The sequence below is a fragment of the Hemiscyllium ocellatum genome, chromosome 47, assembly GCF_020745735.1.
Source record: "Hemiscyllium ocellatum isolate sHemOce1 chromosome 47, sHemOce1.pat.X.cur, whole genome shotgun sequence".
Lineage (NCBI taxonomy): Eukaryota > Metazoa > Chordata > Chondrichthyes > Orectolobiformes > Hemiscylliidae > Hemiscyllium > Hemiscyllium ocellatum.
Window position 1 is genome coordinate 11079569 of NC_083447.1, and position 71480 is coordinate 11151048.

The following is a 71480-nucleotide window of genomic DNA, read 5'->3' on the forward strand; positions in this document are numbered from 1 at the left end:
CTAAATTGTTTTCACTTTTGAGATGTCACCTGGAATAATGGGGCTTGATTTCCAGCACACACCCTCCCTGTGGGTTGAGACTCCAACTGACTGTAGATGTTACTGAGTTTGGCATGGCTTCAAGTCTGAAGACAGTGCGATGGAAAACTGAATTCGATGAATAAAGCTAGAATTAAAAACACAATGTTTGTTTCCCCCTGCAGGGTACCACATTTAAAGATAGCTACTGTAATCCATCCCACTGTTACATCACACTGTCAGTGCAATATAGCTCTTGATCCTACACTGTTCTCTGATTGGTTGGGGAATGAGGTTCTTTGAATGCAGAGGAGGTAGTGTCTAATTGTTTCAGGTCTAAACAACCCTAGAGGGGGAGTAACAAATCTGCACAATATCCAGGCTTGAGCTGACAAGTGGCAAGCAACATTTGTGCCACACAAACGCCAGGCCACGACCATCTCCAATAAGAGACATTCTAACCACTGCTCCTTGACTTTCAATGTGTTGCCATCACTGAATCCCCCACTATCAACAGCCTGGGGGGTCGCCACTGACCAGAGACTCAACTGGACTCACCACATAAACAGAGGGCAGGTGAAAGGTGAGGAATACTGCAGTGAGTAACTCCCCTCCTGACTCCCCAAAGCCTGCCCACCATTTCCAAGGCACAAGTCAGGAGTGTGAGGGAATACTCCCCACTTGCCCTGGATGGGGGCAGCTCCAACAACACTCAAGAAGCTCGACAGCATCCAGGATAAAGCAGCCCCCGCTTGATTGGCACCACACCCACAAACATCCCCTCCCTCCACCATCCAGTAGCAGCAGTGTGTACCATCTACAAGATGCACTGCAGAAATTCACCAAAGATCCTGAGACAGCACTTTCTGAATCACAATCTCCTCTCCCTGTAAGCACAAGGGCAGCAGATACATGGGAACACCACCACTCCAAGTCTTCCAAACCCACGACCACTTCCATCTAGAAGGGCGAGGGCAGCAGATACTTGGGAACACCACCCCCTACAAACACTCATCCAAACCCCTAGGTAAACACCGTGCAATTGCCTCCTTAAGGGCATTGTGGTCAAACTACAGCAGGTGGACTGCAGCGGTTCAAGAAGGTGGCTCACCCCCAACTTCTCAAGGGGCAACTAGGGACGGGTATAAACACTGGGCTCAGCAAGTGACAATCACATCCCATGAGTTAATTTTAAAAAATGCATTAAGAGTTGCCTATCTAGTTGGAATAGTTAAATGGTAATGACTAGGCTGCTTGCACCACACCCTGCAACAGTTACTGTTTCCTGTTTAGTGTTCCATTGTGTTGATATTCTTGCAAAGTGTGCTGATGAGTACCAGACGGAACATTTCTACAAAATATGCCTTTAGTCGGCAAAACCACAGAAACCGGCAAAACCAAAATTTCTACTGTATGAGTGGAGAGTGCTAATTGGGTTGGCACATCTGTCAAGTCATTGGAGCTTGGAGTGTGCACAAGACCGAGATGACTGACAGTTAACTGCCGAGCTTTGTTTATGTTTTAGAGCAGGCAGGTTGCCTGTGGTTGGTCGTAGCACTACCCCAAGAAATGAACCAGAGGAAGGGGCTGCCCCCCCTCCCCCCCTCCCACCATGCAGGTCTCCAAGGTCTGCGTGTGGCAGTGACTTCTGGAATTGGACATTAATGCCATGATATCCGGGCAGGGAATTTTGGAGGAGCTGTAGACACACAGCCTGGAGAGAAGGTGGGCTATCATCCTTACCATTGAGTTGGAAAAACACAGAGCAGCTGAAGATTAGATTAGATTCCCTACTGCATGGAAACAGGCCCTTTGGTCCAACCAGTCCATACTGACCCTCCGAAGAGTAACCCACCCAGACCCATTTCCCTCTGACCAATGCACCTAACACTATGGGCAATTTAGCATGACCTGAAAATGTGTTGCTGGAAAAGCGCAGCAGGTCAGGCAGCATCCAAGGAACAGGAAATTCGACATTTCGGGCATAAGCCCTTCATCAGGAATGAGGCCCGAAATTCATCATTCCCGAAACGTCGAATTTCCTGCTCCTTGGATGCTGCCTGACCTGCTGCGCTTTTCCAGCAACACATTTTCAGCTCCTGATACTCCAGCATCTGCAGACCTCCCGTTCTCCTCGGCAATTGAGCATGGCCAATTCACCTGACCTGCACGCATTTGGACTGTGGGAGGAAACCGGAGCACCCGGAGCCAACCCACGCAGACACGGGGAGTACGTGCAAACTCCACACAGACAGTCCCCCAAGGCTGGGATCGCACCCGGGACCCTGGTGCTGTGAGGTAGCAGTGCTAACAACTGAGTCACCGTGCCGCCCATAATGAGTGAGTGTGCCAAAGAAATCATGTCAGTTTCCCATCCAGCTTAATGGCAGAATTAATTGCTGATAAGTCACTGTAAGGAATACAAGCAGCAGTAGACCATTCAATAAGATCATGGTTGGTCTGACGTTCCTCACAGGGCAAAAGCGAGGACTGCAGATGCTGAAAATCGGAGTCTAGATCAGAGTGGTGCTGGAAAAGCACAGCAGGTCAGGCAGCATCTGAGGAGCAGGAAAACCGACGTTTCAGGCAAAAGCCCTTCATCAGGACATTCCTCACGTCCACTTTCCTGCCCATTCCCTGTATCCCGAGATCCCTCGACTGATCACAAGAATCTATCTCAGCCTAAAGTATGCACAAGGACTCTACAATGGCCAGCAGTTTAAAATGCAACATTTTCAGGGCCACGAGTGTAGAGATTTCAACGAGGTCAGCCAGGCGGATGTAATAGAATCTGAGTTCCTCGATTGGGGCTGTTAACCTGGTTCAATTGGGGAGTCCTGGCTGACAGATATAAACAGGAGTGTCAGGGGTTCTGTTCACTCTGAGAGTTGGCTCTGAGGGAGCTGGGTCAGTGTCAAGGACTCTCCATGTCCAGCTTTGAATATGCCTCGGAGCCCAAGTTTTATGTCTCTGTGTTTTAAGGAATTCCACAAATTCACTCCCCAGTGAGAGAGATAAATGGTGACCTCTCACACCCAGATTATGCACTCTGATCCTCTCCCATAAGGGAAAACCTCATCTCTCAAGCCCTATCAGAATAGTGTAAGGTTTCTAGCCATCTAAACTCCAAAGAGAACAGGGCTAAACTGTTCAACCTCTCCTCGTAAAACAGTCCCTCCATCGCTGACATCAGCCAAGTGAACCGAATCTGGACTGCCTCTAATGCCAAGATACATTTCCTTCAATAAATGATCCAAAGCTGCAAGCAATATTTCCTGCTATAGCCTTGTATAATTTTAGCAAAATCTCCCTATTTTCACAATCCACTGAAAAAATATAGAAACAGGAGGGTCACACTGAGAGCTGGCTGGGTCAGTGTCACGTGCTGTGTAAAATAAAGGATACCAGCCTCTGAGGAGTTGTTTCAGTATTCAAGAGGGCATTGCATGCTTCCTTTTGAGTAGTTAAAAATCACACAACACCAGGTTATAGTCCAGCAGGTTTAATTGGAAGCACACTAGCTTTTGGAGCGATGCTCCTTCATCAGGTGATTGTGGAAGGCTCGATTGTAACACAGAATTTATAGCAAAAATTTGCAGTGTGATGTAACTGAAATTATACATTGAAAAATTGATTGTCTGTTAAGCCTTTCATCTGTGATGGTTTTGAGTACTAGTCCTTTTGAGTAGTAATGGAGGAAAGGTGAGAGATTGGCACCAGATCACAGAGACAGCACAGTCATAACCGGCTGAATGTCTGTGATTAGATTCTAACTTCACAGAAAAGGGTGTGATATGAGACAGCAAAACTGGATTCTATTTATTCCGGGATGAGAAGTGTCGGAGGTGACTGAGGGTGTTGGTAGTGTAAGTGGCTGGGAGACCAGCCTTGGACACACACATACACACACACACACACACACACGCACACACGCACACACACACGCACACACACACACACACTCACATATACACACACACACACACACACGCACACACACGCGCACACACGCACACACACACATATACACACACACGCACACACACACATATACACACACACACACACACACACACACACACACACACACACACACACACACACACACACACACACACACACACAGTGCTTGTTTCAATTTTTCCTCTGGCTGCAGCCTGGCTCCCAAGGACAGGGAGCTGATTTTTCTGAAGAGTTTTGGCAGACCAGGTCCCAGTTGGAATGCAGTCTCCAGGCGGCGGACCGATCTTGTGCTGACAGTGGTAGAGATTACAGCCTTCCCCCACCACCAGCCCCCGATTCAGCAGAGAGCTGGGTCAGTTACATCCGAATGTGTGCTCACAGCCAACCCAGTGATCTCACCGAGAGGAGCACAGGCCGGGCAACTGTGGGAAACCCCACACAAACATCAAATAGGAACAAAACCAAATGCACAGTACAGCACAGTGTACAGGGAGCTTTACTCTGTATCTGACCCCGTGCTGTCCCTGCCCTGGGAATGTTTGATGGGGGGACAGAGTACAGGGAGCCATAACCTCATCACCTCAGGGGATCTCCCATCCACCGCCTCCAACCTCATAGTCCCACAACCCCGCACCGCCCGTTTCTACCTCCTGCCCAAAATCCACAAACCTGACTGCCCCGGCCGACCCATTGTCTCAGCCTGCTCCTGCCCCACCGAACTCATCTCCGCATACCTCGACACGGTTCTGTCCCCTTTAGTCCAAGAAGTCCCCACCTACGTTCGGGACACCACCCACGCCCTCCACCTCCTCCAGGATTTTCGCTTCCCTGGTCCCCAACGCCTTATCTTCACCATGGACATCCAGTCCCTGTACACCTCCATCCCCCATCACGAAGGATTCAAAGCCCTCCGCTTCTTCCTTTCCCGCCGCACCAACCAGTACCCTTCCACTGACACCCTCCTTCGACTGACTGAACTGGTCCTCACCCTGAATAACTTCTCTTTTCAATCCTCCCACTTCCTCCAAACTAAAGGAGTTGCCATGGGCGCCTGCATGGGCCCCAGCTATGCCTGTCTCTTCGTAGGATATGTGGAACAGTCCATCTTCCGCAACTACACTGGCACTACCCCCCACCTTTTCCTCCGCTACATCGATGACTGTATCGGCGCTGCCTCGTGCTCCCACGAGGAGGTTGAACAGTTCATCAACTTTACTAACACCTTCCATCCTGACCTCAAATTCACCTGGACTGTCTCAGACTCCTCCCTCCCCTTCCTAGACCTTTCCATTTCTATCTCGGGCGACCGACTCAACACAGACATCTACTATAAACCGACTGACTCCCACAGCTACCTAGACTACACCTCCTCCCACCCTACCCCCTGTAAAAACTCCATCCCATATTCCCAATTCCTTCGTCTCCGCCGCATCTGCTCCCAGGAGGACCAGTTCCAACACCGCACAGCCCAGATGGCCTCCTTCTTCAAGGACCGCAGATTCCCCTCAGATGTGATCAACGATGCCCTCCACCGCATCTCCTCCACTTCCCGCTCCTCCGCCCTTGAGCCCTGCTCCTCCAACCGCCACCAGGACAGAACCCCACTGGTTCTCACCTACCACCCCACCAACCTCCATATACAGCGTATCATCCGCCGTCATTTCCGCCACCTCCAAACGGACCCTACCACCAGGGATATATTTCCCTCCCCTCCCCTATCAGCGTTCCGCAAAGACCACTCCCTCCGTGACTCCCTCGTCAGGTCCACACCCCCCACCAACCCAACCTCCACTCCCGGCACCTTCCCTTGCAACCGCAAGAAATGTAAAACTTGCGCCCACACCTCCTCCCTCACTTCCCTCAAAGGCCCCAAGGAATCATTCCATATCCGCCACAAGTTCACCTGTACCTCCACACACATCATCTATTGCATCCGCTGCACCCGATGTGGCCTCCTCTACATTGGGGATACGGGCCGCTTACTTGCGGAACGCTTCAGAGAACACCTCTGGGACGCCTGGACCAACCAACCCAACCATCCCATGGCTCAACACTTTAACTCTCCCTCCCACTCCACCGAGGACATGCAGGTCCTTGGACTCCTCCACCGCCAGACCATAACAACACGACGGCTGGAGGAGGAGCGCCTCATCTTCTGCCTGGGAACCCTCCAACCACAAGGAATGAACTCAGATTTCTCCAGTTTCCTCATTTCCCCTCCCCCCACCTTGTCTCAGTCGGTTCCCTCAACTCAGCACCGCCCTCCTAACCTGCAATATTCTTCCTGACCTCTCCGCCCCCACCTTGACCTCCTTCCACCTATCACATCTCCATCGCCCTTCCCCCAAGTCCCTCCTCCCTACCTTTTATCTTAGCCTGCTTGGCACACTCTCCTCATTCCTGATGACGGGCTTATGCCCGAAACGTCGAATTTCCTATTCCTTGGATGCTGCCTAACCGGCTGTGCTTTAACCAGCAACACATTTTCAGTGTTTGATGGGGGAACAGTGTACAGGGAGCTTTACTCTGTATCTAACCGTGTGCTGTCCTGTACTGGGAGTGTTTGATGGGGACAGTGTAGAGGGAGCTTTACTCTGTATCTAATCCCATGCTATCCCTGTCCTCGGAGTGTTTGATGGGGGGACAATGTATAGGGAACTTTACTCTGTATCTAACCCCGTGCTGTCCCTGTCCTGGGAGTGTTTGAGGGAGTGTTTACTCTGTGTGGGTGGCACAGTGGCACAGTGGTTAGCACTGCTACCTCACAGCACCAGGGTCGCGGGTTCAATTCCCACCTCAGGCGACTGACTGTGTGGAGTTTGTGCGTTCTCCCCGTGTCTGCGTGGGTTTGCTCCGGTTTCCTCCCACAGTCCAAAGATGTGCGGGTCAGGTGAATTGGCCATGCTAAATTGCCTGTAGTGTTGGGTTAGGGGTATGGGTGGGTTGCGGGTCGGTGTGGACTTGTTGGGCCGAAGCCCTTTTTTTCAAGATTCATTGACCTTTGGTTGTCCTGGGAACCACGTGATGGACAGAGAACATGAATTGGACAGAAGGATCTTATATGGACCCAGCAAGAGTCGGGGCTGGAACATGTACCGCCATCCAGACGGGTGAATTAGGAAACGAGATGCCCACCCTCTTCTTGACGGTAGGTGCATCTACAGGACGTAGCCTGACATGTCACGAAAGCAGAACTTGCTGGGAAAGCTCAGCAGGTCTGGCAGCATCTGTGGAGAGAAATCAGAGTTAACGTCTCTGGCCCCGGTGATCCTTCCTCAGAAACGGGTCAACGGACCCGAAGCATTAAACTCTGATTTCTCTCCACAGACGCTGCCAGACCTGTGGAGTTTTACCAGCAATTTCTGTTCCTGTTTCTGATTTACAACATCCGCAATTCTTCCAGTTTTTGAAACATGTCCATCTCCTACTAGCCAACACTCAGGTTCCTGGCGGTCTCTCTTTACATGTGCTCAAGCTGCTTAATTGACCAATGTCTTTTGCGTGGGTGGCTGTAACCTTGATGGGAGAACGAAGGCCCTATTATCAAGGATTTTCCATTCAAATGCGTCATGAAACATTTTATTAGCTGTAGCAATAGCCTTGAATATTTTATCGATTGGAGGAAGGGGAGAGTGTCAGAGGAGGAAGTGGGTACGGCAGATGTTGGAGATCAGAGTCAAGATTAGTGTGGTGCTGGAAAAGCACAGCAGATCAGGCATCATCCGAGGAGCAGGAACATCCACGTGTCGGGCAAAAGCTGCATGCTGTGCGTTTCCAGCACCACTCTCATCTTGAGGGTGTCAGAGGAGTTCACTGATGTGATTGTTAAAAGACAAATGTTCCTAAAGGGACCACCTTTCTACAGGAACGTAATTCTGAGATGGGGACAGAGGATTAGATTAGATTCCCTACAATGCGGAAACAGGCCCTTCGGCCCAACAAGTCCACCCCGACCCTTTGAAGGGTAACCCACCCAGACCCATTTCCCTCTGACTAATGCATCCAACACTACAGGCAATTTAGCATGGCCAATCCAACCTAACCTGCTCATCTTTGGACTGTGGGAGGAAACCGGAGCACCCGGAGGAAACCCACACAGATCATGGGGAGAATGTGAAAACTCCACACAGACCTGAGGCTGGAATCGAACCTAGGTCCCTGGCGCTGTGAGGCAGCGGTGCTAACCACTGAGCCACCGTGTCACCCATAATTCGCAAGAAACCCTGGAGGGTTGTGAAGGGGGATCCCAGTTCCATAATGGAGTGGACCATTCGAGGAGAACCTAGATAGGGGCATAAGTGGTGGAGGGAGTCGAGGATTACAATGGTGGAATTTGATGGGGGAAGGCAGGAGGAGCGGAAACACCAGCATGGTCTTGCTGGGCCGAATGGCCTGTTCCTTAGCTGCGTGGTCCCATGTACAGTTCGCTCCTGATAGCGTAGCCTTTCACACGGGGCTCCAGGGCTATTATTAAGCTGCCAAAGCCACGAGATCTTTCTGTTTAAACAGCGGGTGGGAGCACACTGCCGAAAAATGTTTCCATTTTGGTACAGGGCTGTCATTCCGAGCTCAGGGAAGCCAGCCAGCGGCTGCGGTAAGTCACTGGGGAATAGGACTTGTCTCAGGGCCATTCTGCGACATATCAACTCCGGCGACAAAAAGAACTCCCCCCCCACCCCACCAAACTACCTGCATTCCTATAGCGCCTATCACATTAGGAATGAAGCTGCTTCCCAGAACGTTCCTGAAAAGAATTTGACGCCGAGCCAAAGACGGAAAGATTAGATCCACCCACATCCTGAGAACAAATGCATTAAAAAAAACCTTGGTTTCCGGTCTCGCTCTCCTCTTTCATCCGCTGTTTCAAAACATAACAAACCTCGGACTCCCTGAGTCGCCTCTCCAGGCTGGAGGGTTTGAGCTGCCTCCGGCTCAGCCTCCGTCGCCCACTTTAGACCGACCTGCATTTATGTAGCACCTCAGGATGTGCGAAAGCATTTCCCAGCCACTTTATTGAAGTGTAGACTCTGTTGTGATGGAGGGAACACTGCACAGCTCACAGCAAAGCAAGAGAGAATGGTTGGATCATCTTGTTATGGATGTGATGATGCTATCGCGTTAAAAGGTACATTTAGTCCTGGTTTCCTTTAGAGAGAGGCTGGGGGATGGGTGATGAACAGTCTATGAGAAGATAAATCACTTGTGAGGCCTTGGGTCCCTTTTTTTAAGGTTGGAACAATAGAAGCAACCTGACTGGGCGTTGCCAAGCTCAGGATTTTTAATTTTAACTTTCAACCATTATTACTGGGCTGTCAGCAGGGCTGAAAGGCAGTGAATCCTTCCCAGCTGCTACACTCTCTCTCTCAGAATTGTCTTTTGATGATCTTTCCTCTTGGATTGAAGAACTGCATGTGAGACAATCATATTTCCTGAATTGGCCTTTCAGCAAGGATGTGTATATGGGATGCCACTATAATGGAGCAGTTACTGTTTAGTGGTAAAATGATTCATTATTCTGTTAAGTTTTCCCGTGGAGTTAAGGTATTCCAAGCTTCTCTTTCCGTTGCTGTATTTTAACTGCAGTGTTTGAATAAATTATGTTTTGCTTAACATCAAGTAGTATGACCAATTGAATTATATCTGGAACACGGTCCCTGAGAATTGCCTTCAAAAACACGAAGAGTTAGGGTCTAGGCTTCTTTCTTAATATATGTTGACAGTCTCTGGTCTGGACAATAAGGTGGGCAAGAGGCGTACATTGTAATTATTTGTGTACTATGTCTCGATGGCACATGAGAACAGAACACACCTTTGGCTTCGAAGAGGACTGACCAAGAAGATAGTAATGAATGTACATGTGCAGTTACCTGGCTGAGAGGTGATGCAGAGGTGTTGGTGTTTGGCTGGGCTGGATAAAGTCACTTCCCCTGACAAAGGGGCAGCACTCTGAAAGCTTGTGATTTCAAATAAACCTGGTGGACTACAACCTGCAGAGAGTCAGCGAAAACCCAGATGGAAAGATGGGTGGCACGGTGGCTCAGTGGTTAGCACTGCTGCCTCCCAGTACCAGGAACCCAGATTCGATTCCTGCTTCAGGCGACTGTGGAGTTTGCACATTCTCTCGGTGTCTGTGTGGGTTTCTTCTGGGTGCTCCAGATTCCCACCACAATCCAAAGGTGTGCAGGTTAGGGTGGATTGGCCATGCTAAATTACCCCATAGTGTCCAGGGATGTGTTGGTTAGGGTGGATTGGCCATGCTAAATTACCCCATAGTGTCCAGGGATGTGTTGGTTAGGGTGGATTGGCCAGGCTAAGTTACCACATAGTGTCCAGGGATGTGTTGGTTAGGGTGGATTGGCCATGCTAAATTACCCCATAGTGTCCAGGGATGTGTTGGTTAGGGTGGATTGGCCAGGCTAAGTTACCACATAGTGTTCAGGGATGTGTAGGTTAGGGTGGATTGGCCATGGGAAATGTAAGGTTACAGGGATAGGGTGGGGGAGTAGAATGTTTTCAGAGAATGGGTGTGGACTTGTTGGGCCAAATGGCCTGTTTACACATTGTGGGGATTCTGTGATGACAAAAACAGAAGATAAAAGCTGACCAACTCCCTGTCAGCAGGGAGCTATCTCCTGTAGTCCTGGTTTTGTGCTTTCCCCTTCCACTAATCTACAAAAAAGTTACAAACTGCACCCTGTGTTGGTGGCCTGATACATGAGCATGTGGATTATTGAACTGTTAAAGCCTGAGAATAGCCATTAAACTCCCGTGCGCTGCAGGTAAAGGAGGTGCGTCACAACTCATCACCCTGAGTGATGACACCAGATGAACCAAATACATTTCAATCAACTTCCAAAGCCAGAGATCAGCTGTTCAATTACCAACAACAATACTGCTGGTACCATTCAGTGTAACTCCCCCAAAGTGGAATAGCCTTCATGAATAATTCAAAGTTTCAGACGTATAACTTTTTAAACTACTTCATTTTGTTTTGGGAGGCTCTTTTCTCATTTCAAATCTCATGTTTAGTCATTGAGAAACTCTGTGTTTTGTTGACTCAAGAAAGTCTATATTTTTCTGTTATTCTGTAAAATAATGCTTAACTTTTTAATTCTCACTTCTCTTACTACTTTATACTTCAGTCTTATTTGTACCTAGATTTTTTACTCTTATTTGTATGTTTGTACTTCAGATGGCTCCCTGTGTGGTGACATTATACACTTTTCACTGTACTCCTGTACTTGAGTACATGTATTAATATAATTTTAAACCTATAAAACATAGATTTGTAGAGTCGTAGAGTTTTACAGTATGGAAACAGACCCTTCGGTCCAACCCGTCCATGCCGACCAGATATCCCAACTTACTCTAGTCCCATTTGCCAGCACCCAGCCCTTATCCCTCCAAACCCTTCCTACTCATATACCCATCCAGATTCCTTTTAAATGCTGTAATTGTACCAGCCTCCACCACTTCCTCTGGCAGCTCATTCCTTACCCGTACCACCCTCTGCGTGAAAAAGCTGCCCCTCAGGTCCCTTTAATATCTTTCCCCTCTCACCCTAAACCTGTGGCCTCTAGTTCAGTACTCCCCCACCCCAGGGAAAAGGCCTTGTCAATTTACCCTCTCCATGCCCCTCGTGATTTTGTAAACCTCTATAAGGTCACCCCTCAGCCTCCAACGCTTCAGGGAAAACAGCCTCAGCCTGTTCAGCCTCTCCCTGTAGCTCAAACCTGGCAAGATCGTTGTAAATCTTGTAATACAGAAATAAAAGAATGATTAGATTACTTACAGTGTGGAAACAGGCCCTTTGGCCCAACAAGTCCACATCGACCCGCCAAAGCACAACCCACCCATACCCATTCCCCTACCCCTAACCCTACAGGCAATTTAGCATGACCAATTCACCATGTTTTTGGACTGTGGGAGGAAACCGGAGCACCCGGAGGAAACCCACACAGACACGGGGAGAATGTGCAAACTCCACACAGTCAGTCGCCTGAGTCGGGAATTGAACCTGTGTCTCTGGCACTGTGAGGCAGCAGTGCTAACCACTGTGCCACCCACAGATGAGAGGGCATAGGATTTAAAGAGCTGTGGAAACGAAGCAAAAGTGAAGTGAGGAAAACACATTTTTACACAGCGAATAGTTTCGGGTACAAGGTGCGCTGTCTGGAAATGCAATGGAGGCAGGTTCAGTCAGGACAATGAAATATAGTTTTTAACAGTTTGCTGAAAAGAAAAACGGAGGTGATGGTGCAGTGATTCGGTCACTGGCCGAGTAATCTAAAACCCCCGGGGCTACCAGTTTTGAGTCAGCGCTTAACATTTTGGGTCTACTGACCCTTCCTTTCCACAGCGGCTGCCAGACCTGATGAGCTTTTCCAGCAATTTCTCTTCTTGTTCCTGATTGACACCCCCTCTTGGTTCAAACCCCTTCATGATCAAATTTAAATTTAATAACAAATCTGAGGATTAAAAATAAAACCTCACCCCCCCCACCGTGGCAACCCGGTTGCTACTGAAATTTGCTGTGAAACCCCTTCAGATTCGCCGATGAGCTTCAGAGAGGGAAATCGCCACTCTTTTCTGGTATGGCCTACATGTGACTCCAGACCCACAGCAAAGCGGTTGATTCTTAGACTGCCCTGTGGGCAATTAGGGGTGGGTATTAAATGCTGGCCTGGCCATGGCATTATCCTCATCCCGGGCATAAATAAAAAAAACTGGCCCCAGGGCAATCAATGCGAAACTAGCTAGCGAGGCCCATGAACAAATTTATAACGATTAACTCTCGCTCAGCTCATGAACCTGTTCCCTGCATCAGTTCAACCCTGACCGACCTTGTACCTCAATACGACCTTTCCTTTATTCCATAATCTAAAGTCTATCCGGTTCATTTTGTGAAGTTTTACTGGACTCTGAGGTGCAAGAGATTCCTTGGGGGAAGGTGGAGGGATATTTGTGATGTTTTGTGTGAAAGAGAGTACTCTTGGGCCTCAATCCTAAAAGGCCTCACTCCTAAAGAAAGGTTATGCCCCTTCCTCATCACACGTTGAGCACAAGCCAGCCGACATGGGGTATTTTGAGGGTGTTTTGTGTCAATATTTCCTCACAGATGAAGCAACGCTATAACCTTTAGGACAGTGAGGACTGAAGTTTTTGGGTCACAATGGGCCCGAGCTGAATGGGATTGACTGACCACGCTGCCCTCTCCTAGGAAAATATTTTCCCTGTGTTTGGATTTGTGTGTGTGTGTGTGTGTGTGTGAGAGAGAGAGAGAGAGACATAAACACCATGTGAATTCGAACCAGCTGTGAGACATTACACACAGCTGTCTGAATGAAAGGAAACAGCAGTTCAGTCCAGAAGGGCTGGGGGATGGGGTGTAGGCCGAAGACAGACGAGGTCTTGTCTAGACGAGGTTTGGCAGGGGTGGATGGGGAGGAGGGGGGGCAGTGGGAGGCCATCAAAGGACAGAGGCCGGAGCCAGACCTCAAGCCGGTCTGGGGAACCCCGCGACATACTGAGAAATGTCGGAGGTAATATGAGGCAAGTAGGATAGTGGGGGAAGTGAGGGAGGAGAGTTGGGGGGGAGTGTTAGAATTGGGAGGGCATGGCTGGAGTTTTTTTTAAAGAGCCTTGAGACAGGAAGCTTGCCTAATCTCCTTTCCTGCTCCTGATGGAATGGGTTCTGTCTGCAAACCCCATCGCCACATTCCGGAACATTCTATTTGGACTGTATACACACACACACACACACACACACACACGTACACACACACACACACACACACACACACACATACCAAGACATACACAGACACACACGCACACACACACGCACACACACAGACACACACGCACACTCACAGACACACACACACAGACACCCACCCACACACATACATACACACACAAACACCCACACAAACGCACAGACACCCACCCGCGCGCGCGCACGCACACACAGACACACACAGACACACACACACACACACACACACACTCTCACAAATAATAAACACTGCCCAACAAGACAAAACGTTGGAAATATGATCAAACTGTGTTGGAGACTGAGCCAAAGGACGGGTGACTAGAGAAAGAGTCCAGATGTGAGAAGCATCTTAAAAGGAGGGGAGAGAACTCCAGTGATTGGGAGCCTCACTGGTAAAAAATAGCCACCATGGCCGGCACATTGGCTCAATGGTTAGCATTGCTTCCTCACAGCGCCAGGGATCCGGGTCCAATTCCAGCCTCGGGCAACTGTCTGTGTGGAGTTTGCACATTCTCCCCGTATCTGTGTGGGTTTCCTCCGGGTGCTCCGGTTTCCTCCCACAGTCTAAAGATGTGCAGGTTAGGGTGGATTGGCCGTGCTAAATTGAGCATAGTGTTGGGTGCATTAGCCGGGGCTAAGTATAGGAGAATGGGTTCTTTTTGGAGGGTCGGTGTGGACTTGCTGGGCTGAAGGGCTTGTTTCCATGCTGCAGGGAATCTAATCTAATCTAAAAAAAATGGGATAGGTACATGGATAGGGAACGTTTAAAGGGATATGGATCAAACGCAGGCAAATGGGACGAGTTCAGTCTGGGAAATCTGGGCAACATGGATGTGCTGGGCCTAAGGACCCGTTTCCGTGACTCTCTGCTATTGGTGAAGCAGAGCAAACTGGGATCTTCTCAGGAGGTCCAATCAGAGGATATGGAGGTTGAAAGGGTGCAGGGAAGCCATTGCCTTGCCTGCAGTAAGGCCGTTCTCTCGCCTAGGAATGGGTGTACGTGCTATAGAGGGGAGGGCAGTGAAGGTTACCCAGACTGAGTCCTGGGATGGCAGGACTAACGGATGAGGAGAGACTAGGATTACAGTCTCTGGAGTTCAGAAGAATGAGGGAGGATCTCACCGAAATCCATAAAGTTCTAACAGGGGTAAACACAAGAAGGATGTTCCTCAGGAGTCCAGAACCAGGGAGGGGGGTCACAGTCTAAGGATAATGTTGGGACTGAGATGAGGAGAAATGTCTTTACCCAGAGAGTGGGGAATCTGGGGAATTCTCTGCCACAGAAAGTAGTTCAGACCGAAACATTCAAGATTTTCAAGGAGGAGTTAGAATCGCTAAGGTGTGGAAGCAGGCCATTCGGCCCACTGAGACAACACTGACCCTCTAAAGAGCATCCCATCTAGACCCAACCCATCCTCCTGCATTTAGTACGGCCAATCCACCCCTAACCTGCACATCTTTGGACTGTGGGAGGAAACCGGAGCACCCGGAGGGAACCCACAGAGACACGGGGAGAATGTGGAAATTCCACACTCATATACACACTCAGACACACACACACAGATTCACAGATTCGCACATTCACACACACACTCACTCACACACCCACACACACACTCTCACACACATACACTCACAGACTTACACACACACACGTTCACATACACTCACACATCACTCTCACACTCACACACACATTCACACACACACTCACACACTCTCACAAACACACATACAGATACACGCTCACACACAGACACACACACCCACATACAAATACACACAGACACACACACACAGACACACCCATACACCCACACATACTCTTCCTATCACATAGACTCACACTCACACAAACACACATATTCTCTCTCACTCAAACATACACACTCACACACAGACGCAGACCTACTCACCACTCACTCAGACACACACACACACACACACACACACAGCCATCTCCTCACTCCTCTCAGCTCGCAAACACTTCAGGCTGCAGCTGGCTAATTGCTCAGTAATCTGCATTTTGCCTTTCAGGCCGTGTCTGCCCTGGTACTCCAGACCCAGATCGTCAGGGTGAATGAGCACCATTCATCCAGTCACCATGGCAACTGGACTTTTACAGGCCCACTGTGAATGCAGGCCCCAAATTCATAACTAGGCCGAACGTCACTCTAACCCTGCACATTAACTGTTTGAAGGCTGAATGACAGACACACTGAGGGCTCTCAGGTTCCTGGGACCAATGGGATGGACCTATTGACAAAATTATCGTCTTGTCTCACAGAATCCTACTCCCCCTCTCTTGCCCCCTAACATCCCAATCTTCAGCTTTGTGCCTTCTCTATGGCTGGAGTCATGCTCCTCGATATCTCAAGTGTCTGTTCTACATTGCTGACTATTGGGCTACAGGAGTCATCACAGTCCGATTCCCGCTTCATGGGATTGTGTGCGGTGGGAGTGAATGAGAAGGAGTTTCGGTCCGTTGGGATTGTCCACGCCTGGTCTTCCTGATTCCAGATGGATCTCCAGGGGGCGGGTGGGGTAACGGCCATGCTGTGGTTAAGTTCAGGACCTGAATCAAGACTTTCACACAAGAGCAGAGCACACACCACATCATGGGTGCACCGTAGTTAGTATATGGAACAAACAGACATGGATAAAGAGGGGAATGTGGTCAAGGTATCCTATCGTCACAACCGGACGTGAATTCACAGGAATGGTCTCAGTCAATTGGGAAGCAAGGAGACAATGGGAAGCAATTTGCATCTATTGGGATTGTGTACAATGGGAGTGAATGGGAAGGGGTTTGAAACCATTGGGATTGTATATAATGGGAGTGAATGGGATGGGGTTCAGGTCCATTGGGATGGGGTGCAGAGGGAGTGAAAGGGAAGGGGTTTGGATCCGTTGGGATTGTGTAAAATGGGAGTGAATGGGAAGGGGTTTGGATCCATTGGGATTGTGTACAATGGGAGAGAATGGGAAGGAGTTTGGATCCATTGGGATTGTGTACAGTGGGAGTGAATGGGAAGGGGTTTAGGTCCGTTGGGATTGTTATAATGGGAGTGAATGGGAAGGGGTTTGGATCCGTTGGGATTGTGTACAGTGGGAGTGAATGGGAAGGGGTTTGGATCCATTGGGATTGTGTACAGTGGGAGTGAATGGGAAGGGGTTTGGATCCATTGGGACTGTGTACAGTGAGAGTGAATGGGAAGGGGTTTGGGTCCATTGGGATTGTGTACAGTGAGAGTGAATGGGAAGGGGTTTGGGTCCATTGGGATTGTGTACAATGGGAGTGAATGGGAAGGGGTTTTGATCCATTGGGATTGTGTACAATGGGAGTGAATGGGAGGGGGTTTGGATCCGTTGGGATTGTGTACAATGGGAGTGAATGGGAAGGGGTTTGGGTCCATTGGGATTGTGTACAATGGGAGCGAATGGGAAGGGGTTTAGGTCCATTGGGATTGTGTACAATGGGAGTGAATGGGAAGGGGTTTGGGTCCTTTGGGGTTGTGCACGCCTGGTCTTCCTGATTCCAGATGGATCTCCAGGGGGCGGGTGGGGTAACGGCCGTGCTGTGGTTAAGTTCAGGGAACTGAATCAAGACTTTCACACAAGAGCAGAGCACACACCACATCATGGGTGCACCGTAGTTAGTATATGGAACAAACAGACATAGATAAAGAGGGGAATGTGGTCAAGGTATCCTATCGTCACAACCGGACGTGAATTCACAGGAATGGTTTCAGTCAATTGGGAAGCAAGGAGACAATGGGAAGCAATTTGCATCTATTGGGATTGTGTACAATGGGAGTGAATGGGAAGGGGTTTGAAACCATTGGGATTGTATATAATGGGAGTGAATGGGATGGGGATCAGGTCCATTGGGATGGTGTGCAGAGGGAGTGAAAGGGAAGGGGTTTGGATCCATTGGGATTATGTACAATGGGAGTGAATGGGAAGGGGTTTGGATCCATTGGGATTGTGTACAATGGGAGAGAATGGGAAGGAGTTTGGATCCATTGGGATTGTGCACAGTGGGAGTGAATGGGAAGGCATTTAGGTCCGTTGGGATTGTTATAATGGGAGTGAATGGAAGGGGTTTGGATCCATTGGGATTGTGTACAGTGGGAGTGAATGGGAAGGGGTTTGGATCCATTGGGATTGTGTACAATGGGAGTGAATGGGAAGGGGTTTGGATCCGTTGGGATTGTGTACAATGGGAGTGAAAGGGAAGGAGTTTGGATCCTGTTGGGATTGTGTACAGTGGGAGGGAATGGGAAGGGGTTTGGATCCGTTGGGATTGTGTACAGTGGGAGTGAAAGGGAAGGGGTTTGGATCCGTTGGGATTATTGACAGTGGGAGTGAATGGGAAGGGGTTTGGATCCGTTGGGATTGTGTACAGTGAGAGTGAATGGGAAGGGGTTTGGATTCGTTGGGATTGTATACAGTGGGAGTGAATGGGAGGGGGTTTAGGTCCATTGGGATTGAGTACAATGGGAGTGAATGGGAAGGGGTTTGGATCCGTTGGGATTGTGTACAATGGCAGAGAATGGGAAGAGGTTTGGATCCATTGGGATTGTGTACAATGGGAGTGAATGGGAAGGGGTTTGGATCCGTTGGGATTGTTTACAGTGGGAGTGAATGGGAAGGGGTTTAGGTCCATTGGGATTGTGTACAGTGGGATAGAATGGGAAGGGGCTTTGATCCATTGGGATTGTGTACAATGGGAGTGAATGGGAAGGGGTTTGGATCCATTGGGATTGTGTACAATGGGAGAGAATCGGAAGGGGTTTGGATCCATTGGGATTGTGTACAGTGGGAGTGAATGGGAAGGTGTTTCGGTTTGTTGGGATTGTGTACAGTGGGAGTGAATGGGATGGGGTTTAGGTCCATTGGGATTGTGTACAATGGGAGTGAATACAATTTTGGATCTAATGAAATCCTTGGCTTCATTTCCCATCTGGATAATTCCTTTTTTTTAACCAAATTCTTGGAAAAGCGGTGTGGGCGTGCGCTGAGTCAGTGATTGGCCTCAGTCCCCTTGGAGAAGCCCACAGGGCGAGGAGAGAAACAGCTGAGGCTGGCGGCTCTCTGGGGAATGTGGGGATCCATGCCGGCTGTTTGGAGTGGGGAGTTGGGTGTGTGAAAATCTCTGAATCAGTGAGACAACTGCATTCATCAGGAGAAAGAGGGTCTTTGGAAGGAGGTGTGTGAGAGAGAGAGAGGTCGGGTTGAATCTGGAGATGGGGGGTGGGGTGTGGAGGGGGAGGGAGTGAGTGGGCCTTGAGCCTTACAAGGGCAATGGGACCTGGGCATCACAGAGTGGGTTAATTTCTGTCATTTACTCAGGGGGTATGGGGGTCATTGGCTGGGCCCAGCGTTTATTGCCTGATGGGGAAGGTGGGTGTGAACTGCCATCTTGAACTGCTGACGTCCATATGAGCAGCAATTGGTTCCCCACATCCCTCCTTCCCCATCCCACCTCCTCTCCTTCACCTCCCTCCCTCCATCACCCATCCCTCCTCCTCTCCTTTATTTCCCCCACCATCCCTCACATCCCTCCTTCCCCACCCCGCCTCCTCTCCTTCACCTCCCTCCCTCCCTCCTACTCCCATTCGACCCCTCCATTCCCCACCCACCATGTGTCAGAGCTCTCCCTCTCATCTTGCTGACACCGATTACAAATCAATGCCTCCCAACACACATGAGCTGCCCAAGCTGCATTCGATAAGCACCTCACTCGACCTCCAGCAGCCTGCCAATGGGCACTAAGTGTGTTCATTAACCCGGACCTCTTCATATTCATTGGCTGTCAGGCATGTCTATCTGCACGATGCACCAATCAGAGAGCACACAGTATCCTTTCCATGATCTAATTGGAGGATGCTTCACTGTATCCATCACACAGCCTTTTCCTCTGCATCTACAGTGTTCTTTTATGTGTGTGTGTGTGTGTGTGTGTGTGTGTGTGTGTGTGTGTGCGTGTGTGTGTGTGTGTGCATGTGCTCCTGTCTTTGTGTTTGATTGTCAGTGTCTGTGTGGATGTATGTCTGTTTGTGAGCATGTACATCCATCTTTGTGTGTGTGTGTGTGTGTGTGTGTGTGTGGGAATGCAAAAGTGTGTGTTTATGGTCTGAGTGTGTGTGTGTGTGTGGTTGTGTGACAGTGTGTGTGGTTGTGTGAGTGTGAGAGTGTGTGTAGGTGTTTGAGAGTGTGTGTGGGTGTGTGACAGTGTGTGTGTGGGTGTATAAGAGTGTGCGCGTGGATGTGAGAGTGTGTGCGTGGGTGTGAGAGTATGTGTGTGAGTGTGAGGGTGTGTGTGAGTTTTTGTGTGAGAGAGTGTGTGTGGGTGTGTGAGAATGGGTGTGTGAGAGTGTATGTGTGAGTGTGCGTGTGTGGGTGTGTGAGAGAGTGTCTGTGGGTGTGCGAGAGTGTATGTGTGTGAGAGTGAGAATATGTGGGGGTGTGTGAGAGTGTGTCTGTATGAATGTGAGAGTGCCTGTGTGAGTATGCGTGTGCGGGTGTGTGAGAGTGTGTATGTGTGGTTGTGTGGGAGTGTGTGTGAGTGTGCAAGAGGCTGTGGGTGTGGGTGTATGAGAGTTTGTGTATGCATTTGAGTGTGCATGTATGTGACTGTGTGAGAGAGAAGGTAGTGTGTGTGTGTGATTGGGTGTGTGTTCAGGTGGGGGTGGGAGTGTGTGTGAGCGTGTCCATATGTGTGTGTGACAGTGTCCGTGTGAGTGTGTGTGAGAGTGTCCGCGTGTGGTGTGTGTGTGAGTGTGAGTGTGTGTCCGCGTGTGTGTTTGTGTGAGTGTGTATGTGTGTGTGTGAGGGTCCGTGTGTGTGCGCGCGCGTGGGTGTGAGTGTGTGTGAGAGAGAGGGCCCATGTGTGTGTGTATGGGTGTTTGTGTGTGTGTGGATGTGTGAGTGTCTGTGTGTGTGGGTGTGAGTGTATGTGTGTCCGCGTGTGAGTGTGTGTGTCCGTCCGTCCACGTGTATCCATCCATGTCTGAGAGTCCGTGTGTGTGCGTGTGTGTGTGTGTGTGTGTGAGTGGCCATGTGGGTGTATGCGTGTGGGTGTGGGTGTGGGTGTGGAGATGGGTGTGTGTGTGGGGATGGGTGTGTGTGTGGGGGGAGGTGTGGTGTGGATGCTGGGTGTGTGCGTGGGTGTGTGTGTGTGTCAATGTGTGTGTGGGTGTGTGAGTGGTTGTGTGTGTGTGAGAGAGAGTGTGTGAATGTGTGTGTTGGTGTGTGTGAGTGTGCGTGTGAGAGTGTGTGTATGTGTGTGAGTGTGTTCGTGTGGGTGGGTATGTGTGTGCATGTGTGTGTGGGTATGTGTGTGGGTGTGTGTGGGTGTGTGGGTGTGTGTGGGTATGTGTGTGTGTCTGTGTGTATGGGTGTGTGAATGTGTGAGTGGTGTGTGCGTGTGTGAGAGAGAGAGTGTGTGTGCATGTGTGAGTGGGTGTGTGTGAGTATGTCTGTGTGGGTGTGTGAGTGGGTTTGTGGGTGTGTATGTGTGTGGGTGTGTGGGTGTGTGTGTTGGTGTGAGTGTGTGTCGGGGTGGGGGTGGGTTTATGTGTGGGTGTGTGGGAGGGTGAGTGTGTGGGTGTGAGTGTGTGTGTGAGTGAGTGTATGCGGGGGAGTTAGTGTGTGTGTGAGTGGGTGTGCGAGAGTGTGTGTGTGTCGGGGTGTCAGTGTGCGTGAGTGTGTGCTTGTGTGAGTGGGTGTGCATGTGTGAGTGGGTGTGTGTGTGTGTGTATGTGTGTGTCAATGTGTGTGGGTGTGTGAGAGTGTGTGTGAGTGTGTGTGTGTGTGTGAGGTGTGGGTGTGTGGGTTTGTGTGGGTGTATGTGTGTGAGTGTGTGTGTGTGTGTGAGTCTGTGTGTGTGTGGGTGTGTGAGTGTGTGTGTGTGAGTGAGTGTATGCGGGGGAGTTAGTGTGTGTGTGAGTGGGTGTGCGAGAGTGTGTGTGTGTCGGGGGTGTCAGTGTGCGTGAGTGTGTGCGTGTGTGAGTGGGTGTGCATGTGTGAGTGGGTGTGTGTGTGTGAGAGTGTGTGCGGGGCGTGAGTGTGTTTGAGTGTGTGAGTGTGAGTGTGTGTGTGTGTGAGTGTGTGTGGGTGTTAGTGTATGTGTGTGGTTCCCTTGTTCAAGAAGGGGAGTAGGGATAACCCTAGTAACTATAGGCCAGTGAGTCTTACCTCTGTTGTGGGCAAAGTCTTAGAGAGAATTGTAAGGGATAGGATTTATGAACATCTGGATAGGAGTAATGTGATCAAGGATAGTCAGCGTGGTTTTGTGAAGGGCTGGTCGTGCCTCACAAACCTTATTGAATTCTTTGAGAAGGTGACTAAGGAGGTGGACGAGGGTAAAGCAGTAGATGTGGTGTATATGGATTTTAGTAAGGCGTTTGATAAGGTTCCCCATGGTAGGCTACTGCAAAAAATACAGAGGTATGGCATTGAGGGTGAGTTGGAGGTTGGATTAGGAATTGGCTGGCTGGAAGAAGACAGAGGGTAGTAGTTGATGGTAAAGGTTCATCTTGGAGTGCAGTTACCAGCGGTGTTCCGCAAGGATCTGTTTTGGGACCATTGCTGTTTGTCATTTTTATTAATGACCTGGAGGAGGGGCTAGAAGGTTGGGTGAGCAAGTTTGCGGATGATACGAAAGTCGGAGGAGTTGTTGACAGTGAGGAAGGATGTGGCAGGTTACAGCGGGATATAGATAAGCTGCAGAGCTGGGCAGAAAGGTGGCAAATGGAGTTCAATGTAGCTAAGTGTGAAGTGATTCACTTTGGTAAGAGTAACAAGAAGATGGAGTACTGGGCTAATGGTCGGATACTTGGTAGTGTGGATGAGCAGAGGGATCTTGGTGTCCATGTACACAGATCTCTGAAAGTTGCCATCCAGGTAAATAGTGCTGTGAAGAAGGCAAATGATGTACTGGTTTTTATTGGTAGAGGAATTGAGTTCCGGAGTCCTGAGGTCATGTTGCAGTTGTATAAGACTCTGGTGCGGCCGCATCTGGAGTATTGTGTGTAGTTTTGGTCGCCATACTATAGGAAGGATGTGGAGGCACTGGAACGGGTGCAGAGGAGGTTTACCAGGATGTTGCCTGGTATGGTGGGAAGATCATATGAGGAAAGGCTGAGGCACTTGGGGCTGTTTTCATTGAAGAAAAGAAGGTTTAGGGGTTTAGATAGGGTAGACCATGAGAACCTTTTTCCACGTATGGAGTCAGCTATTACGAGGAGGCATAGCTTTAAATTAAGGGGTGGTAGGTATAGGACAGATGTTAGGGGTAGATTCTTTACTCAGCGAGTCGTGAGTTCATGGAATGCCCTGCCAGTAGCAGTGGTGGACTCTCCCTCTTTATGGGCATTTAAACAGGCACTGGATAGGCATATGGAGGAAAGTGGGCTAGTGTAGGTTAGGTGGGCTTGGATCGGCGCAACATTGAGGGCCGAAGAGCCTGTACTGCGCTGTATTTTTCTATGTTCTATGTTCTATGTTCTATGTTTAAGTGGGTGTGTGAGAGTGTGAGTGTGTATGAGTGCGAGAGTGTTTGTGAGTGTGTGAGTGGGTGTGTGGGTGTGTGCGTGTGAGTGAGGGTGTTTGGGTGTGTGTGGATGTGTGTGAATGTGTGTGTGTGAGTGTGAGTGTGTGTGTCGGGGTATGTGTGTGTGTGTCTGTGTGTATGGGTGTGTGAATGTATATGTGTGAGTGGGTGCGTATGTGGGTGTGAGTGTGTGTGTGTAGGTGTGTGGGTGTGTGTGTGTGAGTGAGGGTGTTTGGGTGTGTGTGTGTGTGTGTGTGAATGTGTGTGTGTGGGTGTGAGTGTGAGTGTGTGTGTCGAGGTGTGTGTGGGTGTGGTTGTGGGTGTGTGGGAGGGTGTGTGTGTGTGAGTGTGTGTGCGGGGGAGTTAGTGTGTGTGAGTGTGTGAGTGGGTGTGTGTGTGTGCGGGTGGGGGTGTGAGTGTGTGTGTGTGAGTGTTCGTGTGTGTGTGTGAGTGTTCGTGTGTGTGTGTGGGGTAGTTAGTGTATGTGAGTGGGTGTGTGTGTGTGCGGGTGGGGGTGTGAGTGTGTGTGTGTGTGAGTGTTCGTGTGTGTGTGTGTGTGTGTGAGCGTGTCCGTATGTGTGTGTGAGAGGGACCGTGTGAGTGAGTGAGAGAGTGTCCATGTGTGTGTGTGTGGGTGTGTGTGTATGTGTGTGTGTCTGTTGGTATGGGTGTGTGAATGTGTGTGTGTGAGTGGGTGCGTGTGTGGGTGTGTGGGTGTGCGTGTGTGAGTGAGGGTGTTTGGGTGTGTGTGGGTGTGTGTGAATGTGTGTGGGTGTGAGTGTGAGTGTGTGTGTCGGGGTGTGTGTGGGTGTGGTTGTGGGTGTGTGTGTAGGTGTGTGGGTGTGTGTGTGTGAGTGAGGGTGTTTGGATGTATGTGAGTGTGTGTGAATGTGTGTGTGTGTATGTGTGTGTGTGTGTGTGTGTGCGGGGGAGTTAGTGTGTGTGTCCGTGTGTCCGTGTGTGTGTGTGTGGGGGGGGGAGGTGTGTTGTGTGTGTGTGTGTGTGTGTGCGCGCGCGCGCGGGGGAGTTAGTGTGTGTGTGTGGCTGTGTGTGTGTGCGGGTGGGGGTGTGAGTGTGTGTGTGTGAGTGTTCGTGTGTGTGTGTGTGTCTGTGTGTGTGTGAACGTGTCTGTATGTGTGTGTGAGAGGGACCATGTGAGTGAGTGAGAAAGTGTCCATGTGTGGGTGTGTGTGTGTGAGTGTCCGTGTGTGCGGGTGTGAGTGTGTGTGTGTGTGTGTGTGTGTGTGCGCGCGCGCGCGCGCGTGGTGGGGGGGGGAGGTGTGGTGTGTGTGTGTGTGTCAATGTGTGCGTGGGTGTGTGAGAGTGTGTGTGTGAGTGTGTGTGTTTGTGTCTGTGTGTGTTAGGTGTGTGTGGGTGTGTGTGTGTTAGGTGTGTGTGTGTGTATATGTGTGAGAGAGTGTGTGTGAGTGTGTGTGTGTGTTAGGTGTGTGTGTGAGAGTGTGTGTGTGAGTGTGTGTGAGAGAGTGTGGGTGTGTGAGAGTGTGTGCGCGGTTGTGTTAGGTGTGGGTGTGTGTGTGTGAGAGAGTGTGTGTGAGTGTGTGTGTGTTAGGTGTGTGTGGGTGTGTGTGTGTGTGAGTGTGTATGTGTGTGAGTGTGTGTGAGAGAGTGTGGGTGTGTGAGAGTGTGTGCGCGGTTGTGTGAGAGTGTGTGTGTGTGTGGGTGTTAGGTGTGTGTGTGTGTGGGTGTGTGAGTGTGGGTGTGTGTGAGTGTGTGTGTGTGTATCTGGGTGTGTGAGTATGTGGGAGTGGGAGTGTGAGTGTGTGTGGGTGTGTGTCAGGGGTGAGGGGGCAGATCTGAATTTTGATTAAACTGGATATTCTCTTGAGGCCTCTTTCTCCCATATGAACCATTTCCCTCCCCCACGGTGAGTCCCGGAGGGTGGGGGTCATTCTCTGCTCAACGCTGCCGGGACCTCATCTTGGATTTATTTTTTGTTTCCTTTCCTGGGGCATGGGTATCGCTGGCAAGATCAGCAACTGTTCCCTCATCTGTGATTACCCCTGGAACTGAGTGACTTGTCTGGGGCCATTGCAAAGAGCAATTAAGAGTGAACCACCTTGCTGTGGGTCTGGAGTAATCCCAGACCGAGTAACCGAGAGAGAAAGCTCAGTGGCGTGTTCTACTCCAACTGCTGTTCGAGGGGAGGGGTCTTCAGTATACCCATTCCCAATTAATCCAGCTCATCTCCCTCTGGGGAGATATTCCACCCTGAAAGAGCAGCAATGAACGCGTTCCGGGAACAATTAGTGATGGTTTCACAATCACAATTTTGTAATCAGATTCGTGGACTGAAACAATGCCAGTTGCCTGTAGCAGGATTTGAACCCGGTTCCCCGGAAGATCAGCTGTGGCCCCAGTGATGTTACCCTGACAGCTCCAAGGCTGTCCTATTCTCAACCAGGATTTGACCAAACTCTGGTCTGAGCACCAGTCACCCTCATCAAATCTACCTCAGCTCAGACACCGTCAAATTGCCAACGAGAACATTCTACTTCCCAGAGAAAGGAAAACATTTAAAAACAGGTGCAGGAGGAGACCACTCGGCCCTTTGAGTCTGTTCCACCATTCAGTATGATCGTGGCTGACCATCCCACACAGTGTCTAGTCCGCACATTCACCCCATATTCTTGGATCCCTTTAACTCTAAGAGTGAAGAAGGCGTTTGGTATGCTTTCCTTTTTTGGTTAGTGCATTGAGTACGGGAGTTGGGCGGCCATGTTGCGGCTGGACAGGACATTGGTTAGGCCACTGTTGGAATACTGTGTTCAATTCTGGTCTCCCTCAGATAGGAAGGATGCTGTGAAACTTGAAACAGTTCAGAGAAGTTTTACAAGGATGTTGCCAGGGTTGGAGGGTCTGAGCTACAGGGAGAGGCTGAGTACACTGGAGCTGTTTTCCCTGGAGCGTTGGAGGCTGAGGGGTGACCTTATAGAGGTTTATAAAATCATGAGGGACATGGATAGGGTAAATAGACAAGGTCTTTTCCCTGGGGTGGGGGAGTCCAGACTAGAGGGCATGGGTTTAGGGTGAGAGGGGAAAGATATTAAAGGGAGCTAAGGGACATGTTTTCACACAGAGGGTGGTGCGTGTATGGAATGAGCTGCCAGAGGAAGTGGTGGAGGCTGGTACAATTACAGCATTTAAAAGGCATCTGGATGGGTATATGAATAGGAAGGGTTTGGAGGGGTATGGGCCGGGTGCTGGCAAATGGGGCTAGATTAATTTTGAGTCAAAAAGTGTGGCTCTGGAAAAGCACAGAAGGTCAGGCAGAATCCGAGGAGCGGGAGATTCGATGTTTCAGGAATTGGTCTGTGCGTTGAGCACATGAGTTGGGGGGTTATGTTGCGGCTGATGTAGGGCCTGTGCCCGAAATCTCGACTCTCCTGCTCCTTGGATGCTGCCTGAACTTGGTTTTTCAGCACCTCACTTTTTGACTCTGATCTCCAGCACCTGCGGTCCCCGCTTTCTCCTAGATTAATTTTGGATATCTGGTCAGCATGAACAAGTTGGACCGAAGGGTCTGTTTCCATGCTGTACATCTCAAGGACTTTATGGCTCTATCTCTGTGACTCTATAAATATATCTAACTCCTCAGAGCCATAGAGTTATCTGACATAGTCCCACCTGCCAGCACCCGGCCCATATCCCTCCAAACCCTTCCTATTCATATACCCAGGAGAAAGTGAGGACTGCACATGCTGGAGATCAGAGCTGAAAACGTGTTGCTGGAAAAGCGCAGCAGGTCAGGCAGCATCCAAGGAGCAGGAGATTTGACGTTTCGGGCATAAGCCCTTCTTCAGGAATTCCTGAAGAAGGGCTTATGCCCGAAACGTCGAATCTCCTGTTCCTTGGATGCTGCCTGACCTGCTGCACTTTTCCAGCAACACATTTTCAGCTCTATTCCTATACCCATCCAGGTGCCTTTTAAATGCTGTAATTGTACCAGCCTCCACCACTTCCTCTGGCAGCTCATTCCACACACGTACCTCCCTCTGTGTGAAAACGTTACCCCTTAGATCCCATTTAAATCTTTCCCCTCTCACCCTAAACCTTTGCCCTCCAGTTCTGAAGTTGTCCTGCAAGCTCAACAAAGCCCCTACTCCCCAACTCATGGGAAAAGGCTTCGTCTACTCACCCTGTCAATGCCCATGATTTTGTAAACCTCTAACAGGTCGCCCCTCAGCCTCTGACTCTCCGGGGAAAACAGCCCCAGCCTGTTCAGTGACGCCCTGCAGCTCAAACCCTCCAACCCCAGCAATCCTTGTTGAAAACATTCAATGTTGTGGCCTCTTTACCATCTTCTGTGACAGAGAATTCCACAGACTCCCCACTCCCCCTGTCTGGGTGAGGACATTTCCCCTCATCTCACTCCTATCCTGTATCCTTAGGCTGTAACCTCCTGGTACTGGACCCCCTGGTCATTGCAAACAACCTTGCTGCATTTAACCCTGTCTAATTCTCCGCAACATTCCCAGATTTCACTTCCATCAGGGGGTTAATGAGTGAATTAAGCATGGCTTGTTGACTAATGCCATTTTGAATAGGATTGCCAACTTCCTGCTAATATTTCCCAGCATGCTCCAGGGTTGAGCATTTAACCTGATGAACACCTTCTGGGACCACGTTCTAAGCGGGGAACAGGCCAGCGTCAATTCGAGGTACGCGCTCTCGGCTTTCCTGGGGCGTTTTGACTTTTGGAAGGAAAATAACCATTGGCTAATGAAGGGCAGGGTGTTTGATTGGGGCCGGGCAGTTGGATGTCTGTGATAAATAAGCTCCAGGCAGTTGTCTGACCTGAGCTGGTACCCCTCACTTCACGTGGCCCTCTATGAGTTTATGGGACAATTTCAGACAAGGCTATATCGCTGACGTCCAGATTCGATTCGAGCCCAGCCCGGGAGCTTGGGGTTTAGTTATCATTCCTTTACACCATGATTCCATGCAATCACCACTCTCATTTGTTCTGCTATTGGCAACGACATCGCTCAATAACTTCTGAGAAGCTAACTCGGATAAAGCCTTACTGTTCACAACAGTGTAGAGAGAGCTTTACTCTGTATCTAACCCTGTGCTGTCCCTGTCCTGAGAGTGTTTGATGGGGGACAGTGTAGAGAGAGCTTTACTCTATATCTAACCCCGTGCTGTACCTGTCCTGGGAGTGTTTGATGGGGACAGTGTAGAGAGAGCTTTACTCTGTATCTAACCCCATGCTGTCCCTCTCCTGGGAGTGTTTGATGGGGACAGTGTAGAGAGAGCTTTACCCTGTATCTAACCCCATGCTTTCCCTGTCCTGGGAGTGTTTGACTGGACAGTGTAGAGGGGGCTTTACTCTGTATCTAACCCTGTGCTGTCCCTGTCCTGGGAGTGTTTGATGGGGACAGTGTAGAGGGAGCTTTACTCTGTATCTAACCCTGTGCTGTCCCTGTCCTGGGAGTGTTTGATGGGGGGACAGTGTAGAGGGAGCTTTACTCTGTATCTAACCCTGTGCTGTCCCTGTCCTGGGAGTGTTTGATGGGGGGACAGTGTAGAGGGAACTTTACTCTGTATCTAACCCTGTGCTGCCCCTGTCCTGGGAGAGTTGGATGGAGGACAGTGTAGAGGGAGCTTTAGTCTGTATCTAACCCCGTGCTGTCCCTGTCCTGGGAGTGTTTGATGGAGGACAGTGTAGAGAGAGCTTTACTCTGTATCTAACCCCATGCTGTCCCTGTCCTGGGAATGTTTGATGGGGGAATAGTGTAGGGGAAGTTTTACTCTGTATCTAACTCTGTGCTGTCCCTGTCCTGGGAGTGTTTGATGGGGACAGTGTAGAGAGAGCTTTACTCTGTATCTAAGCCCGTGCTGTCCCTGTCCTGGGAGTGTTTGATGGAGGACAGTGTAGAGAGAGCTTTACTCTGTATCTAACCCCGTGCTGTCCCTGTCCTGGGAATGTTTGATGAGGGACAGTGTAGAGGGAGCTTTACTCTGTATCTAACCCCGTGCTGTCCCTGTCCTGGGAGTGTTTGATGGGGACAGTGTGGAGAGAGCTTTACTCTGTATCTAACCCCGTGATGTCCCTGTCCTGGGAGTGTTTGATGAGGAACAGTGTAGAGGGAGCTTTACTCTGTATCTAATCCCATGGTGTCCCTGTCCTGGGAGTGTTTGATGAGGAACAGTGTAGAGGGAGCTTTACTCTGTATCTAACCCTGTGCTGTCCCTGTCCCTGGGAGTGTTTGATGAGGGACAATTTAGAGAGAACTTTACTCTGTATGTAACCCTGTGCTGTCTCTGTCCTGGGAGTGTTTGATGGGGGGACAGTGTAGAGAAAGCTTTACTCTGTATCTAACCCCATGATGTCCCTGTCCTGGGAGTGTTTGATGAGGGACAGTGTAGAGGGAGCTTTACTCTGTATCTAACCCTGTGCTGTCCCCGTCCCTGGGAGTGTTTGATGGGGACAGTGTAGCGGGAGCTTTACTCTGTATCTAACCCCGTGCTGTCCCTGTCCTGGGAGTGTTTGATGGGGACAGTGTAGAGGGAGCTTTACTCTGTATCTAACCCTGTGCTGTCCCTGTCCCTGGGAGTGTTTGATGGGGAGACAGTGTAGAGAAAGCTTTACTCTGTATCTAACCCCGTGCTGTCCCTGTCCTGGGAGTGTTTGATGGGGGACAGCGTAGAGGGAGCTCTGCTCTCCATTTATTTAGAGGAGCAGGTCAGGAGCAGAGTCAGGCCATTCGGCCCATTGCGTCTGCTCTGCCATTCAAAGAGCTGAGCTGAGAATCCTCAACTTGACTTTGCCCCATGCTCCTCGATTTGCCCTCCTGATTAACAATCCAGGGCAGCCGGAAATATCCTTAAAGCCCCAGCCTCAACAGCCCTCTGCGGTCAGGAATTCCACAGATTTCACCCTCCCCAAGAAAAGAAATCCTCTCTCTTACTCTGAGATGATTCCAACTGGTCTTGGACTGAGATGATGCCCGCTGAAGGGGTCAAAGTTCGGCCTCGCAGTACCTTAGACCTGGGGGTGAGGCGGGGTAGGGAGAGGGGTTCATTGCCTCCCTCCTGCGTGTGTTTGACAACATCCAGAACGTACCTTTGTATCGAGGTGCGTCAAGACTTCAGAGAATTGTCCTGGTGCAGCAGGAGGCCATTCGGCCTATCCTCAGCACGCCAGCTCTCCAGAGTAAGGACCTGCTCGGTCACAGACCAAACAGTACAATGCTCAGAACGTCGTTACATCGCTGGGCAGCACGGTGGCTCAGTGGTTAGCACTGCTGCCTCACGGTACCAGGGTCCCAGGTTCAATTCCAGCCTCGGGCAACTGTCTGTGTGGAGTTAGCACATTCTCCCCGTGTCTGTGTGGGTGCTCTCCCGCAGTCACAAAGGTGTGCAGGTTAGGATGGATTGGCCGTGCTAAATTGCCCCAAGGTGTAGATTAGGTGCATTAGTCAGGGGTAAATATAGAGTTGGGGTAATGGCTCTGGGTGGGTTACTCTCCGGAAGGCTGGTGTGGTCTGTTGGGCCGAAGGGCCTGTCCCCACACTATGGAGTTTGTTTAAAAAGAGGAGAGGGAAATCTACCTGCATTGGCTGAGAATTGTAAAGAAAGAGCACTGTGACTCACCATCAGTCTCCCCCCCCCCCATAGACCCTACACCTCGTTTCTCACCAAACGTTGGTCCAATGCATTGGCCGTTCCTGGTGCCATCATGTAGTTTTGGGTTTGATTGGGCGGCTGGTTTGTAACGCAGAGTTACGCCAACAGTGAGGGTTCAATACCACGTCCACAAACACGCCGCGCCCCATCTCTTGGAGTCTCATAACCCTCGGGTTAAACTTGCCACATGAGCTCTCTCTCTCTCTCCAATGAGAAAGTGGAACTATAGTCATTTCTTCAGTCGTGGGATCTGAGTGTCTCTGGCTAGACCACCATTTATAGCCCAGAGGGGAAGGTACAAGTCAACCCCATTGCTCTGAGTCTGGAGTCACCTGTAGGTCCAGGCCAAGTAAGATTAGATTACTTACAGTGTGGAAACAGGCCCTTCGGCCCAACAAGTCCACACCGACCCGCTGAAGCACAACCCACCCATACCCCTACATATACCCCTTACCTAACACTACGGGCAATTTAGCATGGCCAATTCACCTGACCCGCACATCTTTGGACTGTGGGAGGAAACCGGAGCACCCGGAGGAAACCCACGCAGACACGGGGAGAACGTGCAAACTCCACACAGTCAGTCGCCTGAGTCGGGAATTGAACCCAGGTCCCTGGCGCTGGGAGGCAGCAGTGCTAACCACTGAGCCACCGTGCCGCCCACACAGATTCCTTCCCAAAAGGACATGAATGAACCAGAGGGGAGTTTTCTGACAATGAGTCTATGGTCATCATTAGACTTTTAATCTCAGGTTTATATTAAATTCACATTCCACCATCTGCCCTGTCAGGATTCGAACCCAGGTCCCTGGAACATTACCTGGGAAGACAAACCAGGGCAGCAATTACACCGTCAATGATAGATGTGTTTTCAAACAGAGGAACCTCAGGGTCCTTGTTGGAATCACAGGTAGACAGGGGAGAGAAGGTGGACTTCAAGACTAGAGCGTGGTGCTGGAAAAGCACAGCAGGTCAGGCAGCATCCGAGGAGCAGGAGAATCGACGTTTCGGGAGACAGCCCTTCATCAGAAATGGTGAGGGTAGTGAAGGTGGCGCACTTGGTCAGAGCATTGGGTACAGGAGTTGGCACGTCATGTTACGGCTGGACAAGACATTGTTAAGGCCACATTTGGAGTACTGTGTCACCCCGCTGTAGGAAGGATGTTATGGTGCTAAAAGGATTTACCAGGATGTTACTGGGACTGGAGGAGTTTGAGCTACAGGGAGAGGTTGAATACGCCAAGACATTTTCCCCGGAGCGTCGGAGGCTGAGGGGTGACCTTATAGAGGTTTGTAAAATCATGAGGGGCATGGATAGGATAAATAGACAAAGTATTTTCCCTGGGGTGGGGGAGTCCAGAACTAGAGGGCATTGGTTTAGGGTGAGAGGGGAAAGATATAAAAGAGACCTAAGGGGCAACTTTTTCACACAGAGGGTGGTACGTGTATGGAATGAGCTGCCAGAGGAAGTGGTGGAGGCTGGTACAATTGGATGGGTATATGAATAGGAAGGGTTTGGAGGGATATGGGCCAAATGCTGACAATTGGGACGAGATTAGTTTGGGATTGTGGGTTGGCATGGAGGGGTTGGCACGGAGGGTGTGTTTCCGAGCTGTTTGACTCTCGGACTCCAATGACACTACCACTAGGCCGTCACCTCCTTTAGTTTGGCCTTTGTGTAACGATATACAATCTTTGGAAAATATTACGTTCAACAGCCATGTTATAAAATCAATGTAATACGTGCAGGAGAATTAAATCAAACAAGTTAATGGCAGTGAGCTGGTGGTGGAGATTCTCGGGCAGCTGACCAGAAATACAGCCAAAAACACTCAGCTTTAAGGAAAGGAGAGAGAGAGAAAGGGGGAGAGAGAGAGGAGAGATGGAGAGGGGGGGGGTGGGGTGGGGGGAGTATGGGAGAGAGGGAGAAGAGAGGGAAGGGGGAGAAAGGGGGAGAGAGAAAGAGAAGCAGAGAGTGGTGGGTTGGGAGAGAGGGAGGGAGAGAGAGCAGAGAGAGGGGAAGGCAAGGAGAGAGAGGGGGGAGAGGGCTAGAGAGGGGGGAGGGGGAGGGAGAGGGAGAGTGGGAGGGGAGAGAGAGGGAGAGCGGGGAGAGAGAGCAGAGAGAGGGGAAGGCAAGGAGAGAGGGGGGAGAGGGCTAGAGAGGGTGGGGGGAGAGAGAGGAAGGGAGAAAGAGAGGGAGAGAGGGACAAGGGGAGAGAGAGGGAGAGAGTGAGGGGGCAGAGAGAGCGCGAGGGAGGGGGTGGGAGAGAGGGGGAGAGAGAGAACAGAGAGAAGGGAAGGCAAGGAGAGAGGGGGAAGAGGGCTAGAGAAGGTAGGGGGAGGGAGAGAGAGAGAGGGAGGGGGGAGAGAGAGGGAGGGAGGGGGTGGGAGAGAGGGGGAGGGGGGAGAGAGGGAGGGGGTGGGAGAGAGGGAGGGGGTGGGAGAGAGGGGGTGAAAGAAGGGGGGAGAGAGAGAGGGAGGGGAGAGAGGGAGAGGAGGAAGGGGAGAGAGAGGGGGAAGGGGGGGACGTGGAGAGAGACACAGAGAAAGAGAAGAGAGAGGGAGAGGGGGGAAGAAAGTAAGGAAGATAGAGGGAGTGAGAGAGAGAGAGAGAGAGACAGTGGTGGGGTGGGGGTGGTAGGGAGGGAGAGAAGGGGAGAGAGAAAGTGAGAGAGAGGTTTGGGGAGGGGGTTTCCAGAGCTCAGGGTCCAGGATTAAAATCAGAGATGCTCAAAAGACTTTATTTAAGGGAGTGGAGGAAATCTTGGAGGGTCATGAGGACAGAGGAGGTCACAGAGATGGGGAGGAGTGAGGCCATGGAGGCATTTGCAAACGAAGATGTGAATTTAGAAAATCGCGGTATTGTTTGACTGACAGATAGTCATTGGGCACAGGGGGTGAGCAACACTTCCCCCTGTCTGACCCCAAACCCTGGTGTCAGTGCCATCCCACTATTCATGGGTGATTCCCTGGACAACACTGCCCTCATGTGGCAAATGATGTAAATGGCACCCAGACCAGTGAATCCCAGCAAACCCAAAACCCAGGTCCATTCAAATGGAAACGGAGTAATTTCACAGCAGTATCCCCGCAACTCTCGATTCTCCACTGGGTCTCGTGCTGTTGTGCTGCAGGGAATTTAAAGAGTAGTGAGGCATAGAGTAAAGAGTGAAATGTCACAGAGCACAGAAACAGACCCTTCGGCCTAACTCGTCCATTCCCACCAAAGTTTCCCAAACTGACCTCATCCCATTTGCCTGCGTTTGACCCATTCCCTTCAAAGTCCTTCCTATCCATGTCTCTGTCCAAGTGTCTTTTAAATGCTGTCATTGTACCAGCCTCTGCCACTTCCTCTGGCAGCTCATTCCACACACTCACCACCCTCTGTGTGAAAAAGTTGCCTCTCAGGTCCCTTTTAATTCTTTCCCCTCTCACCTTAAACGCACGCCCTCTAGTTTTGGACTCCCTAGGTCTTTAAAAAAAGATCTCGACTGTTGAGTCTTGATTAACCTCCTTGAGTATGGGACCCTACAGCGCAGGAAGAAAGGCTATTCGGCCCATCGAGTTTGCACTGACCCTCAGAAGACCACCCCACCCAGAACGAACCCTGCCAAATCCCCACAGCTAAACCAACCGGCCTGTACCTCCCTGGCCAATCCATCCTAACCTGCACATCGGCTGGAAACCCACACAGACAACGTGCAATCTCCACACAGACGGTTACCCGAGGGTGGAATCGAACCCGGGTCCCTGGCGCTGTGAGGCAGCAGTGCTAACCACTGAGCCGCCTCACATAGCAGATGCGCTGCCTCCTTTCACAATGACGGAGACTAGAAACAAGAATCCAAGGCCGGTTGGTTAGACATCCGTTGTCGTTTCGAAGTGACGTTTTAACTGAAAATAAACCCGGTCTCGGCGCCATCTCTGGGATCTTGCTGTGCGTAAGTGCGCCCCCCCTCCCCCCAGTCTCCCGCACGAGAGATGACGGGCTCTGAGATGCTTCCCCCAGCCCACAAAGGTCTCCGGGATGGCCCCAAAGTGATGGAGGGGAGGCACTACACAAATGCACATCGCTGGAGGCCCAGCCCAGCCGCACGGAGGGTGGGCCCCAGATCGTGTGTTTGGGGGCTGGGGTGGGGAGGGAAAGAGTTTGAGCCAAACCCATGCCTTCTCTCCCCCCCCCCCCCCCCCCCAACAGAGCCCTTTGAAATCAGGGAGGGGGTCAAAGCCTTTGACTCACAGAGAGCAGGGGTCCCTCCTTCAAGTCAGGCTCCAGTACCACTTTTAGGCCCGAGTGTGATTTTAACACAGGCCTGAACTGTGCCCCTAAACCCAACCTGCAGAACATTATCGTTGGTCTGGAGCAGGACAAGGGGCCTATGAGTGGATTTATTTATCCTTTCCCAGAATGTGGGAGTCACTAGTGAGGCCTGTATGTATTGCGGATCCTTAATTCATCACAATGGACCCAAAATGTTAACCCTGTTCCTCTCTCCATGGACGCTGTCAGACCTGTTGAGATTCTCCAGGCAAAATGTCCAATTTCCAGCCTTCTGCTCTGATACTTTACCATCCTTGATCGAGGTTTAGTTATGGCCTGTCTGATCATCAAGGGTAGAGAGTTCGGATTAGCCAGGACTATAGTCACTGGAGTTTACAACAATGACGGGAGGTCTTGTGGAAATCTATAAAATTCCAGCAGGATTAGACGGGGTAAACACAGGAAGAATGTTCCCCTATAACTGGGAGAGTCCAGAATAGGGGGGTCACAGTCTAAGGAGACAGGACAGGCCATTTTGGATGGAGCTGAGGAGAAATGTCTTCACCCAGAGAGTGGGGGAGCCGGGGGGGGTTCTCTATCACAATTCTTGCAATTGGATTCAATTCTTGCAGGGAAAGGATGAGGAAAAGGCAGGAACAGGGGACTGAGGTTGGGAAGCAGGTGCAAAGGGCTGAATGACCCACTTTAAAAGAATCCCTAGAGTGTGGAAACAGGCCATTCAGCCCATCATGTGGGTGCGTGTGTGTGTGTGTGTGTATGTGGGAGCGTGTGTATGATGTGTGTGTGTATATGGGCATGTGTGTATGTCTGCGTGTGTATATCTGTGTGCATGTGGGATTGTGTGTGTGTATGCGGGAATGTGTGTGTGTGGGGAGCATGTGTGCATGGATGTGTGTGTATGTGGGAGTGTGTGTGTCTGTGCGTGTATATCTGTGTGCATGTGGGAGTGTGTGTGTGTCTGTGTGTGTATATCTGTGTGCATGTGGGAGTGTGTGTGTGTCTGTGCGTGTATATCTGTGTGCATGTGGGAGTGTGTGTGTGTCTGTGTGTATGGATGTGTGTGTATGTGGGAGTGTGTGTGTGTCTGTGTGTGTGTGTATATCTGTGTGCATGTGGGAGTGTTTGGGGGTGTGTGTGTATGTGGGAGTGTGTATGTGTGTCTGTGTGTGTGGATGTGCGTGTATGTGGGAGTTGTGTGTGTGGGAGCGTGTGTGTATGTGGGAGGGTGTGTGTGTATGGATGTGTGTGTGTCTGTGTGTGTATGGATGTGTGTGTATGTGGGAGGGTGTGTGTGTATTTGTGAGTATGTGGGAGGGTGTGTGTGATTATGTGTGTATGTGGGAGGGTGTGTGTGTCTGTGTGTGTATTTGTGTGTGTTTGTGTGTGTGTATGTGTGTGTTTGTGTGTGTATGGATGTGTGTGTGTCTGTGGGAGGGTGTGTGTGTGTCTGTGCGTGTATGGATGTGTGTGTATATGGGAGGGTGTGTGTGTCGGTGTGTGTGGGTATGTGTGTGTTTGTGTGTGTATAGATGAGGGTGTGTGTGTCTGTGTGTATGTATGTGTGTGTTTGTGTGTGTATGGATGTGTCTGTGTATGTGGGAGGGTGTGTGTGTGTCTGTGTGAGTATGTGGGAATGTGTGTGTGATTATGTGTGTATGGGAGAGTGTATGTGTGTCTGTGCGTGTATGGATATGTGTGTATGTGGGAGTGTGTGTGTGTCTGCGCATGTGTGTATGTGTGTGTTTGTGTGTGTACGTGCATGTGGGTGTGTGTGTGTATGGGTGAGTGTCTGTGTGTGTGTCTATGTGGGAGTATGTGTGTGTGTCTGTGTGTGTGAAACATCCTGGTAAATGTTTTCTGAACCCTCTCCAGTTTACTAATATCCTTCCAGTAACAGGGTGACTGGAACTGGACACAGTAATCCTGAAGAGGCCTCACCAATGTCCTGTACAACCTCAATTGGATGTCCCAATGTCTATGAGGTCTGGGCTATGAAGGCATATGTGCCAACTGCCTCCTTCACATCCCCCCCCCCCCCCCCCCAACCCCGGTCTATATGTGATGCAAACTTCAAAGAATTATGTACCTGAACCCATCGGTGTTTCTAGGAGTTTATATAATAATGAGGGGTAATTATGGTAATTGTCTTTTCCCTAGGATGGGGGATTTCTAGACTGGGGGGGCACATCTTTAAGGTGAGAGGAGAGAGAGAAAGACATGAGGGACATATGTTTGACCCAGAGGGTGGTTCGGGTGTGGAATGAGGAAGTGGTGGAAGTGGATTCAGTTACAATGTTTAAAAGACATTTGGACAAGTGCATGAATAGGGAAGGGAGATGGGCCAGGGGCAGGCAGGTGGGGCTAGTTTAGTTTGGGATTATGGTCAGCATGGGCTTGTTGGGCCGAAGGGTCTGTTTCTGTGCTGGATGACTCTATATCCATGACCACCCAGGGCCCTGCTTTTGTTCAAGCCTTACCTTTGTTATGTTTTACTGAAATGCAATACCTCACATTTATCCAAATTAAACTCCATCTGCTGACCCTCCGCCCACTGGTCTAATTGATCAAGATCCCTTTGTAATCTTCAATAACCTGCTTCTCTGTCCATTATCCCACACGTTTTGGTGTCCTCTCAAATTAACTAACCGTGCCTTTGATATCCTTACCTGAGTATGAGCTCTGTGGGTTTCTGTGCCACGCTGAGTGAGGATTGTGTCCTACTGGGACAGACCTGATGAACTGAGCGATGGGAGGGGACTGTTTCACTCCCTGTGGGTCTTCCTCCTGACTCTGTTACAAACTCACTGCCTGTTCCTCACTCGGGGACTGACTCTGGCTCTGAACAGGTAGGTGCAATCTGCTCTCGTCTCCGAAGTGGGGACTTGCACTAGTGAAACAGCTGAAGGCAGTACCCAGAGCCCAGTCCAGATCCTGTGGCTTGAAGCTAATGAGTGAACTGAGAGAGAGGATGTTTCCTCCAGGGTTATCTCGCTGTCTTGTTGAAGAGGGTGGTGAGAGGGAGAGAAAGTTTTACATGTTGTGTTGTCGGCATTTATATGTGTGAGCAAGTCTGATCCAAAGACAAAGCCAGTTTCTGAGTGACAGGGATAACTCAGGGAGTGGGCATGGTGTGATTAGCTCAAATACAGACACAGTGGGTTGAAGGGTCTAGTTCATGTGAGTTTGGAGCTGTGTGAGTGTAACTGTGCAGGGTTTAAAATGTGGTTGCCTGTGTGTGGATGGATGTGTGCGTAAAAGTATACGTACACAATTGGATGTGTCTGTGTCAGTGTATGTGTGTGTGTATATGTACGTGTGTGTATGCGTGTGTACGTGTGTGTGTAACTGTATGCATCTTGTTATGTGGGTGCATGTGTGTGTACATGTGTATGCACATGTGTGTGTGTACGTGCATGTGTAACTGTGTGCATCTTGTTATGTGGGTGCCTGTGTCTGTGCGTGTGTGCACATTTGGATATGTGTGTATGTATGCAGGTGTGTGTAGGAGAATAAATCTCGATGTGGCTTTGTCTGTGTGTCGATGGATTTGTGTGTGGATGCCTATGTGTGTGTGTCTGTATGTGTGTGAATGAGTGTGACTGTATGAGAGCGTGTATTTGTGTGTGTGTGAGTGTGTCTGTGTGTGTGAGTGAGTGTGTGTCTGTGTGTGAGTGTGTGTCTGAGTCTGTGTGTGTCTGTGTGTGAGTGAGTGTGTGTCTGTGTGTGAGTCTGTGTGTGAGTGAGTGTGTGTCTGAGTCTGTGTGTGTCTGTGTGTGAGTGTGTGTGCGCGTGTGTGAGTGTATGTGTGTCTGTGAGTGAGTCTGTGTGTGTGGGTGTGAGTGTGTGTGTCTGTGTGTGAGTGTGTGTGTGAGTGAGTGTGTGTGTGTCTGTGTGTGAGTCTGTGTGTGTGTGTCTGTGTGTGTGGGTGTGAGTGAGTGTGTGTGTCTGTGAGTGAGTCTGTGTGTAAGTCTCTGTGTGAGTGAATGTGTGTGTGTCTGTGTGAGTGTGTGTGTGTCTGTGTTTGAGTCTGTGTGTGAGTGAGTGTGTGTGTGTCTGTGTGTGAGTGAGTGTGTGTGTGTGCAAGTCTGTGTGTGAGTGAGTGTGTCTGTGTGTGAGTGAGTGTGTGTGTGCAAGTCTGTGTGTGAGTGAGTGTGTATGTCTGTTGGTGAGTGTGTGTGAGGGTGTGGATTCAGGGAGTAGCCCTCCCAGCTGTAACCTTCTGCCCCCTCAGACAGCAGCAGGAGCCCTGTCCCTGTGCAGGACACAAGGACAGTGACAGCACACTCCCCCCACAGTGTCTGTGCTAGCTCGGTGTCTGATGTGCTCACACAGCCCCCTCCCCAGAGTTAACCGCTACAACCCAGCAAATGCCTCTCTCTTCAGAGAACACCCTAGGTCTCTCTGGAGTTGAGTCAACACCCTCCAGATCCCAAACACTCCATGCATTAAAAACAATATATTTTCATCACCTCTCTGGGAAGGGTCTGTCCAGATCGCTCATGAATTTGCAGCTCCAGGAGGGAAGGAGAAACACAGATGGACCCTGGGAAGGTGGAACTGTGGGAGAGGTGGGAGGGTGAAGGGAATCCCTGGTGCTTGTTGGGGTGGATTGTACAAACATTTCAGTTCTCCAGGAAGGTGAGCTGTAAGCTCTCAGCCTCTCAGTGACATTTCTTTCTCCCACTGTTGCCTACCCTTCCTGCTGCTGCATTGCTATAGCGCCCCGAGCGCTGCCCCTCCCCAGAGTGCTTTGGCAGCTGAGCGAGCCCTCCCCACGCCCTGAAGAGCACTGCAAGCAGGAAAGTTCACGCACAGCAAGCTCCCATACACTAACGTCACCTACCCCAGACATGGTGGCTCAGTGGTTAGCCCTGCTGCCTCACAGCACCAGGGACCCCGGTTCGATCCCACCCTCAGGCAACTGTCTGTGTGGAATTTGCACATCCTCCCCTGTGTCTGCGCGGGTTTCCTCCCACAGTCCAAAGGTGTGCAGGTCAGGGTGGATTGGCCGTGCTAAATTGCCCCTAGCGTTCAGGGATGTGTAGGTTAGGTGCATCGTTCAGGGGAATGGGTCTGGGTGGGTTACTCTTCAGAGGGTCAGTGTGGAGTTGATGGGCCGAAGAGCCTGCTCCCACACTGTTGGGATTCAATGATTTTATGAATGAGGCTGTTCTCCCATCGACAGTGCAGATTTTCTGGATCTTGCCCGTTGACCATGACCTCAGAGTCATACAACATGGGAAACAGGCCCTTCGGCCCAACTTGTCCATGCTGACCAGGTTTTTTCTTACTCATTGAAGGGGCTGGCTGGGCCACCATTTATTACCCATCCCTAATTGCCCAGAAGGTAGTTAAGAGTCAACCCCATTGCTGTAGGCCTGGACTCATGTGTAGGCCCAGACCAGGTTAGGATCGTTCCCTAAAGGACATGAGTGAACCAGATGGGTTTTTCCAACAATGGTCATCACTAGACTCTTAAATCCCAAATTTTTATTGAATTCAAATTCCACCGTCCAGCTGTGGCTGGATTTGAACCTGGCACCCCCAGGGTCTCTGGATTAACAGGCGATAGTACCACTAGGCCGTCACATCCCCGTAAACCGAGTGGGTCCCATTAAGCTGTGATAGGACTGTATCCTTCTAGACCTTAACACAGTGGTGGTGGGGGAGGGGGGAGAAAGGCCTGAAGGGCCATCTACTGCATTCCACTGGCGCCCGGGACCAGCAGTTGGACACGTCACGATTGGGGAGGGGGGTCGGGGCCTGGCCTTCTCAAAGCTGAGGGGGTGCGGGATGGGGGGGTTGCCAAGGCAACCAGTATACATGAAGCACGGCACGGCGAATCCCCCCCCCGAGGGAGCGGGGCAGTGAATTTGAAACGCAAACATAATCGCTCCCCGACCCAGTCAGACCCCCTGCTCCCCCTCCCCCTCACCCCCACTGCTCCCCTAGTGCCTGGCCAGCTGGGCACTGGGCTGACCTTCAAAGGGTGACATTTCCACTCACCTGACCCTCACCCTGGGGGTAAGGGCAGCCCAGTGGGGAGTGGCCTCATCAGCTGAAACGCTGGCTGCATTTTTCATGAGTGTCCTCCCGAGAGCAGGCAGATGTGGAGAAGGATTAATTAAGGAGCGAGAGCTGCTCAGGGGAGCAGCTCTTGAACATGTAACACTCTTAATCAGCTTCGGCTTTTCAGCCGCGGCTCATTGAAGGAGAGGAATGCTTTCCTCTTGTTAACCCCCTCTCTGTCACAGGGCAGCAGTGACTCCCCGGGAAATGAAGTGCAAAGGAGACGGAAAATAGGAGCTGGAGTAGGCTGTTAGGCCCTTCGATCACAGGGGGGATAGCACGGTGGCACAGCACCGTGTTCGATTCCCGCCTCGGGCGTCTTTTGTGTGGAGTTTGTACATTCTCTCTGTGTCTGTGTGGGTTTCCTCCCACAGTCCAAAGATGTGTAGGTTAGGGTGGATTGGCCATGCTAAATTACCCCATAGTGTTCAGGGATGTGCAGGTTAGGGTGGATTGGCCATGCTAAATTACCCCATAGTGTTCAGGGATGTGTAGGTTAGGGTGGATTGGCCATGCTAAATTACCCCATAGTGTTCAGGGATGTGTAGGTTAGGGTGGATTGGCCATGTTAAATTACCCCATAGTGTTCAGGGATGTGCAGGTTAGGGTGGATTGGCCATGCTAAATTACCCCATAGTGTTCAGGGATGTGTAGGTTAGGGTGGATTGGCCATGCTAAATTACCCCATAGTGTTCAGGGATGTGCAGGTTAGGGTGGATTGGCCATGCTAAATTACCCCGTAGTGTTCAGGGATGTGTAGGTTAGGGTGGATTGGCCATGCTAAATTACCCCGTAGTGTTCAGGGATGTGTAGGTTAGGGTGGATTGGCCATGCTAAATTACCCCATAGTGTTGAGGGATGTGTAGGTTAGGGTTCATCAGTCAGGGGGAAATGTATAGTAATAGGGTAGTGGAATAGATCTGGGTGGGTTACTCTTTGGTCGGTGGGTTGGTGTGGAGTTGTTGGGCCGCAGGGCCTGTTTCCACACTGTGCGCGTTCTATGATAGTTGATCATCCAACTCAGAACCCTGTCCTTGCAATCACCCATTAGCCCCAAAAACTAGATCACCTACCCTCTTGGAAACATTCAGTGTTTTGGCCTCACCATCAGAGCTTTCTGTAGCTGAGCAGGGGGAGACTCGGTCAGGAAGGGGGGTGTTGGCTATTTCCTGATCCTTCAGGGACACGTCGACGGATTATCAAGATCATGCTTCGAGAATCCAGGGCGTGACACAGTTAACAGCCTCCTCAGGTGATCATACCTGTCTGTTTATTACCCGCCAAATACCAGCTGCTGCCAACTGAAAACAAATGCTGTCAACAGATCCTAGGCCCCATTTCGAGCCTCCCGGGACCTGGCTGACAGCACAGGCAGTGGGGAGGGAATCAGTCATCTGCTTAACCTCACCACCGTCTCGTGCTCTATACCAGGGGAAGGCCTGTCCAACACAGCAGGTATTCCAGGAGGGAGTTACAGACTGGAATCTAGTCGTGGGGTTCGGCGGGGGGGGGGTTATATACAGAATAACAGATACCAGGGAGGGAGTTACAGACTGGAATCTAATCGAGGGGCTTGGGGGGTTTATATACAGAATATCAGCTCCCCGGGAGGGAGTTACAGACTGGAATCTAATCGAGGGGCTCAGGGGGTTTATATACAGAATATCAGCTCTCTGGGAGGGAGTTACCGACTGGAATCTAATTGAGGGGGTTGGGGAGTTTTATATACAGAATAACAGATACCTGGGTTCGGGGGGTTTATATACAGCTCCCCGGGAGGGAGTTACAGACTGGAATCTAATCGAGGGGTTCGGGGGGTTTATATACAAAATAGAAGTTCCCCGGGAGGGAGTTACAGACTGGAATCTAACCGAGATGATCGGAGGGGTTTATATACAGGATAACCAATATTTGGGAGGGAGATACAGACAGGAATCTGATCGAAGGGATCGGGGGGTTCGTATACATAATAACCGATATCCGGGAGTGAGATACAGACTGGAATCTGATCGAGGGGATCGATGCGGGGGTGGGGGTAAGGTTTAGAAATACAATAGCATATGTACATAACTGAATTACAGGCTGTAATCTAATCAGGGAGGGTTTATATGTAGAATAACAGCCACCTGGGGCTGAGTTATGGTGTTGAATCGAATCAAATTGAGTTGTCACAGAACAAAAGATACTCAGGAGAGGAGCGGGTAGGAAGGAAGAGGGAGGATGAGGGTCATGATGAAGGGATAGGAGTTGGATGAAATGGAGGGAATGGAGTTGGGGAGCTTGGTGAGGGGCTTTAGATGAGGGAATGGTTGGCTAAGGAGGTGAGGGTGGGGGTGAGGTGAAGGGGGGGCAATGGGTAAGGGGAGGTGAGTGAGGGGAGGTCGAAGAGTTTGTTGCTGGAAAAGCTCAGGGGGTCAGGAAGCCTCCGAGGGGCAGGAGAATCGACGTTTCAGGCAAAAGCCCTTCTTCAGAAAGCACTGACCAAAGGCTTGTTGACTGAAACGTCGACTCTCCTGCTCCTCGGAGGCTGCCTGACCCCCTGAGCTTTCCCAGCAACACACTCTCAACTCTGACTCTCCAGTATCGGCAGTCCTCACTTTCTCCGTGTCTGTGAGGGGCAGGGGAAGGAGGGAGAGGGAGGTGAGTGAGGGAGAGGTGAGTGAGGGGGAGGTGGGTGAGGGGGTAGTGAGTGAGGGAGAGGGAAGTGGGTGAGGGGGAGGTGAGTGAGGGGAAGGTGAGTGAGGGAGAGGGAGGTGGGTGAGGCGGAGGTGAGTGAGGGGTAGATCAATGAGGGGAAATGAGGGAGGGGGAGGTGAGTGAGGGGAAGTGAAGGGGAGTTGAGTGAGGAGAGGTGATTGGGAAGGTGAGTGAGGGGGAGGTGAGTGAGGTAAGTGAGGGGAAGGTGAGGACGGGGGAGGTGAGGGGGGAGGTGAGTGAGTGGCATGAGGAGGTGAGTGAGGGGGAGGTGTGAAAAGAGGTGTTGGGTGAGGGGGAGGTGAGTGTTGGGTGTTGGATGGTGGGGTGTTGGATGAGGTGAGGGTGGGGGAGGTGAGGGGGGAGCTGAGTGATGGGGTGTTGGGTGTTGGGGTGTTGGGTGAGGGGGAGGTGAGGGCGGGGGAGATGAGGGAGGTGAGTGAGGGGGTGCTGGGTGAGGGGGAGGTGAGGGGGAGCTGAGTGATTGGGTGTTGGGTGATGGGTTGCTAGGTGAGGGGGAGGTGAGGACGGGGGAGGTGAGGTGGGAGGTGAGTGAAGGGGGTGTTGGGTGAGGGGGAGGTGAGGGGCGAGGTGAGTGAGGGGCTTCTGGGTGAGGGGGAGGTGAGGGGGAGCTGAGTGATGGGATGTTGGGTGTTGGGGTGTTGGGTGAGGGGGAGGTGAGGGCGGGGGAGATGAGGGGGGAGGTGAGTGAGGGGGTGCTGGGTGAGGGGGAGGTGAGGGGGGAGCTGAGGGATGGGGTGTTGGGTGATGGGGTGCTGGGTGAGGGGGAGGTGAGGGCGGGGGAGGTGAGGGGGAGGTGAGTGAGGGGGTGTTGGGTGATGGGGAGGTGAGGGGGGAGCTGAGGGATGGGGTGTTGGGTGATGGGGTGCTGGGTGAGGGGGAGGTGAGGACGGGGGAGGTGAGGTGGGAGGTGAGTGAAGGGGGTGTTGGGTGAGGGGGAGGTGAGGGGCGAGGTGAGTGAGGGGGTTCTGGGTGAGGGGGAGGTGAGGGGGAGCTGAGTGATGGGATGTTGGGTGTTGGGTGAGGGGGAGGTGAGGGCGGGGGAGATGGGGGGAGGTGAGTGAGGGGGTGCTGGGTGAGGGGGAGGTGAGGGGGGAGCTGAGTGATGGGATGTTGGGTGATGCAGTGTTGGGGGAGGGGGAGGTGAGTGAGGGGGTGTTGGGTGAGGAGGAGGTGAGGGCGGAGGAGGTGAGGGGGAGGTGAGTGAGGGGGTGTTGGGTGAGAAAGAGGTGAGGGCGGGGAGGTGAGGGGGGAGGTGAGTGAGGGGGTGTTGGGTGAGGGGGAGCTGAGTGGTGGGGTGCTGGGTGAGGGGGAGGTGAGGGGGGAGTTGAGTGAGGGGGTGTTGGGTGATGGGGTGTTGGGTGAGGGGGAGGTGAGTGAGGGGGTGTTGGGTGAGGGGGAGCTGAGTGATGGGGTGTTGGGTGAGGGGGAGGTGAGGGGGGAGTTGAGTGAGGGGGTGTTGGGTGAGGGGGAGGTGAGTGAGGGGGTGTTGGGTGAGGGGGAGGTGAGGGTGTGGACAGAGACAGAAAGGCAGTGAGTGGGAACGTGGGGCAGGGCAGTGGTGATGTGAGAGGGTGTGGGTGAGGGGAGGGGAGGGGTATATTGGGGAGAGGTGGTGGTGGTCTCCATTCTGAGCACTTGCTGTGCACTAATGTTACCCAGTGTGGGCTCTGCTCTCTATGACCTTTATCTGCACGGTGTGAGCAGACAGTTACACACAGAGTAGGAGACGGTAACCAGTGAGTGAGCCTGTGTGAGAGGCGGACAGTCCCTGAGCACCACTTACTCACACTAACCGAGTAGCAGTTATCGTTCGAGTTAGTGACAGATTGGGTTTTGGTTAACAGTGATTGTTTCTCCAGACAACTCAATGCACTCCCTGTACCCCAACCCATCTGGGAGGCAGGGGGTTCGAATCCCACTCCAGAGACTCCCACGCTGAGGGAGTGCAGCCCTGCCCTCCCTGCCTGACTCACACTGTACCCACCCAAGGCTTCAGCCCATGCCCCACATGAGATCCTCCTGTACAACAGGGTGGGTTGAGGGAGGAGGGCGTTCTGCCGAGGGGAGGGGAATCGGGTATGTGACAGATCCTTCCACTCAGTGCCCCAGAATTCCAACCAATCAATTCCGTCTGACTGAGAAGGCCATTCAGCCCCTCGGTCCCCACGTCTGATCTGGTCCTGGCCTCAGCACCACACTCTCACAGACACACACACACTCACTATCTCACAGACACTTTCTCTCACAGACACTCTCTCTCACAGACATACACACACTCTCACACACACACACACACACTCTCTCTCGCACACATATACACACTCTCACAGACACACACTCTCTCTCACACAAACTCTCTCTCACACACACACTCTCACACACACACTCTCTCACACACATACACAAACACACACACACACTCTCTCTCACAAACACATACACTCTCTCTCTCACACACACTCTCTCACAGACATACACACACATACATACACACACACAGTCTCTCACAAACACATACACTCTCTCTCACACACACACACTCTCTCTCACACACACACACTCTCTCTCTCACACACACTCTCTCACAGACACACACACAGTCTCTCACACATTCTCTCTCACACATACACACTCTCTCTCACACACTGTCTCACACACACTCTCTCACACCCACACTCTCTCGCACATACACATACACTCACACTCTCTCTCACATACGCACACACACTCTCTCACAGACACTCTCTCACACACACACTCTCTCTCACAGACATATACACTCTCTCTCACACACACACTCTCTCTCACACACATACATACACGCTCACACACACGCATACACACTCTCTGTCTCACACAGACACACACACACTCTCTATCACACACTCTCTCTCTCACATACACTCTCTCACACACACATGCACACACTCTCTCTCTCTCACAGACACACACACACTCTCTCTCTCCACACACTCTCTCTCTCACAGACACTCTCTCTCTCACACGCACACTCTCTCTCATAGACACACATTCTCTCTCTCACAGACACACACTCTCTCACACACTCTCACAGGCACACACACACTCTCACACACATTCTCTCTCTCATACACACACACACTCTCTCTCTCTCACAGACACACTCTCTCTCTCACACACACATACACACACACTGTCATACACACACTCTCTCACACACACACACGCACACAGACACACACACTCTCTCTCACACACATACACACACACTCTCTTTCACAGACACACACACACTCTCTCTCTCACACACACTCTCTCACACAGACACACTCTCTCACAGACACACTCTCTCTCACAGACACACTCTCTCTATCACACACACTCTCTCACACACATACACACACTCACACACACACATACACACACACACACACACACGCACACTCTCTCTCACAGACACACACACACTCTCTCACACACACACTCTCTCACACACTCTCACAGACACACACACTCTCACACACACGCTCTCTCACACAACTCTCTCTCTCACAGACACACTCTCTCACACACACACGCACATACTGTCATACACACACTCTCTCTCTCTCTCTTACAGACACAGACACACTCTCTCACACACAAACCCAAAACATTTGATCTTTGAACACTGTGCTGTTGCTTGGAGAGTTGATGTTCAGAGACCAGAGCCCCCTTCCTCAGTAGTCCCTGAACACGGAGGGTGCCATCCTCCCATTTCCAAGGTCAGGCTCCTACAGTGATGTCCAGTCCAATGTCTGACCCACGTACCCATGGCTGGGGCAAGGAGATGGTGATGGGGTGGACCCTTGCATACCCCTTCCATTCTTGGCCCTTGGACCTACCTGGGCCTGTTGGAGATGGTTGTCACCTTCAGTGGACTCTTCGTATGCGTTCTTGGGGCTCGATATTCCCATGAGTTAGTGTGGGGAGGACTGTCACCATGTTTTTCAGGGAGGATTGGAGAACACCTATAATGCCCTTAGGGAGGGAATTCCAGGATTTTGACCCAGTGACGCTGATGGAACGGCGATATATTTCCATGTTGGGATGGTGAGTAGAGGGGAACTTGCAGGGGGTGATGTTCCCAATTATCTGCTGCCCTCGTCCTTCTAGGTGGAAGTGATTGTGGGTTTGGAGGAGCATTGGTGCATCTAGCCTGTCCTCAGACTCTGAGATTCTCCCATCATCCTGTGCCCATTGGCGAACACCACCTCCACTGGCCAACTCATCGCCCATTGGCCAATTCCTGGCCCATTGGTACACACTGCTGCAACTGAGCATTGGTGGTGGGTGAGGATCAGCCATGAGGGTAATGATGGAGGGGCTGAATGGCCTACGCCTGTTCCTATTTCTTAAGGTCTATCAAGCAGGTGCTGGGTTTTGGGATAGTGTTGAGATTCCCATCTATTGTATTTATTTGTGAAGATATGGATGAGGTGCCAAATGGGCACAACATGGGCGCCATGGTTCCCTTGTCGTAATGACGCTTCAGAAGCCCACCCCCTTTACCGGTGGATGGGCTGTGTGTAAGTCGAGCTGGGAAGGCGTAATGTTTTCTCTCTCTGTCTCTCTCTCCACATGGGCCACGTTTCCCTCCAACATGTTGTGTCTTTCAGGTGGACGGGGTCGCGAACTGAGTGAGACGAGATGCCCAATCAGACGGCCAAGATAGCGGAGGCACGGATGGCCGTGGAGCAGCTGAAGCTGGAGGTCCACATCGACCGAATGCAGGTGAGACGTCTGCTTGCCCAGGGCAGACCCGTGGGAATTGGGAATCTTCACAATCCCAGATACCCTCCAAGATGCAGGGTGACGCCCTGACTGCAAGATTCTCACATCAGCCTGTATCCATTGGCGAACACCATCCCTATTGGCCAATTCCTCGCCCACTGGCCAACCCTTGGCCCATTAGCGAACACCTCACCCTATGGCCAACACCTCACCCTTTGGCCAACACCACACCCATTGGTCAATTCCTAGCCCATTGGCCAAATCCTAGCCCATTGGTCAACTCCTGACTCATTGGCCAATTCCTAGCCTATTGGCCAATTCCTAGCCCATTGGCCAACTCTTGGCCCATTAGCGAACACCTCACCCATTGGCCAACACCATTCCCACTGGTCAATTCCTAACCCATTGGCCAATTCCTAGCCCATTGGCCAGCTCCTGACCCATGAGCAAACACCATGCCCATTGGCCAATTCCCAACCCATTGGCGAACTCCTGGCCCATTGCCACCTAGGATTCCTCATTCTAATCCTTAACATGAAAACATCTCATCCCTGCCCTTCTATCTGTAGTCTCCTCCAACTTGGAGCCCCTCGGAGACCTCCACATCCCCTGCCCCTTCTCCTATTTTGTTTGGCCCTGCCCTATTCTCTCACCCCAACTACGATGACCGAGTCCTCACCTCCCCAACAACTTCCTGTTTCCTGAAGCCCCTCTCTCCTTTTTTGTTTTGGGTCCCCTCCCCCCCCCCCCACCCCTCCCACCCCCCCACCCCTCCTCCCCACCTCCTCGGCCTTCAGCCTGGGTGAGGCAACCTGGGACGTTTGGCAGCATCGGAGGGCACTATGTAAATGCAGTCGCATTTGCTACACGGCCTCACCCCCTCCTTCCCCTGACTTCCCGTTTTGTCCTGAAGCGCCCACTTACCCCTTGGCCCATTACTTGGAGTCCACCCTTCTCCCCCTCTCCTGAAACACCCCCCCTCCCTTGAAAACATCCCCTGTCTCGTCAAACCACCTCACTTCCCAAAGCCCTCCTTCCCCCCACCCCCCAGGGGACAGAGCAGGTCTGAGAGGTGGGTGGGAGGTCGGTGGTGGCTGTAATGTCCCTAGCCTGGTGTTCAAATCTCAAGAGGGGCAGATGTGAGTGGAATTTAAACTTCACTCGTTGAAAACATGCAATTGGAATCCAGTCCGAACCAAGTTGACTCTGGAAGTGTTGCTGGTTTGAGGTAAAGTTTCACCAGGTTCAGTCACCAGGTGGTGGAAATCTGCCAACCTTACCCGGTCTGGCCTACACGTGATTCCGGGCCCACAGCGACAGGGCTGACTCTGAAATAGCTGCATTGAACCACTTCATTGAGGACGCTGGTAGTGCGGTCGTAGTGTCCCTTACCTCTGGACCAGGAGGTCAGTGTTCAGGTCCAGCCTGCTCCCCACCCTCTCCCCGAGGGGCGCGTTGTCAAACAGGTCCATCAAAGTGACTTACAAAAGGCTCAAAAACATTTGCTAGGCCCGTCCTGGCCAAAGAATTTCAGAAACCCCTCCTCACGGGAGGGGGCTGTGGAAATATTGAAGTCGCAGGAAGGGAGCTCGCTGCCAGTTGGAGAATTTTTTTGACAAAATGCTCACGGATGCCGAAAAGGTGAACCGAAAACAAAAAAAAGAAGCCTTGGGTATCTAGGCAGGTTTCAGCAGAGACAGAGTTAATCTTTCGATTTGGGTTAGAAGGAGGTTGGGGGAGTGTCAGGGAACCAGGCGGAACTGGGGTACAGACTGGTCAGCGTTGCATCCAACAGCAGAAGGCACTCGAGAGGCCCAATGGCCTCCCGTTCCTCCTGGATTCCTAGCTCTGCCTCTTGTGTCAGTGAATGGACGGGGCTGAGCTGGTTTACCTGTTGGACGTGCAATCCCTCCACGATCGCGGGAATAGCATCAAGTCTGTGCTGATTGGCTAGCTTCCCATGATTGGTTCGCTCAGTTGGCTGTACGGCTCCATTGTAACATAATATAGGAAGCTAATGGCGAGGGTTCAATTCTCAACACCGGCTGAGGTTACCATGTAGGACTCTCCTTCCTAACCTCTCCCCTCGCCCGAGGAGTGGTGACCCTCAGGTTAACCCACCATCAGTCACTCTCTCTCCCTCTCTCTCTCCAGTGAGACAGCAGCTGTTCCCTTTTACCTTAGTGCATGTAGTGGACATGTAACTCAGCGCTGAGCTGAATTAGCCATCCCTTCAGTAGTGTCTTCCTCATGGTGATATCCATCCCCCTCCATCTATTGAATCTCTACAGTTTGGAGGCAGGCCATTCGGCCCATTAAGTCCACACCAACCCTTCAAAGAGCATCCAATCCAGATCCCTTCCCTCTCCCTGCGTTTCCCATGGCTAACCCACACATCCCTGGAAACTAGGGGACAATTTAGCATGGCCAATCTACCCGAACCTGCTCATCTTTGGACTGTGGGAGGAAACCGGAGCACCCGGAGGAAACCCACGCAGACGCGGGGAGAATGTGCAAACTCCACACAGCCAGTCGCTTGAGGCTGGAATTGAACCCGGGTCCCTGGCGCTGTGAGGCAGCAGTGCTAACCACTGAGCCACTGTGCCGCCATTTTTGATCCACTCCAGAATGGAGTAGATGGGTTCAATGGCCTCCTGCAGTGATAACTCTCTGAGACAGGGAGATGGAAGTGGGTTTGAACTGCCCAGGTCACCACCTCTCCACCTTGTGACACTTATCTCCCTCTCTCTCTCTCTGTCCCTCTCTCTCCCCCCCCCCCTCCCCCCCCTCCCCTTCTCTCTTGCCCCCTCTCCCTCTCTTTCTCTCTCCCTCCCTCTGCAGGTCTCCAAAGCTGCAGCTGAACTCCTGGCGTATTGCGAGGAACATGCCAAGGAGGATCCCCTCGTAACTCCCGTCCCGAACGCTAACAACCCCTTCCGGGACAAGGGAATGTGTGCCATCCTGTAGAGCGGCCTCACCTACCTGCAGCCCCACACCCCCTCCGATCTCTGCCCACCTTGGGATACAAGGGGTTTGATCCCAGGCCATCGAGAGACGGAGGGTCACTGACTATTACCACAAGAGAGGAAGATCCAACGCCAGTTCTGGAACTGAGTACAATTAAATCGAAAAATTAAACCATTAGTCCCTCTCTTGGTGTCCTAGGTTGTCACACTAAGCAAAACCTTGGCTTGAAGAGGTCGGCTGAGTGCGTTCTGGTTCAGCGTAACATTGGAAATCAGATTGGAAAAGTGTGGCACTGGAAAAGCACAGCAGGTCAGGCAGCATCCGAGGAGCAGGAGAGGCAACGTTTCAGGCAGAAGCCCTTCATCAGGAATGAAGGGGCCAAGGGACTGGAGAGATAAACAGGAGGGGGATGGGGCTGGGGTGTAGGGTGGGGGGGGAAGGTAGCTGAGAGTGTGATAGGTGGATGGAGGTGGGGGGGGGAAGGTGATAGGTTGGAGAGGAGGGTGGAGTGGATAGGTGGGAAGGAAGATTGATAGATCATGAGGGCGGTGCCGAGTTGGATCTGGGATAAGGTGGGGGGAGGGGAAATGAAGAAACCAGTGAAGTTACACATTGATCCCATGTGGTGGGAGGGTCCCGAGGCGGAAGATGAGGCGTTCTTCAGGCGTCGTTAGGGTTTGGAGGAGGCCCAGGAGTTTGCACATTCTCCCCGTGTCTGCGTGGGTTTCCTCCGGGTGCTCCGGTTTCCTCCCACAATCCAAAGATGAACAGGTTAGGGTAGATAAACCATGCTAATTTGTCCCCTAGTGTCCAGGGATGTGTGAGTTAGCCATGGGAAATGCAGGGAGATGGGAGGGGGAGTTGAAGTATTCACCCACGGGGCAGTGGGGCTGGTGGGTGAGGGTGTCCTAGAAATGTTCTCTGAAACGATCCTCAAGTTGGCGTCCTGTCTCCCCGACGTAGAGGAGACCGCATCGGGAGCAACGGACATGCCTTGGACCAACTCCCTCAATCCTGAAGAAGGACTTATGCCCGAAACATTGATTCTCCTGCTCCTCAGCTGCTGCCTGTCCTGCTGTGCTTTATCCAGCGCCACATGTTTGGACTCAGATCTCCAGCATTCGCAGTGTTCACTTTCTCCTGGAAATCAGACTGTCACGGGGCTGTTACAGTGCAAAAGGAGCTTTCCAATGTCTGCACTGCCCTTCTCCACAGAGAAAGAAAGCTGAACATGGGGCTATTGGAGTGGGCAGCACTGGGCATACCTAACCTTCGACCCCAAACCGGGATTGGCTGGGCTTGTATTCACTGGAGTTTAGAAGAATTGAGGGGGGTGGTCTCACTGAAACGTATAAAATCCTGATGGGACTGGGCAGACTAGATGTGGGAAGAATGTTCCTGACGTTGTGAAAGTCCAGAATTGGGGGTCACAGTCTAAGGATAAGGGCTAAGCCATTTGGGATTGAGATCAGGAATACTTTCATCAGTGTGGAATTCTCTCTCACAGGAACCAGTTGGGGCCAGTTCATTAGAGTTTACAGGGATCAAGGAGTATGGAGAGAGAGAGAGAGAGCAGGAATGGGATTGCATGATCATATTGAATGGTGGCGTAGCTTCGAAGGCCTACTCCTGCTCCTATTTCCTATGGTTCTAAGAAACAAACCATTGTTAAGTTCTTGGTGTGGCACGGTGGCTCAGTGGTTAGCACTGCTGCCTCACAGTGGCAGGGACCTGGGTTCGATTCCAGCCTCGGGTGACTGTGTGGAGTTTGCACATTCTCCCCCGCGTCAGTGGGTTCCCTCTCACCTTCCAAAGATGTGCAGATGAGGTGAATTGGCCGTGCTAAATTGCTCATTGATGTGTAGGTTAGGTGCATTACTCAGGGGTAAAAGTACGGGAATGGGTCTGGTTGGGTTAGTATGGACTTGTTGGGCTGAAGGGCCTGTTTCCACGCTGTAGGGATTCTGATTCTAATTCCAATTCAAGTAATTCCCCATCGGCAGGAGAGAGATTGCAAGCTGGCGTTATGTTTTCCTGCCATTGACCTTGGATTTCCAAGCCCAGTCTCCCAGAGCATTCCAGCAGCATGGGACATAGGAGTAACGCAGGAGCCCATGGAGGACAAAGACAGCCTATTGTGCTGCATAAAGGCTGGATTTATGGAAATCTGCAGCAGGACAGGCTTAGTTTTCCAACTGCACTGGCAACCTCAATTATCCCTACGACACGTGGGGAATATTTTGTTTGGATAACCAAATGTTCGCTGTTTACCCAAGCATCAGCACCTTGAAATCTTGCTTGGATAATCCGAAATTCAAGATAATCCGGTGTTCGGATATCTGTAACCAGGAAAAGCACCAAGCAGTGAAATCCAGACATGTCCCAGGTTTCCAGATCGCAGTTCAGAGCGCTAATCCCCTATGCCCACCTATTTGAGTTCTTTCACCTTTTGGGCTATTGGGTGAGTGGAGGGGTGAAAGGTCCCCAGGGGGTTACTAGGCTAATGGACCAACAGTACAAGGGCCATTTACAGTCACTCCCCTAGAGGTCTGGTTATGCAGAGACAGAGACAGGGCCACATCACCCCTGTTTCTCAGCAGCCCTGAGATTACATTAAAGTCCCTACAGTGTGGGAACAGGCCCTTCAGCCCAACAAGTCCACACTGACCCTCCAAAGAGTAACCCACCCAGACCATTTCCTGCTGACTAATGCACCTAACACTATGGGAAATTTAGCATGGCCAGTTCACCCTGACCTGCACATCTTTGGACTGTGGGAGGAAACCAGAGCACACGGAGGAAACCCACGCAGACACAGGGACAATGTGCAAACTCCACACAGACAGTCGGCTGAGGCTGGAATCGAACCCGGGTCCCTGGCGCTGTGAGGCAGCAGTGCTAACCACTGAGCCACCTTTCGGGTGATTGAGTGAGAGGAGGGGGGAAAGGTCCTAGGGTTACTCGGCCAATGAACCAACAGTACAAGGGGCATTTATGGTCATTCCTCTCGAGGTCCTTTCTTTTGAGTCAAATGGGAATGATTCCCAATTCCTGAAACCCCGCCTCAAGTGAAAGCCTCAAAATTCATGGAAGCTTCCCTTCCTCAGGGGTGGTTTGGTAAAGCTCCCTGCCGACTCCGCTGTGCTCTGGAGGGGTCAAGGAGAACGCCCAGTTCCTGAGATTGTGGCCTAGATCCAGGTCTAGATTGTGTCATCCTAGGCCCCAGGCTGCCCAAGAGCCTGGGCCTAGCCTCGGGCTGTCTGCTTTCTGCCAGTGGTGTGTTTTCCTTCCCTGTGCCGAGGCATTGTGGCCATTCTCCTTCCAAATAACCCGGCCCCGAAACAGCCTAGCGGGCGGTTTTTAATTACCACCCGGAACGTGTCAGAGTTCACTGTTTCTCAGCGGTGGGCCATTCGGTCCACGCTGGTGATAGCAGCTGTCGACCAAGACAGCCAGAAAGAAGGGCCATTCACTGCATCGGGTCCGTGCTGGCTCTTCAGTGGAGCCAGGTGATTAGGTCATTTTAAAAAAAAAGTATTCATTCACGGGATAAGGCCATCACACATTTACTGCCCATCTCTAACTGTGTCAGCCAGGCTGCTGGGTGTGTGGAGGCACGTGTAGGCCAGACTGGGAGGCAGTTTCTCTCCTAGGAGTGTTGCTGCCATTAATCCAGCGAGTCAGCTCTTGCTTTTGGGAATTGGGTTCAAATCCCACCATGGCAGATGGTGGAATTTTAGTTCAATAATAAACTTAACTTTTCTTTTCAAAAATAGTCTAATGATGGGCGGCACGGTGGCACAGTGGTTAGCACTGCTGCCTCACAGCGCCTGAGACCCGGGTTCAATTCCCGACTCAGGCGACTGACTGTGTGGAGTTTGCACGTTCTCCCCGTGTCTGCGTGGGTTTCCTCCGGGTGCTCCGGTTTCCTCCCACAGTCCAAAGATGTGCGGGTCAGGTGGATTGGCCATGCTAAATTGCCCGTAGTGTTAGGTAAGGGGTATATGTAGGGGTATGGGTGGGTTGCACTTCGGCGGGTCGGTGTGGACTTGTTGGGCCGAAGGGCCTGTTTCCACACTGTAAGTAATCTAATCTAAAAAAAAATGACCATGAAACTGTTGTCGAAGAAACCTCATCTGGCTCATTGATGTCCTTTAGGGAAGGAAGCTACCATTCTTACCTGGTCTGGCCTACACGTGACTCCAGACCCACAATGATGTGGTTGACTCTTAAATGCCCTCTGGGCCAATTAAGGATGGGGGTATAAACAGCAGCCCAGCCAGCAAACCCCCCCCCCCCCCACCCTGTGATTTTGCCGAACGCTTGGTAACAGTTTCATGGTTCCAGACTGAGTTCACTTTCAGTGCAAACTCAGATCCACGGCCCATTCCCTGGATCACCAGGAATGATGCCAAACATCGGCTTGCCTCCTACCGCCGGGATCCACCGACTCGAAACGTTGGCAAGGAAAGCGCGACGCGGGTTATCTGGCCAGCATCTGTTTGTGGGATCGTGCTGTGCGTCCCTTGGTCACGTGACAGGCAACGCTGACCATTTCAGGAAGTGCTTCACTGGATGTCAATCCCTTTGGCACATCCTGTAGTCAGGAAAGGTGTGATAGAGCGACGTGTCTTTAAGTATCAACCCCCATGACCCGGCCACAGTGGCACCTTGGGACGGCGTATGACGTAAAGGCAGCTATATAAACAAGAGATGTTGTTGTTGTCTCTGTGCTTTCTCCCTAGATCACCGCATTGTTTACTCTCTGTGCTCCCAAAGTCACCTGGTTCTCCCCCCCCTCACCCAGCTTTCTTATTAAATGGCTCCAAGTTATTGTTGTGACAAGGGAGGTCCCTTTAAGAGCCAGTCTGCAAAAAAAAATAGGCTCCTGAACGAAAATAAAAACCAAAACTGGGGACATTGGAAATCTGAAAGAAAAACAGAAACCGCTGGAGAAACTCCGCAAGTCTGACAGCGGAGTTAATGTTTCGAGTCCAATGTAACTCTTTTTCAGCATTCAGAGTCAGACCGGACTTGCGGTGTTGGTTGTTGGGTCGTACGGTGGCTCAGTGGTTAGCACCACAGCCTCACAGTACCAGGGACCCAGGGTTCGATTCCACCCTCAGACAACTGACTGTGTGAAGTCTATCTCCATGTCTATCTCCCTCTCCACAGCCCAAGGGCATACAGGTTAGGGTGGATCGGCCATACTAAACCACCCCATAGCGTTCAGCTGGGTTAGCCGTGGGGAACTCAGGGATAGGGGTGGGTCTGGATGGGATGCTCTTCAGCAGGTCGGTGTGAACTCAATGGGCTGAATGGCCATTTCCACGCTGCAGGGATTCTATGACTTGCCTCTCTTCGATGTTTCCCACAGATGCTGCCAGACCTGCTGAGTTTTTCCAACAATTTGTTGGGGGACAGTATGAGAGTTGACTGAGAGCAGGGAATCCCCATTGGATTCTGTATCTAAGGTTCAATCTCCTCTGACCCCATTCCAATTTAATTCCCCTCCCTCTCAGGATGACACATGGAGAGAGATTGGATCAGTTAGGACTATATTCACTGGGGTTTAGAGGAATGAGAGAGCGGGTGGTGCTTCATAAAAGGCCTATACATTTCTCGTACGGACTGGTCAGGATATAGACATGAAGAGTGTTCCTGATGATCAGGGAGTCCTGAACCAGGATAATGGGATAGAACTGAGCTGAGGAGAAATGTCTTCACCCAAAGAGTGGGGGAGCCTGTGGAATTCTCTGCCACAGAACGGTGTGGTCAGAATGTTTTCAAGAAGGACTTCAATATATTTCTTATGGCCAAAGGGATCCAAGGGAAAGGGGGAAAAGCGAGGACCGAGGGACTGCATTGGATGGTCAGTCGTGATTATATTGAAGGGGGGAGCAGGCTCAAGGGGCTGAATGGCCTACCCCTGCTCATTTTCTTTATTCCTCTCGGGTTTCCTCCTTTCTCTTTCGCTATTGGTCCCTTGATGTGTGGGGCTTGTTCATTGCTGCTTTAATTGCAAACACGGGTGACATGACAAAGGGTTCAGGCAAATTTACACTAGAGTCTCCCTCTCTGTCCCGTCCTACCCTCCCGTATCTCTATGGTTGCCTTGTCCATGCTGAGTGGTGCTCATGTTGAATGGAGCCTGGGTTGGGTGGTTCCTGTGTTGAGTGGTCCCCATGTTGGGCGGTTCCCATGTTGGGTGATTCCCGCGCTGAGTGGTTCTGGTGTTGGGTGGTTCGCATATTGAGTGGTTCCCGTGTTGGGCGGTTCATGTGTTGAGTGGTCCCCGTGTTGGGTGGTTCTGGTGTTGAGTGGTTCCCTTATTGAGTAGTTACCATGTTGGGTAGTTCCTGTGGTGAGTTGTCTCCCTGTTGGGTGGTTCCCGTATTGAGTGGTGCCCGTGTTAGGTGGTTCCCATGTTGAATGGTGCCCATGTTGGGTGGTTCCAGTGTTGGGTGGCTCCTGTGTTGAGTGGTGCCCATGTTGGGTGGTTCCTGTGTTGGGTGGTCCCCGTGTTGAGTGGTTCCTATATTGAGTGGTTCCCCTGTTGGGTGGTTCCCGTGTTGGATGGTTCCTGTGTTGAGTGGTTTCTGTGTTGACTAACTCCCATGTTGGGTCGTTCCCATATTGAGTGGTTCCCGTGTTAGGAGTTCCTGTATTGAGTGGTTCCCATGTTGAGTGTTTCCCATGTTGGGCAGCTCCTGTGTTGAGTGGTGCCCATGTTGAGTAGTTCCCCTGTTGGTGGTTACTGTGTTGAGTGGTTCCTGTGTTGAGTGGCTCCTGTGTTGAGTGGTTCCCATGTTGAGTGGTTCCCGTGTTGAGTGGGTTCTGTGTTGAGTGGTTCCCGTGTTGAGTGGTTCCTGTGTTGAGTGGTTCCCGTGTTGAGTGATTCCCGTGTTGAGTGGCTCCCGTGTTGAGTGGCTCCCGTGTTGGGTGGATCCTGTGTTGAGTGGTTCCTGTGTTGAGTGGTTCCCGTGTTGAGTGGTTCCTGTGTTGAGTGGTTCCCGTGTTGAGTGGTTCCCGTGTTGAGTGGATTCTGTGTTGAGTGGCTCCTGTGTTGAGTGGTTCCCGTGTTGAGTGGTTTCTGTGTTGAGTGGTTTCTGTGTTGAGTGGTTCCCGTGTTTAGTGGTTCCCGTGTTGAGTGGTTTCTGTGCTGATTGGTTTCTGTGTTGAGTGATTTCTGTGTTGAGTGGTTCCCGTGTTAAGTGGTTCCCGTGTTGAGTGGTTCCCGTGTTGAGTGGTTCCTGTGTTGAGTGGCTCCCGTGTTGAGTGGTTCCTGTGTTGAGTGGTTCCCGTGTTGAGTGGTTCCCGTGTTAAGTGGTTCCTGTGTTGAGTGGTTTCTATGTTGAGTGTCTCCCGTGTTGAGTGGTTCCCGTGTTGAGTGGTTCCTGTGTTGTGTGGTTCCCGTGTTGAGTGGTTCCCGTGCTGGTTGGTTCCCTGTTGCGTGGTTCCCGTGTTGAGTGGTTCCCATGTTCGGTGGTTCCTGTGTTGAGTGGTTCCTGTGTTGGGTGGTCCCCATGCTGTGTGATTCCTGTGTTGGGTGGTGCCCGTGTTGACTGGTGCCCATGTTGGGTGGTTCCCATATTAGGTGGTTCCATTGTTGGGTAGTTCCCGTGTTAGGTGGTTCCTGTGTTGAGTGGTTCCCGTGTTGGGTGGTTCCCATGTTGAGTGGTTCCCATATTAGGTGGTTCCATTGTTGGGTAGTTCCCGTGTTAGGTGGTTCCTGTGTTGAGTGGTGCCCATGTTGAGTGTTTCCCGTGTTGAGTGGTGCCCATGCTGGGTGGTTCCCATTATAGGTGGTTCCATTGTTGGGTAGTTCCCGTGTTGGGTAGTTCCCGTGTTGGGTGGTTCCTGTGTTGATTGGTTTCTGTGTTGAGTGGTTCCCGTGTTGAGTGGTGCCCATGTTGGGTGGTTCCCATATTAGGTGGTCCCCATGTTGGGTGGTTCCATGTTGAGTGGTTCCCATGTTGAGTGGTTCCCGTGTTGGGTGGATCTAGTGTTGAGTGGTTCCCATATTGAGTGGTCCCCAAGTTGAGTGGTTCCCGTGTTGGGTGGATCTAGTGTTGAGTGGTTCCCATATTGAGTGGTCCCCATGTTGGGTGGTTCCATGTTGAGTGGTTCCCATGTTGAGTGGTTCCCGTGTTGAGTGGTTCCCGTGTTGGGTAGTTCCCATGTTGGGTAGTTTCCATGTTGGGTGGTTCCCGTGTTGGCTGGTTGCTATGTTGGGCGGTGCCGGTGTTGGGTAGTTACCGTTTTGGGTGGTTCCCATGTCGGGCGGTTCCCATGTTGGCTGGTTGCTATGTTGGGTGGTTCCCGTGTTGGGTAGTTCCTGTGTTGGGTGGTTGCTATGTTGGGCGGTTCCTGTGTTGGGTGGTTACCGTGTTGAATGGTTCCCATGTTGGGCGGTGCCCGTGTTCAGTGGTTCCCATGTTTGGTGGTACCCATGTTGGGTGGTCCCTTGTTGCGTGGTCCCCCAGTTGAGTGTTTCCTATGTTGAATGGTCCCCCGTGATGTGTGGTCCCCGTGTTGGGTGTTCCCGTGTTGGGCGGTTCCCGTGTTGAGTGGATTCTGTGTTGAGTGGTTCCTGTGTTGGTTTGCTCCCATTAAGTAAAAAATGAGGTCTGCAGATGCTGGAGATCACAGCTGCAAATGTGTTGCTGGTCAAAGCACAGCAGGCCGGGCAGCATCTCAGGAATAGAGAATTCGACGTTTCGAGCATAAGCCCTTCATCAGGAATAAGAGAGAGAGAGCCAAGCCGGCTGAGATAAAAGGTAGGGAGGAGGGACTAGGGGGAGGGGCGATGGAGGTGGGATAGGTGGAAGGAGGTCAAGGTGAGGGTGATAGGCCGGAGTGGGGTGGGGGCGGAGAGGTCAGGAAGAGGATTGCAGGTTAGGAGGGCGGTGCTGAGTTGAGGGAACCGACTGAGACAAGGTGGGGGGAGGGGAAATGAGGAAGCTGGAGAAATCTGAATTCATACCTTGTGGTTGGAGGGTTCCCAGGCGGAAGATGAGGCGCTCCTCCTCCAGCCGTCGTGTAGTTGTGTTCTGCCGGTGGAGGAGTCCAAGGACCTGCATGTCCTCGGTGGAGTGGGAGGGGGAGTTAAAGTGTTGAGCCACGGGGTGATTGGGTTGGTTGGTTCGGGCGGCCCAGAGGTGTTCTCTGAAGCGTTCCGCAAGTAAGCGGCCTGTCTCACCAATATAGAGGAGGCCACATCGGGTGCAGCGGATGCAATAGATGATGTGTGTGGAGGTACAGGTGAACTTGTGGCGGATATGGAAGGATCCCTTGGGGCCTTGGAGGGAAGTGAGTGTGGAGGTGTGGGCGCAAGTTTTACATTTCCTGCGGTTGCAGGGGAAGGTGCCGGGGGTGGAGGTTGGGTTGGTGGGGGGTGTGGATCTGACAAGGGAGTCACGAAGGGAGTGGTCCTTGCGGAACGCTGATAGGGGAGGACCACGACCCCACCTCCCACCACCAAACCATCATCTCCCAGACCATCCAGGACCTCATCACCTCAGGGGATCTCCCATCCACCGCCTCCAACCTCATAGTCCCACAACCCCGCACCGCCCGTTTCTACCTCCTGCCCAAAATCCACAAACCTGCCTGCCCCGGCCGACCCATTGTCTCAGCCTGCTCCTGCCCCACCGAACTCATCTCCCAATACCTCGACACGGTCCTGTCCCCTTTAGTCCAAGAACTCCCCACCTACGTTCGGGACACCACCCACGCCCTCCACCTCCTCCAGGATTTTCGCTTCCCCGGTCCCCAACGCCTTATTTTCACTATGGACATCCAGTCCCTGTACACCTCCATCCCCCATCACGAAGGACTCAAAGCCCTCCGCTTCTTCCTTTCCCGCCGCACTAACCAGTACCCTTCCACTGACACCCTCCTTCGACTGACTGAACTGGTCCTCACCCTGAATAACTTCTCTTTTCAATCCTCCCACTTCCTCCAAACTAAAGGAGTTGCCATGGGCACCCGCATGGGCCCCAGCTATGCCTGCCTCTTCGTAGGATATGTGGAACAGTCCATCTTCCGCAACTACACTGGCACCACCCCCCACCTTTTCCTCCGCTACATCGATGACTGTATCGGCGCTGCCTCGTGCTCCCACGAGGAGGTTGAACAGTTCATCAACTTTACTAACACCTTCCATCCCGACCTGAAATTCACCTGGACTGTCTCAGACTCCTCCCTCCCCTTCCTAGACCTTTCCATTTCTATCTCGGGCGACCGACTCAACACAGACATCTATTATAAACCGACTGACTCCCACAGCTACCTGGACTACACCTCCTCCCACCCTGCCCCCTGTAAAAACGCCATCCCATATTCCCAATTCCTTCGTCTCCGCCGCATCTGCTCCCAGGAGGACCAATTCCAACACCGCACAACCCAGATGGCCTCCTTCTTCAAGGACCGCAGATTCCCCCCAGACGTGATCGACGATGCCCTCCACCGCATCTCCTCCACTTCCCGCTCCTCCGCCCTTGAGCCCCGCTCCTCCAACCGCCACCAAGACAGAACCCCACTGGTTCTCACCTACCACCCCACCAACCTGCGCATACAACGTATTATCCGCCGCCATTTCCGCCACCTCCAAACGGACCCCACCACCAAGGATATATTTCCCTCCCCTCCCCTATCAGCGTTCCGCAAGGACCACTCCCTTCGTGACTCCCTTGTCAGATCCACACCCCCCACCAACCCAACCTCCACCCCCGGCACCTTCCCCTGCAACCGCAGGAAATGTAAAACTTGCGCCCACACCTCCACACTCACTTCCCTCCAAGGCCCCAAGGGATCCTTCCATATCCGCCACAAGTTCACCTGTACCTCCACACACATCATCTATTGCATCCGCTGCACCCGATGTGGCCTCCTCTATATTGGTGAGACAGGCCGCTTACTTGCGGAACGCTTCAGAGAACACCTCTGGGCCGCCCGAACCAACCAACCCAATCACCCCGTGGCTCAACACTTTAACTCCCCCTCCCACTCCACCGAGGACATGCAGGTCCTTGGACTCCTCCACCGGCAGAACACAACTACACGACGGCTGGAGGAGGAGCGCCTCATCTTCCGCCTGGGAACCCTCCAACCACAAGGTATGAATTCAGATTTCTCCAGCTTCCTCATTTCCCCTCCCCCCACCTTGTCTCAGTCGGTTCCCTCAACTCAGCACCGCCCTCCTAACTTGCAATCCTCTTCCTGACCTCTCCGCCCCCACCCCACTCCGGCCTATCACCCTCACCGTGACCTCCTTCCACCGATCCCACCACCATCGCCCCTCCCCCTAGTCCCTCCTCCCTACCTTTTATCTCAGCCGGCTTGGCTCTCTCTCTCTTATTCCTGATGAAGGGCTTATGCTCGAAACGTCGAATTCTCTATTCCTGAGATGCTGCCTAACCTGCTGTGCTTTGACCAGCAACACATTTGCAGCTGGTTTGCTCCCATGTTGGGTGTTCCTGTGTTGGGTGGTTCCCGTGTTGGGTGGTCCCCATGTAGAGTGGTTCCCATGTTGGGTCGTTCTAGTGTTGAGTGGTTCCCATGTTGGGTGGTTCCTGTGTTGGGCAGTTCCCGTGTTGGGTAGTTCCTGTGTTGAGTGGTTCCCATGTTGGGTGGTTCCCGTGTTGGGTGGTTCCCGTGTTGGGTGGTTCCCATGTTGGGTGGTTCCCGTGTTGGGCGGTTCCCGTGTTGGGTGGTTCCCATGTTGGGTGGTTCCCGTGTTGGGTGGTTCCCATGTTGGGCTGTTCCCGTGTTGGGCGGTTTCCGTGTTGGGCGGTTCCCATGTTGGGTGGTCCCCATGTTGGGTGGTTCCCGTGTTGGGTGGTTCCCGTGTTGGGCGGTTCCCATGTTGGGTGGTTCCCGTGTTGGGTGGTTCCCGTGTTGGGCGGTTCCCGTATTGGGTGGTTCCCATGTTGGGTGGTTCCCATGTTGGGCTGTTCCCGTGTTGGGCGATTTCCGTGTTGCGTGGTTCCCGTTATCTGTCTGGCTGATGAAGTGGGTGATATGTTGATGGTTTAATGATAGAATCAGTTGGTGCTTCTCCCGTTGAAACCTTTGGGAAAGGCAGGAACGGTGGGGTCTGATGGTCCATCCCCCCTCTAACCCCATTCTGAATGACTGTTCTTGTCTCACCCCTTTGGTTTCTGTTACTGTCACTGTGTCCCTGGTGAGTGCTTCTTTTCATTGTCATTTGGTGATTTGCTGAAGATAAAGAAGTTACGCTCTTTCCCATTGGGCTCTGGAGCAGGGTATACGCCCATGGGAAATGTGGAAGCCGTAGTTTGTATTAAATTGTAGATTAACTGTCAAAACCCTCTGAAATGCTGCTTAATTCAACATCATAACCTGTTTAACACAAGTTTCCAGAGAATTCCAAAGTTGCCTTGTTGTGAAATCCCAATCCAATGCCTCTGTCTAATCTGGAGAATTGTGTACAATTGTGATCCCCTTACTTGGCGAGGGAGTTAGTTATGTTGGAGGCAGATTGGAGGAGGTGAATGAGATTGATTCCTGGGCTGGAGAGGTTGAGCAGTGTAGGCCCGAACTTTCTCAGTTTGGAAGAATGAGGGGAGATCTAATTGAAGTGCAAAAGGGAATTGACAAGGTCGACGTCAAGTTGATGTTTTCTCATGTGGGACAATTTAGAAGGAGAGGTGATAGTTTTAGGAGACAGAGCTGCAGATTTAGCACAGGGATGAGGAGCAATTACTTTACACAAAAGGTCGTGAATTTTGTGAAATTCACTTCCCCAGAGTGCTGTGGATGCTGGAGGAAGAATTTAAGAATAAGGTTTTATAATTCCATTGCAGGGATAGAGGAATACCATGAAAAATATATAATATCACCATTCCCAGCACAATCTTAGGTACAAAGGTGTTAGATACTGCCAGAAATTATAAAGACAGAACAACACAACTTTGCATTCTTCTCAGTATAACATAATTAATAAAGAGATAAAGTAATGTTCAAAAATATGTTCAAAAAAAGGAGACAGCCCCATTTTAAATTAGTAATGGGTTATGGAGAGCGGGCAGGAAAGTGGAGTTGAGGCTAAGGTGAGATCAGCAGGAGGTTTGAGGGGCTGAATGGCCTCTCCCTGTTTGCATAGGTTGAGACAACGTAACTCTTCCCCGATATCTTTCCACTTAATCTTGGTTCCAACAGCCCTCTTTTCCATCGCACTCTCTCCTGAAGGTGCAATAATTTGTCAACAAAGTCCTCTTTCCAAAACTGCACGTCCTTCCCCGGGCCATTGTCTTCCCAGAATAGAGACTCCCTTTGGAATACTCTGCCCGCAAGCATGGGCTCAGGGCACCATCTAGTGGCGATGTGGGGTATACCTGAATTGGCCGCCAGTCAATGAGACCATCTAACCAGAAGAGGCAAGGAAAAACATGGGGAAACAGGAGCAGATAAAGGCCTCAGCACCAGCTCGACATGCTCAGTAATTCAGTAAAATCCTCAACAGGATTTACAGCACATGAAGAAGTTAATCATCCCAACAGATTTCCACGATCCTCTGATAATAGGCAAACTTTGTTCTCATCAAAGTTGCTGCTGGAAGATTTCCTCTTGTTTCAGAATTCCAGAATCTGCGATAGTTTGCTGGTGCATTGTATGTCGAGAGTGACTCAATCCCCTCTTCAGCATCTAACCCGTGCAACGTCATAAGTTCATTCCATTCCTCCCTGACCCAAATGTTCACCAGGTTCCTTCCTGTCAGATTCAAAGACTTGCAGTTATACAGCACTTTGCCCATTCTCAGCACATCCCAAAGCGCTTCTCAGTTGGTGAAAGGTCTCAGAATGTGATAATGAGGAAATGTGGCGAACTCTAACCCTAACCCGAATGCTAATTCTAACCCTAACCCAAACCCTAACCCAAACCCTAACCCTATCCATAACCCTAACCCTAACCCTAAACCTAACTCTAACCCTAACGCCAACACAAACCCTAAACCTAACCCTAACCCTATCCATAACCCAAACCCTAACCCTATCCATAACCCTAACCCTAACCCTAACTCTAACCCTAACACCAACACAAACCCTAACCCTAACCCTAACCCTATCCATAACCCTAACCCTAACCCTATCCATAACCCTAACCCTAACTCTAACCCTAACGCCAACACAAACCCTAACCCTAAGCCTAACCCAAACCCTAACCCTAACTCTAACCCTCATGCCAACACAAAGCCTAACCCTAACCCTAACCCAAACCCAACCCCAACCCAAACCCTAACCCAAACCATAAACCAAATTCAAAACAGAGCTCTAAGATTGACCATAAACCTGACTCTAACCCCAACCTTAACCCTAAATAAATCCGAACCCTAACCTAACCCTAAACCTAAACTGAACCCTAATCCTAACTCTAACCGTAACCCATCCTAACCCTAACCTAAACATAAACATTAACCTTAGCCCTAACACTAACTCTAACACTAATCCTAACCCTAAGTCTAAACCAATCACAAAACAGAGCTCAAACAGACCCTAACCCTAATACTAACCCTGACCGTAACCCTAACCCTAAACCTAATCCTAAACCTAACCCTAACCCTAACCCTGACCCTAACCCTGACCCAAACTGTAACCTTAACCCTAACCCTACCACAGCTCTAACACTGACTCTAACCCCAACGCTAAAACTTACACTAACCCTAACAGGAGTCCTAACTCGAGCCTAAACCCAGCCCTAACTATAACACAGACCCTAACACTATGCCTTACTGTAACCTTAACCCTAATCCAATCCCTAATTCAAACCCTAACCATAACGCTGACCATAAAACTGACCCTAACACGAACCCTAACCATAACACCGTCCCTAAGACTAACCCTAACCCTCACCTTACCTTAACCTTAACCCAAACACATAACCTAATCTATCCTAACCTAAACTCTAAAACTAAACTGAACCCTAACCCTAACTCTAACCCTAATACTAGCGCAAACCTGAGTCCTAACCTTAAAACAAACCCTAACTCTAATCCTAACCCTAACCCTATCACCTAACCCTAATCCTAACCCTGACACTGATCCAATCTGAACCCTAACCCTAACCCTAACACTAGCCTTAAATCTTACCATAATCCTAACCCTAACATTGACTGAATCTGAACCCTAACCCTAATCGTAACCCTAACCCTAACACTGGCCCCAACCCTAATCCAAACACTAACATTAACCCGATCCCAACCACTGACCCTAACCCTAATTCTAGCCCTAACCCTAACCATAACACTGGCCCCAACCCTAACTCTAACTCTATCTCGAATCCAAACCAGACCTTTAACCCTAACCGTAACACTAACCCAAACACTAATCCTAACCCTAACCCAAACCCTAACCTGAACTCTAACCATAACCCTAACCCAAGCCCAATCCTAACCCTAAAACACAACCTAACCCTAACTCTATCCCTAACCCTAACCTCATTACAATCCTTTCCACACCCTAACCCTAATCCTAACCCTAACCATAACCCAAACCCTCAACTTAACCCTAACCATAACACTAACTTTAAACCTAACCCTAAGTTTAACCTAAACCGAAATCTAACCATAACCCTTACCCAAACCTAGCCCTAACTCTAACCCTAATACTAATTCAAACTCTCGCCTTAACTCTAACTCTAACCCTAAACCAAACCATAACCATAACCATAACTCTTACCATAACCCTAACACTGGCACTAATCCTAACCCTAACACTGACCCTAACCCTTCCCCAAACCCTAACCCTAACCTACCCTATCTGAACCCTAACCCTGACCTAAGCCTCACACTGACCAGAACACTAACACTAACCCTAAACTGACCCTAACCGTACCGCTAACCCTAACTCTAACCCTAACCCTTCCCCAAACCCTAACCCCAACCCTAACCCTAACCCTGACCCTTATCCTGACCCTAACCCTGACCCTAACCGTACCACTAACCCTAACCCTAACACTAACACTAATCCTAACCCTAAACCTAACCCTAACACTAACACTAACACTAACCCTAGCCCTAACCCTAACCCTAACCCGAAACTCAACCCTAACCCTGACCTAAGCCTCACACTGACCAGAACACTAACACTAACCCTAAACTGACCCTAACCGTACCGCTAACCCTAACTCTAACCCTAACCCTTCCCCAAACCCTAACCCCAACCCTAACCCTAACCCTGACCCTTATCCTGACCCTAATCCTGACCCTAACCGTACCACTAACCCTAACCCTAACACTAACACTAATCCTAACCCTAAACCTAACCCTAACACTAACACTAACACTAACACTAACCCTAGCCCTAACCCTAACCCTAACCCGAAACTCAACCCTAACCCTGACCCTAAGCCGCACACTGACCAGAACACTAACAGTAACCCTAACAATGAGCCTGACCCTAACCCTAACCTGAACCCTTATGTGAACATTGACCCTAACCCTAACCCTAAACTGGGAGTGAGACTGTAATCTGAAAAGTGATGAACGTGCGGGGATCGGGAGATAATGCCTCTCAGTTGAGAGCACCACAGTCACAAATGGCCAAAGGCTCTCCTACAATGCTGTGGCATGGCACATGACTGATTTTTTTTCTTAAATATATTTTTATTGGAAAATAGATTTTTTTATTATTACAACAAATACAAAACAATCCAATTAGTACAAAGAAAGAACACTAAGAAATGTAAAAAAAACAAACCGCCTATATATAAATATGCATAGAAAAATATATATTTAAAAAAAACCTCAACTAACTACTTAACTAAATAAATAATAACCAACAACAAACTAATAAATAGTAATAACTCAGCTCAGCCAAACAGAACACTCATACATTCATAGTTCCTCCTCTCTGGATATTGGGCTCATAAAACACAGACGTTATAATTATATAAAAGCCCTTGTTCGTGCGGCAGATAAATCTCTGTCCAGGTATTCCAAAAAGATCCACTGCGTCTTACAGAAATTCTCAGTCTTGTGGTGTACCATACTGGTGAGAAAATCCAAGGGGATTAATCCTAACCCTAACCCTATCACCTAACCCTAATCCTAACCCTGACACTGATCCAATCTGAACCCTAACCGCCACAGTGCTCCAGTATGTTTGAAGTCTACCACAGGACCAGAGACAATGGGTAAGAGTGCTCGTAACCACCTTACACTTGGGGCATGTTGAAGATATCCCTGGTTTAAATTTTGACAAATGATCTAGAGCCAAGTGGACCCTGTGGAGAATCTTCACTGTGAAGCATGGGTCCTATTGCAAATTGATATCTTTCTTGCGTTTTCCCAAATATCTTCCCACACCATGTGACTGATTTTAAAAAATAATTGCTCCTTTGAAGTGCCTTGAGAAGTTACATTCCATTGCAGGCGGTACATGAAGGTAAGTTGTTGTTGCCACCCTCCTGCCCTCCTCTGAATGTGGCTGCCTTGAACTTCCCTGAGCTGCCAGGAGGTGGTGGCAGTGAGTCAGTGATCTGATGAAGCAAGTTCAAAACAGCCGCCGAAGTCAGTTCCAAAGCCCTGGGGCTGCGGAGACTGGGGATCACTGTAACTATTTACATTTATATAGCACCTTTTACATTGAGAGTGATCCCAAGGCTCCTCATAGGCACACTTGGAACCAATGCCACGTGAGGTGATTGGGGGAGGGTTGGAGGCTCAGCGAACAGATAATTTGGTCAACGAACTTAAATCTTGCTGAGAAGAAAGACCTTGCCAAATTTTTTTGTGGTCCACCCGTCAGGACCAATGCAAGAATGCCAAATTTCGAACAAGCGTAACAATTTATACTCCAGGACACTAAAGGTGCTGGTTGATTAGCAAGTCGGACATGATTGGCTGAGTTGTGGCCATGGGGAAGGTGACTGGGTGATTAAAAATAAAATGCAAAGCTTGAACATGTACCTTTTGCTTGCAGAGGATGAGTTCTAGTGAGTGAGTATACCTCGCCCCTAACAATTGTCAATAAACTATATAATGAGCTCAACTGATTATCTTAACTGGGTTGTGAGACGATGTTACCATCTTAAAAGAGTGAAATGACCAAGAGATGGAAACGTGTAGAGAGAGAATTCAAGAGTTTTGAGGTTCAGAGTACCTGAAGGTGCATCACTGAATGATGGAGAAATCCAGGTCAGCTATATTCAACAGGCCACAGCTGGAGGGGTGTGCAGAGATCTCACAGCGTTCACTGTCTGAAGGAGGTCACAGAGAGAGAGAGTGAGCAAGTAAGGCCAAAGTATCATAGAATCCCTACAGGGTGGAAGCAGGCCATTTGGCCCATCATATCCCTACCGTCCCTCCTCCCCCAGACCTACTCCCCTAACGTCTCCTTCATTTCCCCTGGCTAATCCACCTAACCCTGGACACAATGGAGGCAATTTAGCATGGCCAATCCACCCTATCTTTGGACTGTGGGAGGAAACTGGAGCACCTGGAGGAAACCCACGCAGACACGGGGATGTTATGTTCCAGACCAGACCCCCTCAAAATATTTGAAGAAAGTAACCTAGACCCTAACTTTTTCTTTTTAAAGGCACTTATGAAGTGTCTGTTCCCGATGAGATATAACTGGTCAAACTATTCAACGTTAAGCAGAACACAATTTATTTAAACGCTGTTATTAAAATATAACCAAAAAAGAAGGGAATTTAGAATAATTCAAACCCTCACCTTAACTTTAACTCTAACCCTAACCCTAACCCTAACCCTAACCATAACTCTTACCATAACCCTAACACTGGCACTAATCCTAACCCTAACCCTAACCCTAACCATAACTCTTACCATAACCCTAACACTGGCACTAATCCTAACCCTAACACTGACCCTAACCCTTTCCCAAACCCTAACCCTAACCTAAGAGGAGAAAGTGAGGTTTGCAGATGCTGGAGATCAGAACCAAGAGTGTAGTGCTGGAAAAGCACAGCAGGTCAGGTATCTTCCGAGGAGCAGGAGAATCGACATTCCGGGCATCAGGTAAACCTTAACAGAACAACGGATCCAGTAACTATTCCTAACTAACTGTTCCAATCTTGGAACATCCCACAAACTACCTCCCACCTCTCCCTCCCCCACCCACCTTGGCAAAAGAGGCAAATTCAGACCCAGCTTCTCACATGCAGTTCTCCAATCTGGGAGGAAAAAAACATCAAGTGAAAACTCGGAATGTGTAGCAGCCCAAAGGCACTCACTGAAGCTTCCAACTTTTCCTAGATCTCAATATCTCCTGATGTTACTGAAAAAAACTCCAAAACCCAGATATCTGGATCTGTGAGTGAGCTGGCCACACCCACATAGTCCTGAAGAAGGGTTACACCCGAAACGTTGACTTCCCCACCTCCTGATGCTGCCTGGCTTGCTGTGTTCTCCCAGCCTCTTGTTTTACCTGTACCCATTCAGGTTTCTTTCACTGTTCCAGCTTAAATAAAAACATTAAGGGCTCACAGTTTGTTTGCTTAAATCGTGTTCATGTTTGCCACTTCTGCCTTACAACCTCTCCTCAAAAACAGCCAGGACAAAATAACAGCATCACCACAGATAGAGCATGTAAGCTCCACACAGACAGCATGTGTGAACTCCACGTGGACAGTCACCATGAAGGTGAAATCGAACCCAGGCCCATACAGCTCTAAGGCAGCAGGGTCTAACCACTGAGCCACCCAGGACTCAAACACAGGAAGGAGAACTTCAAACA

At 50.8% G+C, this 71480-nt stretch overlaps 1 protein-coding gene across 2 annotated transcripts; it reads left to right on the top strand.

The window, feature by feature from the left end:
* Window positions 1-8890: 8890 nt before the first annotated feature.
* On the top strand, window positions 8891-51927 carry LOC132836666 (guanine nucleotide-binding protein G(I)/G(S)/G(O) subunit gamma-8-like). Of its 2 annotated transcripts, none has more exons than XM_060856052.1 (3): window positions 8891-9106; window positions 48675-48789; window positions 51631-51927. In XM_060856052.1, the coding sequence occupies exons 2-3, from the start codon at window positions 48706-48708 to the stop codon at window positions 51754-51756; spliced, it is 210 nt and encodes a 69-aa protein (XP_060712035.1). In that variant the 5' UTR covers window positions 8891-9106; window positions 48675-48705; the 3' UTR covers window positions 51757-51927. The 2 variants fall into 2 exon arrangements, with proteins under 2 accessions (XP_060712035.1, XP_060712034.1); XM_060856051.1 differs by lacking the exon at window positions 8891-9106 and adding an exon at window positions 42561-42774.
* Window positions 51928-71480: the final 19553 nt, after the last annotated feature.

Coding starts and splice junctions, on each gene's coding strand:
- LOC132836666 (XM_060856052.1), top strand. CDS start 48,706: ATGCCCAATCAGACGGCCAAGATAGCGGAGGCACGGATGGCCGTGGAG. Junction 48,790..51,630: donor TCCACATCGACCGAATGCAG/GTGAGACGTCTG, acceptor CTCCCTCTGCAG/GTCTCCAAAGCTGCAGCTGA.